The sequence below is a fragment of the Nyctereutes procyonoides genome, unplaced genomic scaffold (genome assembly GCF_905146905.1).
Source record: "Nyctereutes procyonoides isolate TBG_1078 unplaced genomic scaffold, NYPRO_anot_genome, whole genome shotgun sequence".
NCBI lineage: Eukaryota > Metazoa > Chordata > Mammalia > Carnivora > Canidae > Nyctereutes > Nyctereutes procyonoides.
The window spans coordinates 50,347,580-50,418,364 of NW_026575135.1; the positions used below are offsets into that span (position 1 = coordinate 50,347,580).

The following is a 70,785-nucleotide window of genomic DNA, read 5'->3' on the forward strand; positions in this document are numbered from 1 at the left end:
GCACTCTGCCATCTGGTTTGGCCCATCTTGTCAGTGTCCTTGTTTTTAAAAAACTTCCATGCAAGGTTGGCAGAAGGAGCAGGACTTTGAAAGGGGAACCTCATGTGACCACCCCAGCTCAGGGAGTAGGGAGCTGGAGGGTAGACTTGTTCTCCTGGCCTGAAGGGCCCTCAGTGGCCCAGGGCCCAAGTTCTCTCCCACTCCTACTTTCAGCTGTAACTGATCCCTCCTCTTTTCCGGGACCAGATCTCCAGCTCAGGGCAACATACCTATTCTGGACTCTGCTTTTAGAAAAAGGGGACCAGTTAGAATCCCTGCAAAGACCCCTGTCTGGAAATCAGAAGTTCCTGGGAAGCAGGAATGTGTCCTTGTAAAGATTACCTGGTGTCCTGCAGAGAAGGGGATCCTGGCACCTATCTCTGGGGTAGGCATGGGGCTGGTAGGAAGGGTCTCTCCACTCAATAAATGGTACTTCCATTTCTCCCCTACTCCCAAGCAGAGTGCTTGGTACACAACAGGCATTCAATACATATTTACTGAAAGAAGAACGCATGAATGTTAAGAAGGATAATCCCAACCCTCCTTTCAGAGCCCTGCTAACTTTCCCTATCTCCTCAGGCTAGGGACATCCCATTGTTTTCCAGATAAGGATGTTAGGCTCCAGAAACTGATGCACTGGACAAAAACCTCAATGCAACACACTATACTGCATCCCCTGGCAGCTGTTGGTGAACCAATAAACATCTGGAGAGAGGGCTGAGCCAGATCTCACTAAAATCATCAAGTCAATAGCTTTCCCTTCAGGAATGTTCAATTTTCCTATTTGCATAATGATACCTACCTGGCAGACCCAGATCCTGTTGGGAACTAGGGAATTCTTGCTGGGTTCCCATTTGGCTGCCTGGAGCCTAGTCTGCTTCCTGCTGTGCCTGACCCGGCCTCCTGGGGAAACAAAGCTTTGCCTTTGGAGCCCAAAGCAGAATCAACAGAGAAAGCTGACACCTCTTCTCTGCCAGCCCAGAGCTGCTAACCCAGATGTGGCCAGTTTCTCAAACAGAGGTGCTCCAACTGTACCCTGCACCAGAATCACCTGGAAGGCTTATTCAAAATGCTAGTTCCAGCCCCATAATTTCTAATCCAGTAAAGTTGAGGTAGGGCTTTCCAATTTCCCCTTCTAAGTTCCCACATGATGCTCCTGGTCCCCACACTAGACTTGGAGAAACACTGGTCTAGGGCAGTTCTTACTAGTCAGCTGGGATATTTGCCACTTAAAATGTAGCCTCTGGACCAGTACCACTCATGTCAGCTAGAAGCTTGTTTGAAATGCAGAATCTGGGTTTCTTTCTCAGGCTTATTGAATTGTGTGTTAAACATCCTGGGCTGTGAGTTAAATATGCTAAGTCCTGGTCTTTACCCCTCCCCAAGTGAAACAACCTCAGAGGGCAGGCTCCATAATCTGCATGTGTAACAAGGCTGGGGAGGAAGATCGGGGAGTTCTTTTGCATGACAGCTGTGGAGAACCTCTGCTCTGCACTTTAAAATCACCAGGAGGGGTTTTGAACTGTTGAGGTAGATTCCCTTAAAACTAATTAATGTCCAAATAGCTATTGAGGTCTAGGCCTAGGGATTTTAGAAAGTTGCTCAATAATCTAACCTGCAGCAGGATTAAAGACCATAGCTTTTGGGGCTCCTGAGTGGCTCAGTCCATGCAGCCTTGGACTGCTCCTGGTTTCAGCTCAGGTCAGCATCTCAGGGTCCTGGGATCAAGCCCTGTGTCTGGCTCAGTGCAGAGACTGCTAAAGCTTCTCTCCCTCTCCCATTGCTTCTACCCTCACTTGTACACTCTCTAAATAAATAAAATCTTACAAGAACAAAAAATAAATAAATAAATAAATAAAATAAAAATCTTAAAAAAAAAAAAAGAACCACTGTTCTGTGGGTTGTTGCTGTATGCATACCTTTCCCTTGGGTACCCAAGGTAGTGGCCACAAGAGTGTAGTCAGAGTCAGGTCAGAACGCTGATTTCATCATCAATGATGCTTCCTTGAGTAAATTATACAACCTCTTTGACCCTCCATTTCTTTCTCTGTAAACTAAAACACTAAGATGATAAAATGAAACGTGAGTCTAACATACGTGGCGTAAAGCTTTGTACAGTTAGGCCTTCAGTAAGAGAGGTCTCTGATTTTTATGACTGGCTCCAGAGGGTAGGATGGGTGGAGCTCCAGGGTCTTTGTGATTCAACTTGTCTCTCACCAGCCGGCCCTACAGCCACCCTTAGCTGCTACTGGACAGAAACTCGTAGGCTTTTAAGTGTGTGAAAATACAGAAGTGGGCATCTGTTCCCAGAAGACCCTGTGCATGCTCCCTGGTTCAGCTGATGCACATCATCATTTGTCAAATACAGAGGCCCAGTGGATGCCGATGCCCTGGGCTGAGCTACCTCCCCAGGGGTGTGCCTAGCAACCCTCCCACTCAGAGCACATTTTTTATAAGTCTGGCAGAATTTTAAGGAGGGAAGATCCTCTGCTTTTGGGAGCAGGTGGGCCTCATACAGAGGCCTGGCTTGAATCCCAGCCCCGGGGACCCCTCTTGACACAGACTTTCCTTGGAACCAGGGCAGTTGAGAGGCCACTACAGATGCTAAGTGGAAAAAATGAAACTAAATTCACAGGGTCATTCTCCAAAGTGATTTCCATAGTATTGAAAATATAGTTAGAAAATAAATGTGTTTTTCTTTTTAGTTGTTCACTAAAGGTCTAAATTAATTTCTTTGGCCGTGGAAGAGGTTGTCACAAACTAGGTGACTTACAACACCACCAAGTGCTTCCCAGGCACATGAAAATTCTGGGTGGGCTTGACTGGGTTCTCGGCTCAGAGTCTCCTAGGCTGATGCTGGGGCGTTGGTGGGCTCTTACCTGGAAGCTCCAGAGAAGAATCCATTTCCCAGGTCCTTTAGGTGGGTGGTAGGGTTTAGTTCTTTGGGGTTGTAGGTGCAAGGTCTTCGTTTCCTTGCTGGTCTCACGGGGGATATGTGCTCTCCTAAAGGCTACCTGCTTTGTATCCCACCTGATGGGCTCAAACTTCAAAGAACAACCCTGCATCCAACCCTCCTCAAACACTGCGCCTGACTTTCCCTTCTACCACCAGCTGCAGAAAATTTCGCTTTTAAAGAGCTGTGTGATTAGCCTGGACCCACCTGGATCATCTCTCTTGCCAACCAGGCATACTAGAGAGCCAAGGTCATGGAGGCGCCTCCAAAATTCTGTCTACCACAACACCTGTTTTGCTTTTATTTTGAAACTTGTTAATAACTTATTTTAGTACAGCAAAGGAAGGTTGTGATATGTTACCTATGCTCACATTTGCCTCAAAAACAAATGTGAAAGAATGTGCTCCAGTAATCTAACAAAGGTTGTCCCTGGTTGGTAGAGTTATAAGTGATCTTTTCTGCTTCTGTTTTCTAAAACTTTTACAAGGAGAAAGTGTTAATTTTGCAAAAAGAAAAAAAGTTATCTTCAAAAGCAGAGGAATCTGCCTTGAGATGATAAAAGACATTAAATTAACACCATTATAAGGGATGTGGTACAGACACCAGCACAGATAACATAGATCAAAGGGACAGAAAATGAGAAAATACAGCCCTGAGACACAAGCTGATAAGAGTAAGAATCAAATGCATCTTGGAGAAGGCAAAACGATATAACGAGGGAGGAAGTGACTGTTGAATTCCTGGTGGTGGGATAAAAATTGAGAGGTGACCTTATACCTGAAAACCCTGAATTCTTGTCTGACAGTAACTCAAATTCAAATCGAATTTAAACATTAACCAGAAAATGAAGGGTGTGTCAGGAAATAAAACTAAATTCACATGTGAGACTTTTCTACAGCTAAAAATAGGGCAGGAAAGATGACCAAAGGGCTTTTATTTTTAGACACTTACTGGTGTAAATTCCGTGATTTCCAAAAAAAAGGTATAGGCCACTGAGAAACCCCTTCAAAGATTTACTTTCTGGACAGGCTGTTCTTCCTGGTGGAACTGCCACAGGTGTGTGAACTATAAACCACAGACAAAAGTGTTTCCCTGTTACTCCAGGGCCCAGGGGTTCCCATCAGCGTGGATTCTCTCACGTGGGAAGCGTTTTGAGGTCCGAGCGGAGGTCCTCCCACACTCCTGAGCCTGGGGAATCCAGGCCGGTGGGAAGGTGTTCAGAGCGGGCCACGGAGGAGCGGTCATCGAAACTGCTGTAGGTACCCACGTCCCAGGAGAGGGGCCCAGCATGTAGCCGGAGCTCTGGGCTCCAGGAAGATCGGGAACCCCTGCTCGAGGCTGGAAGTTAGTAGGATCTGAATGTGGAGTTTCCTGTCAGGGTAGGGCTGGGATTTGAGGCTTCGTCTAGGCTGTTCAGAGACTGGTCTTGCTTTGCTCTCAGACACGTTCTGAGGAGCTGTTCCTGTATGGTGGAAGAACCAAGGAAACGGGGGTGTGTGTGGTGTGTGTGCATGTGTGTGCACACGTGCACGCATACCCTAGCTCCAAGGTGCTCCCTGCCCTGACCCTGTCATGACCAGGCCACCCCTGGGCTGTCTCCCTCGCCCTCCACTTCTGGGAGCCAGAGCAAGAGCTGTCATCAGGGAAATGTCCCCACATGCAGATGGCTTCCTTGAGCTGGAATTATTTATGGGCTGTTGCCAGGAAGCCATAGGGACTCACTGGCCCCACTGACAGGGGAGAGAGTGGTTTTTCCATCTGTTCACTCAAAAACTCATTTCCGCCCAAATGAGGATATTTAATCAAAAGTCCTTCCCCTCTGTCTCTGCTGCTCCCAAACCTCAGACCTCCTTCCTTCAGTACAACTGAGGGTAGAGGATCCGAGAAACGGGGAAGACTACCTAAGTTTGAAATTTCCTCCCCAGGGGAGTTAGAGGGTCAGATCACCTGCTCCAGATGAGGTCACCTGCTTTGTGGTGTGATTAACCAACCATTTGTCTGTTCCCTGGACCATACGTTCTCCTTCTCTGGGGCCCTGCTGGCCCACGGGTGCCCCCCTCAGTCAGGGAGGCCTCTTAGCCAAAGTGGACTGAAGCAGAGCCAAGCAGGCCACCTTCTGCTTTCCCGGGACAGCCCTGAGGAGAGCACCGCATGCAGGCTTCCTCCAATCTGCGTGCATAACTGCCTTCCAGAAAGATGCCCCAAGTGTCTGGGAAGCCTCCTCTTCCTTTTCACAGAGCAACAGGGTCAGAGCTCACTTATTGAACAAATGGGCCATTGTCTGTCTGGAAGCCAGGCTCTGGGGTAACTCCTTTTGGACACTTCCTGCGTGCCAGGCCCTGGGACAGAGTGGTGGGACAGGGAGCAGCACACACTTTAGGAGGGGAAGCCAGAAAGGAAGTGGAAAATTACTCCGATTTAGTTATTGAGGCTATGATAATGGATCCACAGGGGATGGTGTAACGGGGTTCTGAGCCAGGTGTGAAGGAGGTGACTGAACGAGGAGACGATTTCCAGTTTTTCTTTTACCTACAGGGTTCTCATTCCCTGAAAATGGCATCTATTCACACACTCAAACCACAAAATGCAGCCATCTCATCTTTGTTCTCTCTCACTCCAGATGCAGTCCTCTGGCCTCCATTGACCATGTTCTTGCCGAGGATACTGATGACATTTGTGTGGCCAGATCCGGGGGCCATACCAATAACTTAACATGGCTGATGCTCCATCCCTCTCGTAAGGCTCTCCTGCTTTGGCATCCAGGGCTCCACATACAAATTCTCGGTCTTTCTGCAGCTCTCTCTTCCTCTGCCAGGCCTCTGGATGCTGGAGAAACCCAAGGCACTCTTCTTTGTGTGCTCTTGCTAGGTGCTCTCACCTAGGCCCTGTGTGTGAATAATCCTTGTATGCGATGATTCCCAGACACCTCAACACAGTCTCTTCTTTGAGCTCTAGGCTTGGATTGAGAAAAGCCTCTTTGACATCTCACTTTGGATATTTAACTGGCTTCCCTAACTGCAAATATCCAAAGTAGAGCCATTAATTTTCTCCTCCTGAACTTCTCCCTCACTGTGCTGCATTTAGAAAAACGGGCACCATCTTTGAGCCAGCTGTTTGAGGTGGAAGCATCAGCATCTTGAATTCCCCGTTTCTTTCCCACTAGTCCTCCAACCCAGTTCCAAGTTCCATCTGTCCCACTTGCAGGATAGACCTTATCCATCCATGTCCTTCCGTCTTTAGTGAGACCACGCTAGTCCTCCATCATCTCTTGGCTGCACAAGTGTAACAGCCTCCTGACTGGTTTCCCAGCTTCCACTCCTTTCTTCTACCCTGTAGCCAAAACAATCTTCTAAACACAAACTGGGAAATTAAGAAAATAATGCCATTTACAATGGCATAAAAAAATTGAACACTCAGGAATTAATTTAACCAAGGTTCTATGAAAGACTTACACATGGAAAAGGACAAAACACTACTGAAAGAAATTAAAGAAGACAAAAACAAACCTAAGACGTCCTGTGTTTGTGGGTTCGAAGACTTCATATTGCAAAGATGTCAATATTATGCAAAGTGATCTACAGATTCAGTGAAATTGCTACCAAAATCCCAGTGATGTCTTACTGCAGAAATTAAAAATCCATCCTAAAATTCATATGGAATCTCAAGAGACTCTGCATAGCCAAAAAAAAATCCTGAAAAAGAACAGTCAGAAAACTCATGTTCTTGATTTCAAAACTCATTACAATGCTACAGTCATCAAAACACTGTGATTCTTTTTTTTTTAAGATTTTATTTATTTATTCATGAGAGACACACACACACACAGAGAGAGAGAGAGAGAGAGAGAGAGAGGCAGAGGGAGAAGCAGGCTCCATGCAGGGAGCCCAACGAAAACACTGTGATTTTGACATAAAAACAGACATATAGACCAAGGGAAACAGAGTGCAGGCATAAAACCTTGCATGTATGGCCAAATAATTTGCAACAATAGTGGCAGGATCCATTCAACGGGAAAGGGACAGTCTTTCCAACAAATGTTACTGAGAAAACTGGGTGTCTGCTTGAAATGATTGAAGTTAGAACCTTAAACCATACACAATAACTAACTCAAAATGAATCAAAGATCTAAACATAAAAGTGAAGACTATAAAACTCTTAGAAGAAAACAGATTTACGACATTGGATTTGGCAGTGATCTCTTGCATATGACATCAGAAGCACAGGGAACAAAAGAAAAACAGATAAATTGGACTTAATAAAAACTAAACATTTTAATTCATCAAAGGGCACTATCAACAAAGTAGAAAAGGCAACCAACAGAAAGGGAGAAAATGTTTGCAAATCATATATTTAATGAGAGATGAAAATCCAGAATATACAAAGAACTCCTATAACATTCAAGAAGTCAACAACCTAATTCAAAAATGGGCAAAGACTTGAATAGATATTTTTCCAAAGACATACAAATGGCTGATAAGCACATGAAAAGATCCTCAACGGTGCTCATCACTAGGAAATGAAATGAAATCAGAACCACATATGTTAAAAATCACAAAAACCACAAGGCGAAGACGTGGAGACACCGGACACTTGAGCATTGTTGATGGGAATGTAAAATAGCATAGCCGACTGAAGAAGTGGTATAGCAGTTCCTCAAAAACTTAAACATTTTATTTATTTATTTGAGAGAGAAAGAAAATGGGAGCAGATGGAGGGGCAGGGGGAGAGGGATAAGCAGACTCCCTGCTGAGCGCTGAGCCCAACTCGGGGCCTCTAAGCCAGGACCCTAAGATCACGACCTGAGTCCAAATCAAGATTCAGACACTCAATTGACTGAGCCCCCAGGTGCCTCATTTCCTCAAAAAATTAAAGATCACCATATGATCCAGCAAATCCCATTTTGGGGTATATACCCAAAATAATTGAAAATGGACTCAAATATTTGTACACCCACCTTCCTAACAGCATTATCCACAGTAGTGTGAATGTGGGAGCAACCCATCCTCCATTGGTGGATAAATCAATAAACAAAATGTGGCACTTGTGCAATGGAATATTCCTCAACCTTGAGAAAGAAGGGCATTCTGACACATGCTATCACATGGATGAACCCAGAAGGCATACTAGAGGAAACAAGTCAGTCACAAAAGGAAAAATACTGTATGATTCCATTGATATGAAGAACCTAGAGTGGCCAAATCCATAGGCATAGGAAGTTGAAGAGTGGTGACCAAGGGCCAGGAGAGCCGGGGAGGGGCAAGGATGAGGATGCAGAGCTCTGGTTAGTGGGTACTACAGTTTCAGTTTTGCCCAACGACAGGAAAAGCATCCTGGATATGGTGGCACAACAGTGTGAAGGTACTTAATGCTGCTGAACTATACACTTAAAAATGGTTGAAAGAGCAGTGCCTGGGTGACTCAGTTAGCGGGACGTCCGGCTCTGGGTTCTCCACTCAAGGCTTAGGTCACGATCTCACAGACCATGGGATCAAGCCCACCTCGGGCTCCCCACTCAGCATGGAGTCTGCTTGAGAGTCTCTCCCTCTACCTTTCCTCCTCACTTACGTGCACTTCCTCTCTCTCTCTCTCTCTCTCTCTCCCTCTCCAATAAATAAATCTTTAAAAAATGATGAAAAAGGTAAATTCCACGCTATGTGCATTTTACCACAGTGGAAATCCGCTCAGGGCACACCCCTCCTCAGCCTTCTCCCCCAAATAAACCCTCCAGCGGCTTCTCGTTGTCCCAAGGAGAGCTCCTGAACGTCTCACAGGGCCTCCAGGCAGTCGGTCCAGCTTGGCTCGCAGGCAACTCTCCGGGGAGGGGGTGTTTGCTCTGCCCGCCCATAGGCACCCGACCCCCGCCCCTGCATTCTTCAGGCCCTCCGCCACCTCTCCCACTGATGGCGATGGCGAGCTTGGGGATGGCGGGCCCGGTGTGGGTGGCCCGGATGACCTGCCTCCAGCAAGCCAAGGCCACAGCCAGCGCGATCCTGTACAGGGCTCACGGCCCTGCCTGCTCCCCCAGGTCCCAGAGTTCTCTCCCCACCAGAAGACACCTGTGCCCGAGGCTCTGCCTGGGGCCTTTTAGGCCTGGAGAGGGGCATGGGGCATGTGAGTGAGTATGTGAGAGTGTGTGCATATGTGTGCATGTGTGACCCTGTGAGAGTGTGTGCATGTGTGTGTGTGTGACCCTGTGAGAGTATGTGTGTGCATGTGTGACCCTGCGAGTGTGTGTGTGCGTGTGTGCATCTGTGACCCCTGTGAGTGTGTGTGTGTGTGTGTGCATGTGTGACCCTGTGAGAGTGTGTGCATGTGTGCGTGCATCTGCTAACCTGTGAGAGTGTGTGAGCATGTGTGACCCTGCGAGTGTGCGTGTGTGCGTGTGTGCATCTGTGACCCCTGTGAGTGTGTGTGTGTGTGCGTGTGTGACCCTGTGAGAGTGTGTGCGTGTGTGCGTGCATCTGCTAACCTGTGAGAGTGTGTGAGCATGTGTGACCCTGCGAGTGTGCGTGTGTGCGTGCATCTGTGAACCTGTGAGTGTGTGTGTGTGTGCATGTGTGACCCTGTGAGAGTGTGTATGTGAGCATGTGAGCACTTGTGTATGCAGAACCACCTCAGGCCAGGATCTGGCCACAGGATCCCACAGAGGGGATGTGTTTCTTCGCCAGGCAGGCATGGCCAGAAGTGGCCTCATTTGACTTCTCTGGAGAGGGCTCTGGGCCCATCCCTCATTCCATGGCCTTCTATCCTGGCTTCGGAAAAATTTCTGAGCACAGTATTCCGGGCAGCTCCTCTCAGACCGTGACACTGAATTATGGCTCTGAGCACAGAGGCATTCTCCCCTGCATATGAAAGTCCTTCCTTCTCTCTGCTTTCCTGACGTCCATGAGGCCAGGGCATCTGTGGCTGTCACTGATCCCCTCCTGGCCACCGGCAGCATGTAAACAAGTGACTGTCCAGGCTGTGCAAATAGAGGTCAGGCTTGCTGGGGCTTCTCAGAAGCAGTGGGGCTTTCATGCCCTTTCTGGGCACCCTGGCACCCCTGTCTGACTTGCCCAGGCACCCCAGTGTGGGTGGGACAAAAGGGACAGAGTGCTTAGGGGTGTGGGGTCTGGAGTCACATGGGACGGGTTCATGGGCCAGCCTCTGCCTACTGTGTGGCCTGGCAAACTATGTCTTGAAGCTTCCATATCCACAGCAGTAAAATGAAAACCACTCACTCATACCTCTTAAAAAGGACTGTAAGGAAAAGACGATGGTGCGTTTCGGAGCAAAGCCCAATGGAACAGCCCCTCCTCTGGCCCTAGAGCTGGGCTGGCCTCGTGGCTGGCCTACGAGGCCAAGTCTAGAAAGCCTCTGCCCCTGTGTGTGAGAGGCACAGCCCAGTAGGAAGGTGCCAGGGTCCCTAGGCTCAGAGCTTTTGCAGTCCTCTCCACCCCGAAGGCCTGGGAGCTGCCCCGTGACAGCAGAGAGAAGGGAACTAGCAGAACTCCTTGCTCTTCCTCCCTGGGGCTCAGCGGGCAGGGGCAGCCCGGGCCTGGGCAGCCTCCTGGCTTGGGCTGTTCTCTGGCCTTCTGTCAGAGGCGAACACAGGCAGGCATGCACCTCCCAAACATCCAGGGGCTGACCCCTCGGCCTGGGCATCCATTCCCAGATAGGGGCATCTAATGCTTAGCCCAAGGCGTCCAAGAAAAACACAAGCGGGAGTGAGGTGGATTCAGGCCTGGAAAAAGGGAGCTCAGTTCTTTTTGGCTGGAAGGAAGGCAGGGCCAGGCTGCGTGTGGTGCTCAGTCACGAAGACACTCCAGCTGAAAGAACAGAGCCCCTCGTTGTGGAGGCGGGGATGCAGGCAGGGCAGGAGGCAGCGCAGGGATCCCAAGCACCGATGGATGGAGGGTGCTTTTGGCATTTTTAAGGAACTCGCTTTGGTTTTTATTTTAAATTGAGGGATCTTTAAAAGTTACACTAACCATCTCTTAGGGTTCTGATATTTCCTTGGAAAGTCCGGGGTGTGCATTTTGGGCGCTTACATGAAGTATAGCTGCAGCATCCCCGGCAGCCCAGCGGAGGCCAGGGGAGCAGGGCAGGGCCATGGGAAGAGGCTGTATGCTGCAGAGGGCTAAATGTCACCTCGGCCGGCACCTTCCCCAAGCCCCGCACCCCTGGCTTAGTTCCTGCACCTGCTCTCATCCTCTCCCCCTCCAAGGAGCTCCCTGCATCCCTTACTCAGCCCCCACTTCCTCAGGTTCTTCCTCAGTGGTCAGGGAGGCACAGGTGGTAGTGCCACTCGCTGATTCCCAATTCCCGTCCCCATGAGCCAGGAGGCTTCAAGAGAACAGGGCCTTGTACAGGTATTTGTGGAGCGACCACTGAGTGCTATGGAGCAGTGAGTGAGGAGCCTAAGGGATGACAGGCAGCGTCTGTCTTCCCCAAACTGGGAGGGAGGCCCCGTCTGCTGCTCCCGGGCCTACTCCCTGCACACACGGCACCTTCCACGGGTCTCTAGGTCCCGCAAATAGGAGTGAGCTCCACCTGCTGGCCCGGCAGCCCAGGCTGAGCATGGGAGGCTCTCAGCTGCACGGATGCTGCACAATCCCAGACAGCGGGGTAGGCACAAGGATGCCTAGGGCTGTGCTGAGTGTCTTAGAAGGATCTCGTTTCTTCTGCACGACAACCCAGGACTTAGATGCTCTGGTCCTCCCCCCAGGACAGATGAGGAAACGGGCCCTGAGAGTTTAAGGCCACACAGGCAGGGAGTAATGAGGCTGTGCGGGCACTAGCCTGTCAGTGCCAAGGATGTTTCAAAGTGGAAAGGACAAAAGGAGCAGAGGAAAGGATTTGTGTGTGGGTCGGCATAGGGGCTACGAGCCTGGGAAACCTAAACTGGCTCCCAAGCCACATGGTGGTCCCCGGGGGGCCGGAGGCTTGAGTGCGGGCCCCAGCCCGGCTATCTGCTCTGTTGCTGGTACCTCTCCCTTTCCGGAGTCTCGATGTCATCTGTGTAATGGGCCCGTGCAGGCGACCTCTTTAAAGGGTGGTGCCTCTTCAAAAGCCCAACACGAAGGTGGGGCTCCCGAGGCTGGGAGACAGACACTTCCGATGACCAGTGAGTCAAGTGAACAGAGGACTGGAGCCCCCAGGGCCCACGGAGACAGAAAGGAAAACAAGTTCACCAAAGACAGAGCATGTCCCACAGGCCGTCCCCTCAGGGCTCCTTGCCGAGTTGCTCCCGGGTGGAACCTCCCCCTGTGAATACCCAGGCCGCCACGCGGCTCCCGTCCACGCAGGCTTATGTTTCTTTGGTTTTATTATTACAAACACATGATGGCTTTGCCGCACCTGGTAACTCCTGGGCTCCGCATGCTGTCCCTCCCCTCTCTTTTCTACCTGGACAGGGCCACCGAGAGGCGTCCAAGCCATGTGCAGGCACAAGACACGTCTGACAGAGCAGTTCCACTCATAGCTTATAATGATGCCATTTCTCCAGTTGTAAAAGGGCTTTACAAAAACCGTGCTAGGACTCCCCCCCATCCCCCATGAGGCTGGATGGTATGATTTGTGTTTTATGAGCTCCACAAAACTGCAGCCCCCTTTTCCAGAGCACTTGGTGTGGGTGGGGGACAGGTCCTTTTTAGAAGCGACTACGAGGCAGCGACACCCAGGTCTCTGCATGCAGTGGGTTAACAGCCATGTTTGGGGGGAGGACAAATAAAAGTACATCTCTTTCCCTCCTCCCTCCCTCCCTGCCCCCCCCCCCCCCAGGGCTCAGATTTCGTTCCGGTGCAGCCCAGGTACACTGAAGTGTGATAATTTGGTTTTAAAAACATTCAGTCTCTTTGGTAAACTCAGAGAAAGTGGCGGTGAGCTGCCGCAGTGCGTTCTCCCCGCGTCCTCTGCGCTAATGCTTCATCCTCTCTAATAACCGCTGATAGACAGGGGCTGGAAGAGAGAAATTTCGAGGTAAAAAGGATGCAGACCACCCCATGTCCGCCTAGGATGCCGTCAGAATCACCAGCACGGGGCCGGCCGTCCCCTTCCACAGCTCCCGCCTGCGCCCTGCAGGTGCTGTTTGGTTTATGAGACTCGTCTTGCTCCATGACCTAACAAAGATCGTGATGTCTAACTCCGTGATGTAACATGAACTGGGATGTTCTCCATCTACCAGCTTAGATCCAGACCACCATGCGCTCCTGCCAAATCCCTGTGCCGGCAATACTCCCAGGTTCCCAAAGCCAAAAACTCACGGCAGCCCTAAAGGATGGTACTTTGAGTATCTCCATCTTAGGGAGAAGGGAACTGGGTTTTTTCTGTGTCTGACCCCAAGGGCCATGCTTGTTCTATTGCAGCATCATGTTCTGATCTATATACAGCAGATGGCAGGTTTGAGCCTACTTGGGGGAAAGGCTCAAGTATGCATAAAGGACTTTCACCCCAGGCCAGACTCACCTAGTTTCACAGAGGTCTGCGCAGCCTGAAAGAAAATGCAAAATGTTAGGTTTCTAGTGAAAGCAGCACCTGCCCCTGCTCCTGGCAGGGCTTTGCACACTGCCATCCCTACTCAGAAAAAGTGCTTCGGGTGAGGAAGAGGAAGGGGAATGAGTAGCCGCTGGGTCTTAGAGGGTCCTCACTCGGTTTTGGCAGTCCCGAGTGAAGTGTGTGTAAGCCCTGACCAGGTGGAGTCTGGGGTGGAACCTCCTGGGAGACCCCAAAGCCAGGCTTCCACTGAGACCACAGCCTAGATCTTGGGGAGCCAGGAGAGCATAGGGAGTTACCCTCAGAAGTAGGAGCCCATGGCCAAGAACCCCTCTCAAGGGGCACTGAGGAAAGGACATTTTCCAGCTCCAGGCCTCTGGGGTAAGAACTCCCTCTAGCAGCCTCTTCTCTTGAAATGCAAACTTTCTATAAAGTAGCCCTGTTCCCAAGAGGCTCCACCTCACTCGAAGCAGCAAAGGAGCCTGAGTGGAGCTTCTAGGCCCTGGGCACGCTGGGGGTAGGGGGGCAAGAAGAGAAGCACAGGAAGAGGGAGTTAGACTGAGGCAATGAAGAGAGATCCTACCGCACCTGCCCTGCATCCAGGACCCACACCACTGCCCTGGAGAGCCCCACAACCCCGCGATGGGCCATGTCATGAGAAACGGGGAGTGACTTAGAGACCCAGGCTTAGGCCAAGCAAGGCCACCATAAGGCGAATTCAGGATGGGTTTCCCTCCTTGGACAGATGGATCCCAGAGCTTTATCTGTTCTTACCGGCAGTGGCTTTCCCATGGAATGAGGCTCAGAGGCCTCAGTTTAAAGGCGTGGGCTTTTGCCCACAAGGGAAGTGGGGGTTGCCTGGCTTCTCTTCGCAGAACTCCACTCAGGTGGGCACTAGGATGCCCATGTGGGGGTGGGGAGAAGTTCCACGGGAGCCAGAGGGCAGCAGCCAAGGAAGACGGGGACCCGGAAAGCCTCCCACATGGGCCTGAGCAGAGGACCCAGGGCTGCTCAGGCCATAGACAAACCTAGCAGCATCTTACCCTGGAATATGCCGACGCCTGTCTGAAGATTTCCAGCGCAGAGTCTGCAAGTTCATCCCCTCGTTCCTGAGGTCTGACGGCTGGAGATGAAAGAAAATGCCACAGTGGCGAGGGTGAAACTGTTAGCATGGCGTTCCCAGAAACCATGACTGAAGGGCATTGTTGTGCTCGCTGGCTCACATTCTCCAATGAATTTTTCCTTCGTAACTTTTCCTAACTTAAGGTGGAATTTGGCCCATGGGGAAGGAACTCAAGGAAAGGTGAACCCACAGTGCAGACAGAGGATGGACTTAAGTTCAACTTTGCTGGAAGTAAAAAGAACTAACTCCCGTGAGGCGTGATGTTGTAAAACGTGTGCTTGAAACGTTCACAGCATCTGCGTGTGACAAGTCAGTGGGCTGCGTCTGAGAGGGGCCTAAGCCAGCCAGGGAATTCAGCAAGAGGAAACGTGTCCTCGAATCTCTTGTGTAGCACATTTGAAATCAACAGCTCCTAATTCACTTTGCTGTCGGCCACAGCGATGCCGTCCAGGGGAGGCTCCACTGGCACACCATTCTTATCTTTGCGTGGGATAGTTTTCCCATCGAATACCAACTGCTATGCATGAAGAAGGGCCAACTGTCAGCTGAGGGGGGACGGGATACTTAGGGCCTTACCTGGAGGCTGCAGGACACTAGAGATGGCATAGACCACGCCATTTGTGGCCATGATGTCCACTTCAGCAACGGGCTCCTTATTGACATTCACTACATTGTTTTTCTGGGAGAGAGAGAGAGAGAGAGATGACAATTATTGAACATGGACCACCAGGATCTTACTCACTCAGCAAGCGTTTACCAAGCTCTTCCGGATGCGAAATCCTGTGCTGGGTGTGAGGGACACGCTGGGGGACTGGGTGGCTGCTGCCAGCCACACACCATTAGTCCGATGGACACACTCTAACCCCAGCACGTGGGGCTCCATGCAGTGTAATAATTCACAAAATGGCCTCCCAGGCCAGCCACATAGTCCTCACAGCAGTGCGTGCTCAAGAGGCAGGTAGCATTGTCTCATTGAACAGAAGAGGAAACTGAGACCTAGGACAAGCCAGGTTGCCTCCTCTAAGCTATGTAGGTGCGATGGCAGGGAACAGATGCCAGGCCTCCGACCCTGAGTGGAGACTCTTTGTGCTTGTCTTCAACGGCCTGCTTTTCTCATACGGAGTGCACCCAGGTGTCTATCTGGGCCCTTCCCTTGGTCTTATGGATCAGACCCAAGTGAAAAGGGAGAACGGAAGCCAGTGATGGAACCCCAACACCCAAAACTAGGAGCTGGGAGGTTCTTAGGGGACCCACAGAAGTCAACAAGTCATCACATTCCTGCCTCCCCACATGCTTCCACATGCTTCCTTATGCTCCGGAGGGATAGTGATAAGCAAAGGGATGGCTGATGGTCAGGAGAGAGGAGCCGGGAGTAGAGGCTGAGCCAGCCACACACTGGAAGAGTGGTGGCTCCACAGGGCAGCCCAGTGATTTGGTGGATGCAGCCGGGGAGGCCGCAGGCAGCTTCACAGAGCTTGGCCGGCTATCGGTCCTCTGTCTTCCATGAAGGAATCCCCCGAGGAAGCTTCAAAGTGCAGTGGATGTCATCCACGTGCAGAGCAAGGGAAGGCTCGCAGACCAAGCATCTGAAGCAAAAGCCTGTTGGGAGGATCTGATCCTGGTGGAGCTCAGTGAGCTCCAGATTTGAAGGGAAGGGATGGGAAGGGGACATTCGGTGTCAATCCCTCGAGATGCATGAGGAATTGCCTATCATCTCCTTCAGGGAAGGAAGATCCAATGGCTTCTTCCTGATGCCAGTCAGATGCTTGAGTCCCCAGCAAATCTGGAAGTCCTCATTCGTGGCTAACCACAATCTTGCCTGATTTCCCAAGAACCTTTTCTCTTTTCTGTCTTTGGACAGAATGCATGCAGAGATTCAAGGTGTGTGTCTAACGCTGGCCCAGGGGCGAGAGGCACTTGAGAGCCGCAGGTGCACGGCTGGCCTTTGAGCTCTTGGACACACTCACCGAACTGACTTCCAGCTTGTCCCCCTGGAGAGACTTCAGCCGGACCAGCGCCCCGATGCCTCCGCTGACCAGGATCTCATCGCCAATGTGGTATTTCAGGATGTTGGCGAGCTCTTTGGCATTGCCTGCAGGTTTGTGGGAAAGAAAGGAGAGCAGAGTTAATTCCAAGGGGCTGGAAACTGGCATGGTCCAGAAGGGCAGAGAGGGGATGCAATTGGTGATGCCTGAGGCAGAGAACTCTGCGACCAGGTGGTGAGCACACAACAGTGGGTGCGCTCAGCCCTCTGCCCCCCACCTGCACAGGCTCAGGGCCATGAGGCACGTATCTGTGGCCATGAATCTGCCTCTGCACTTGGGGGTCGGGGTGCTGCTGGGCTAACGGAGAGCACTCCGTGATGCTGAGAAGGAGTTAATCCATACTCCTCCGTGAGTATGACTCATTTTTCCATGAGCTAAATATTTGCTTGGAAAGCCAGGAACCTTTCCAGCACCAGCATCTGGGACATTTCATCATCAGCGTGGCTCCCAATGGTTATAACATAGTAGTGAAATATTTACACATTCTGCCCTCAAATGCATATTCTGAGGCAGCCGTTTCCTGCTGGGAGAACTTAAAAGAGTCAACAGCTGCCGTCTGGTGAGGGGCTACGGAGCCAGCCGATGAGGTCAGGGCTGCGGGAAGGCATTCCCTTGGCGGCATCCCTCCCTGCCCGTCCCGCCGGCATTCCTTCCAGACCACATCAGCTCCTCTACCAACTGGGGACAGCATCCGATTGCTCATAAAGGTGCACAGGCATTTTCCAAATTAAGTGTGGGAGGCAATTCTTAAAGCTGCCAGCTGTCCTCTCCTCTCCATCACGGCTGCCCCGATCTTCAATTCCCAGCCAAATGGCCAGATTTCCCTCAGGGTTCTAGATGACTCCTTCCAGCATCTCAAACAGGAGTCCTTAGGAAGTTTTAAAGCATTCTGGAGAGTTCACTTGGGTACTAACAAATCCACATTAGTGCCATGGGATGGAGCCACCAGGTACCAAGTGATTTCCAAACATCCACAACTTGGCGGACAGGAATTCCCACTGGACAGAAATGCTGCCTGGAGGAGTGGAGCCAAGCCAGCCCCCACGGTGTGAGAGGCCTCCTTCTTCCAAGACATCTAACACCTGGATGGACCTCTTACACCTGGCTCGCCCTCTAGATCTCAGGAGTGTCAGGGACTGTTCTTGTGCGCAGGCCTGGCAGAGGGCGCATTTGGGAAGCTCTGCCCAAGCGCCCTCCTTACTCCTGCACAACTGAAAATGAGAGGGAAGCCGGGCAGGCTCCAGGCCATCTGGGGAATTCCACTCCTGCTGGTCCAGGAGAGGATGGAAAGTTTATGTTCAGAATGAACTTCTCCCCTTTTCTCAGGAACATACGTCAGCATCAAAGACACAGGCATTTGTGTGGCCATAAAGAATATTAAACAGGACACAAATCCAGACCACAGCTGCCTGCAGCCTGAACTTTCTATTCTCCTGCTCCGGAGCTGGATGGAAGGTATAGATGATGCGGGCCCCAGGGTGTGGCCAAGGGCCTCCCTCCTCCTCTTCCTCCCCCTCTTCCTCCTCGTCCTCCTCAGGTTCACTGTCTTGCGAGTGTGGAAGTGTCTGACGGGCATACACCAGAACTCAAGGCCGTGTCCCTGCACCCACTCTCCATTATTGCAGCCATCGTGAGGGAGGACGTGTGCCCTGCACTGTGGGCGATGCCCCATTCACTCCACACAACACTGGGCATGCTACTCTCATTTTTCTAATGGGAAAACTGAGGCTCAGAAAGGTGAAACAGCTTGCTAGAGGTCACTCAGCTGGTGAACACCAGAGCCAGGATTTGAAGCTGCTTTTAGGTATACTAGGAGTTCAAGCCCTTAACCACTAGGGTTACTTCTCAAACACCCTCAACTAAACTTCTCAGGGCCAGGAATAGCTTCTCAGTAAAGCATTTATCCCAAGGAACATTTCTTGCAGATAAGTGGCTTCATTATCACTGTCCTCACAGGTCCTCAAGGGAAGACACATCTTGGTGACAGGGCTGATTGTTACCCAGTCAATGCCTCTCTGCTCTTCTCTGCCTTGTGTGGTGCCCAGGGAGGCTGACCTCTGTCAGGGCCATCATGTAGGCTCCCCTGCCCCTCTCTCACGCTGACAGGAGGCCCACGTGATGGGCATGTGGGAGTAGAGCGAGGATAAAGGGGTCCTGGCCACCTCGCCTCGGTTCTGCCAGCAGCTGTGTGTGGCTCTGGCTGCTGTCCTGTGCCCCTACTCCCAGGCTCCCGGTCTCCCTGTCCCCTCCTCCCCCCAGGCCTCCCCACCCCCAGGCCTGGGGAGGTAAACACTCTTCCCTGGGTGTCATCCTCCTTTGCTGGTCCCTTACTCCTGCCCACACTTCTGCAAACAGTCTCATTTAGTTCCTTTCAATCAAACTCTTTGTAACATGGCCCCTGTTTCCTGCTGGTCTCCTGACCAATACAGTCACTTTAGAAAACGTGGAAAATATGCTTCGGTTGGTCTTTACCCAAGAGTTTGTTCAGCTCTCCTGGTGGCATGGCTTGGAAGGCTTCATTCGTAGGAGCAAAGACTGTGTAGACGCCTTCCCTGTTGAGCATCTCCGTCAGCCCAGCGGACTGGATGGCGGCTACCAGCATGCTGTGGAGACACACAGAGGAAATGTCACCGGGCTGCGGCAGGGAGGTGGTGTTGTCTTCCCGAATACCTCCCCACTGTGGGGCAGGTGGAGCCCAGAATCAGAATTCACACCCCCCTGCTGAGGCACAAGCAGGATGCACCTTCTCTCCATAAATGCTAAGCTTGCCTGGTCACACAGCCACAAGGCAGACACCGGAGGGGAAAGGAGGAAGGAAAAAGCCAGTGGCATGGCTGACCCACAGACTGGACAAGCCCCCGGGGCCCAGGGGATGTGATTCAGGAGTGCAGAGGGCGGGCAGTCTTCCAGGCTTCGAGGTCACAGCAAGTCGGGAATGGAGAGAGAGGGGCAAGAGAACGAAGTGACGCAGGGAGCCTGAGAAGGAGTGGCCAGGAGTCTCCACGTGCCACGAGTAGATACTGCACAGAGTGGAACACATCCCACGCTCAAAACCTGGTGCTCTCGGTTTACTTGGGACTTTGAAATGAGAGCATGATGTCTGCCTTGCACTTCACTACAAAAATGCAGCCCTCTCCCTGTTCTCAAGGATGTGGGGATTGTACTTCCAGAAATAACCCTTCTTCTCAACATAAGCTTCCAGCGTGACCCTTACCCTTCCCAGATCTCCAGCTTGGAGGTCACCAGGGCACTGCCAGTGCCAACCGAACCCTTGAGGAAGTGGGGAGCTTGACAGATTGCTGAGACCCAGCGTCCCGACCCAGTCCGACCACTTGGCAGAAGTCTTCGCTGGGATGAGGCCAGTTACCTGAAGCGATTATCCCCCTTCAGGACGTCCATGACGGTCCCCATTGGGGGAGTGAGCATCCGGTCCATGGTGAAGAGTGTCCCGTATCTCCCCCTCTTGTCATGGGCGGCAATGCAGCTGTTCTCGATGCACAGGCTCTGTGCCAAAGAGGGGCAGACATGGGGCAGGTTATCTTCTTGCATGGGCCTTCTTGATGTGCTCAGGCCACGTGCTAATGCCTTTATCCACAAAGAACAGTGAATATACACTGGAGGGGGTCGTAAGACTAGGATAAAATGCTGTGTTTTCTCCGAGGAAGAAATAATTAAAATAGTATTCCAGGAAAAAGGGCCGGGGAGCCCCACTAGAGTTACAGAGAGACCCCATGATGAGAATCTCCTGTCACATGTGGGGGTCATTGACAATGATCAAATCAATAGATCGACTTTATTGACTTATTTATTTAACAGGTGACAATTATCTTTAGCCAACATTACTGGCTGGTCCCAAGGAATGGCTGTGTTGTATTCTGCTTTCTGTTTGATATTCCAGAGCAACTGTGGGGTCGGAAGACAGAAAAGAGACAGGAGAAGAGAGAAGAGGACCTTTTGGACCAGGGAAGGCTGTGCTTCAGTTCAGGGGGCTTCTCTTCACATAAGCTACGAATTCAAAATCTCCATCCCTCCTCCACGCTGAACTCGATGTGGATAGCTGCCTACCTAGCCGGCTCAGGTAGCTGTGTGCTTTATTCCCAAAGGTCTCCAGAAAAGGAGATTCTAATTCTTCTTCAGAATCCCATTTTGATCCTTTTAAATAAGGGACTTCCCTGAAATCCTTTATTAAATATATATATATTTTTTTCTTCTGGTTATATATATATATATATATATATATATATATATATTTCTGGATATATACACACACACATATATATATACATGTATATGCATACACACACACACACACACACACACACACACACACCCCTCAACGCAGCTTCCATTTCTTAAAGCTGAGAAAAAGAAAGAGCATTATTTAGGAGGCAGAACTTACATTGCGATAAACAAAAACTCTCAGTTTTTTGCCACCCAGAGTGTCCAGGGTCTGTCCGTGATACAAATACTTGGAGGCCAGTTGGTCTTTAATCATGTGATTCAGAAGCAAATTCTTTGTGCGTGCATCAATGGTAGGGGTTCCATCTGCAAGAGAAGGTGTGGTTAGGTCCGGAGGCACACTCCACAAAGGAAAAGAAGGGGAGATAAACCCAGTGAAGAAGCTCAACAGTCCCTGCATTTGGAAAAGGGAGATTGAGAAATCCAGCGAGGCTGCCAATATTCCTTAACATCTGGCATCTTCTGCAAAATCAACCAAACAGAAGGTCTAGACAATCGAGGGTGTCTGGGGTTTTGCCCGTACAGGGAGGGGAAGGCAAGGCACAGACACCCCTCGGCCCCCTCCTCTGCTTTCCCTGAGGCCAAGGCTCAGCTGTATTCTCACTCTGACCTTCTGGCGGTCACATGAGCAGTGGATTCTGCAAATAAAAAGGCAAGAGAGTGCTCTGCTCTTCTGCCAGATGCAAACTCTTGGATTCTGACTACCAGATCCCCAAATGCATTCTCTGCTCGGCCAAGTGAGACAGCAGAGCCTCCTGAGGTTTTGGTTGAACCCCGTGGAAGTGCGAAGGTTCCGCGGGGTGCCGTCCATTAGGGAGGGTGCTATGGAGGTGACGAGCCCCTGGGGCTGCCTTGGCCCACATTACCTTTGAATACAGAATTCAGGGGGGCCAGGAGGGTCAACCGCTCCTTTCCAGAGAGATGGACGCCGAGGCCAGCCTGTCTGAAAAGGTCAACGGCTGTGGAAACATCAGACTCTGCAGCCAACTCAAACAGCGTCTTGGCTGCAAGGAAAGAGAATGCAGGTTCAAAAGTTGTAAGTGCTGTTTTCGTTTATCCTCTGTCCACCCCAGAGCATGACGCACGCCAGCAGGAATGTCATCTCGTTAGGCCAAAGCCCTCTCCACACGACTGGGGCATGGCGGGCTGGTGTCATCAGGGCGCCGGTCCCCTGGGTCCCACTGGGCAGGGGAGCCCTCGAGGTGGGGCTCAGGAGGCAGGGCTGGCCTCTGTCCCTGTCCTTGGTCAGGGCCCGGCAGATGCCTGCAGCGAGGCAGCGCCCTCTGTCGCAGCTTCTGAGGAGCAGATAATGCCAGTGACCACACCCACAGAAAGTTCTCTTCTGGTTTGGTTTTCTCCTGTGAAATGGCTTCACTCTGGGCAACGACCTCCCTGGAGTTCCAGGATGGGGCGAGCCTGCTGAGATGAAGCCCAAGCCAAAGTCCACTCGTCACTTCCCTAGGGTCAGAGACCCAGGGTGCTGAGGCACCAGAGAGAAGGCCATGCTCTGAGGTCAGCAAACGGCCCTCTGCGCCCAACCAGAGTGGAGAGAGCAGAGCTGCTGACTCCCCGGGTCCCCTCAGCAGCTCTCCGCTGCCTCCAAGGTGACGCCCGGACTCCCAGGCCTGCAGCTCAAGATTCCTCACAGTCTGACTGCAACCCACCTGGTCCCCAGGCCTTGTCCCCTGAGAGGCTGTGAGCTGGGTGCAGGCAAGGACATGGCCCCCCAAACCTCCAAAATTCCCAGGTGCCCCTGCCACAGGTGGCAGAGGGGATGACGGGCCTGAGAGGGTCATGGCCACAGAGGCCCGACTCACCAGAGTCCGGGATGAGCAGCTCATCGATGAAGTGGATCACACCATTGGTGGCCAGGACGTCTTTGTTGGAGATGATGGCCTTCCCATTGATGGTGAGCATGTCCCCGCTGCAGCCCACCTCCAGCGTAGTGCCCTCCAGGGTCTCCACAGACATCCCTGCGACGATGGCTTCCGCACACATGGCCGACTTCAGGATGTGGTTGTTTAGCAGGTCTGGGGGCCCAACAGGACACAGGTCAAGGCAGTGCTGGTGCCAGGTTGATCCCAGAGGCCGCTCGCAGCCTCCACGGCAGTGAGGATGCTGCTCTCTGTGACGCTGACCTGCAGATGCTGGGGTACCAGCAGCCCCAGTCTTCCTCTCCTGCTGTTGCCGCTGAAACTAGCCACGCTCAGCAAGCAGACTGCCTGAGTCTGAGCCTCAGCTCGGCCACTTACCAGCCATGGAGCCCCTGCCCAGGTGGAGCTAAGCCTGGCCCTCACCTTCTGGGGACAGTGTCAGGAGGACAGGAAGCTCTGAGTGTAAAGCGCCCAGTCTGGTGTCCGACCATGGAGTAAACACCCAACCAATGTTGGTGACTAGCTTATTAGTACCTGAACCTAAGGTTGAATTCTCTTAATAGTACTTGAACCTCAGAATAAGTTTACCCTGGGACTTTGTATGTGATTTTTAGAAAAATGTAAAATGTGGTAGGCAAAGATGGAAACTGTGGCAAATGAGAGTTCGCAATTATTTGCACATTTTATCTGTTTTTGTTAGGTTCACCCAAGGGTCTACTGGTTGCCAGGATCTTTCTTCGGGCCTGGGGATGGCAACCAATAAGACACGGTCTTTGCCACCCCACTTGCCCTACCCATAAATCACAAACACAATCATTTATTTACTCGTCCAAGTGGTCTTTGGGGACAGGACAGAGGTTGGGGGTCCTGAGGAAGCTGTAAGGAGCAGCAGGGCGACATGAGCCCAGGCAGGCAAGGGCAGGTTCCCGGACTGCCTCTTACCACCGTCACCGGGGCCCTTTGTTGTACATTCTCACCACAGAGGCGAGTTTCAATCTGTGCTGAGTGTGAGAACCAAAACCGCACTGTCACAGACAAGAGGAAGCTCGGGAGGCCTGCAGAGGCAGGGAGGCTCCTGCAGGGGCCTCGAAGGCCAATCAGCTGGCAGGAAGGGAAAGTACAGCAAGGCCACCATGGGAACGAGGTCTCAGGGATTTAGCTTCTCAGGGAAGGACAGTGAACGCTGGGTGGGGTCAGGGTGACCTGTGTGGGCCCCTGGGAGGGAGACCCGGGCCAGGGCTGGAAGCCACTCTTCAAACAAAGCACACCAGCCCAGGGCTGCTTCTTGCCTACCAGCCCAGTAGAAACAGCTGAGCCTGTCCGGCTGACTCCTGTCCCTCTGTCTTTGAGCCTGCCAGGGACAGCCCCGTACTGAGGGCCCTTTCTTAGAGCCAACGGGTTACTGGGGGTGGGGGTGGGGGGCTGTGCCAAGGGGATAGATTAGAGCTGTTTTTTCTAACAGTAAGAGTTCTGATATCTACAAAGATGAAAATGTGCTCTGCACAAAACAGGTTGCAGGGAGACCACAGCTCTAAACAAAAAGTTCAATACGCTGAGATGCACCCAAGGCTCCCTGCCGGGGGCACTTATGCCATAGCCCTCACCACTTCAGTTCCCACAACCTGTTTTTAATCCCAGCTAGGCTTCAACTTCTTTGAGGACAAGTCTGTACCATGCACCATTTGTAGCCTTGGTCCCTGCCACAGGCCAGGCTCGGAGGTGCCATGACATTTGGACACAACAAATCCCCATCTATGCTTTCAGAAATGTGCCCCTGCCAGCCCCACATGGCTGCAAGGAGAACATTTTACATTTATAGGGCATCCAAAATGCAGCAGGTATTTTAGATTGTACATTCTGAAGGTGAGTTTAATAGACTGAAAAGCAACGAAGTCATCCCTGGGTTATATTTGGGAGGAATAGTGTGGTTGGGGTACACAGGGGAGCTGGGGCCTAGTCCTCTCTGCAGGGGTCAGCAGGGCAGCAGCCCAGTGGCCAAGCTGGGCCTTCCCTTCCCTCCCCCCTTCCACATGCTTGGTCCTTCCCTTTCCTCCAGCCATAACCCATGCACCTCTAACTCAGCGGCTCACTGACAAGGCATGGAAGGACCCAGCTGTGGAGAGTCAAGACTGGACTATAATTGATTTCTAATCATAATTTTGGATCATCCATGAGGTCCCTGGCTGGACAGGAAGAGTTCCAGGGTCAGCACAATGGCTCCATTCCAAGGATGCCAGGACCTGCCATCACCTTCTCTCACCAAGCTGCTGCCCACATGGCAGCCTTGCTCAGGCTTTGATCATTCAAGCCTTTAGCGCTTTCTGAATCTAACCAGGGTCTGCTTTGGGCCTCCAGCTCCACCTTGCTTCTCAGCACACCTCACTAGAACAAGGCTGTTGGGATCCTGACTTGCCCCTCTGACCAGGGCTCTGCTCTGGCCTCCGCAGAACCAGCTCCAGCTGGGAGCAGTGGGACAGGATGGCAGGCAGCATGTTCACCATATGCAAGAGCAGGCCTCGGGCTCAGGCTGGCCGCCCCAGTGAGGCAGCAGTAGGAGTGGCAGGGTGCTTACCTCTCAGAGCTTCCGGGTCACCCAGGATCCTGTTCAAGGTTTCAGCAGGGATCTTCTCGAAGGCCTCATTGGTAGGGGCCAGCAGTGTGAACTGGCCATCACCTTCAAGCAGGGTGTTGAGCCCAGAAGCAGCCACGGCAGCCTGCGGGGCAGGGAGGGGATGGTGTGCTCCCTGAAGGCTCTGGGATGCTCTGCAGACAAGAGGCACACACGGCCTTGCCAGCCCTCCCTCAAAGCGCTCCAGGCTTTTGTCCAACCCAAGATGAAATGGCGAGCCAAACCAAAGCTCACCTCTTACCGTGGCTTCCGGGAACCTTGCCCAGCCTGCACTCCTACCACTCAGGCCACTTTTCAGTTACTTGCTGTGCCTTTGACCTTCCCACCCCCAGGCTGGGGCCCCGCCATTCCCTCTACCCTTCCTCTTTTCTTTGCTTCTCTGACTCCTACGCCTTCATTAGGACTTGCCTACCATCTTCTTTCTCTAGGTAGCAACTTGACACCGCCACCCTCACCACCCCTCCCTCCCTGCACCGCACCCAGGCAGAAAGGAGTCTGTTGTGCATGTTTTCACAACTTGCTGTCCTTCACGTTATACTGAACTAGCTCCTGGCCATACTGCTTGTGTGAGTTCCAGGAGTGTAAGGATCCTATCACCCATGTCTACAGAGCAGCCCGAGAACCTTCTAAAAGTAGAAAGGGCTTCCTACTGCTGTTGGATGGAGCTAGGCCCCTCCGGCTAGTCTGAAGCCCTGCACCGTCTGCCCCTGCCTGCCTGCAGCATCCCCTTCCCCCTCTCATGGTGTCGCTGCCTGCCCCCTGGCCTTGACCACCTCCTCCTTGTGGTTCTTGCTCTCCCCTCTGCCTGCAGTGCTCTTACCGCTCTGCATTTCATTTAACTGGCCATTCTTATCCTTCAGTGCTCAGGTCAGAAGTCACTAGTTCCAGAGAGACTTTCCCTGGCCACCCAGGGCCACCTGGCCTCTGCCCACCACTCACTGACTTCACCCTGCCCCTCACAGGCCATGGCCACCTCGTGTGCGTCTTGTCTGTCTCCCCAGGAAGAACAAAAGTGCCACTGAGGACAGAAAGTTGTCTGTCTCATTCACCCATAGGCCCCCGGCACACAGAACAATACCCGGGACGTAGCAGGTGTTAATGAGGAGGTGCTATCGGAAGGCAAGATGGGCATTAGGGAGGTACTGGGGGAACGTCTGTCTGTCAAACCTAAACAGTAAAAGGAGGTAACTCAGTGGGGAGCAACCACAATGAATCAAAAGATGTGCCACCAACTTTGCGGGGACATGATTTACCTACAGACTCCTGACCTCGGAGTGACCCAGAAGGAAAGCAGTGGGGGACAAGCTCAGGGAGCAGGGTCCCCCTCAGAGCCACTTGCTGAGGCCACCTCAGTGCCAGCCCAGCCCGAGGGTGTTTATGTCTCTGTGTTGGAGATCTCCAGGGGAGGAACCATCCCAGGCCCTCTGGCTGCCTTTGTGGTCAGGGAGTTCTCCCTGAATCAGGGCAAAACCCCTGACGGCGCAGCCTGTGTTCACTTCCTCCAAGCAGCCACTGCCAAGAGCACTGCCCGCCTGCCAGTCCAGCTCTGAGACAAATGCCTGCTGGGCAGGGCAGAGGGAGCGGGATTCCGCAGCTCCAGAGGAGTCAGAAGCGAGGCCAGAAGTTAGACCTAGACTCCCGTGGCCATGCTGGTGGCCTATCTGCTGGTCTGGGCTCCGAGGAAATGTGGGTATGGCTGCAGCAGGGGTCCCCTGGTGGGGACATGCGGTCCAGAAGATAATGAAGCCTGACATCATTCTAGTCCTGCGTATGGGAACTGCCACCTGGGAAGAAGTGTCCCTTCCTGGACACTTCCTGACACTCTGGAACCTGTGGAATGGGCCCAGGTAGCCCTTGGGCTCTAAGCCCAAGCCGAGGACCACTGAACTTTCCAGGGGAGCCACGGAAGGAGAGCTTTAAAAGGAGAGGGCGGGCAGAGGGAATTTCCCAGCAGAGGATTCTAATGTTCACTGTGGTCTAGCTGAGTGTCTTGACGAGTGGACCCTCCATGCTCACAGGCACTTGGAGAAACTCGCTGTACATCCCCTAAATGCCCATGAACACAGAGCCATCCTCTGCTTCTCCCGCAGGAGGAGGCCCTTTTGAGAGGTGGTGTGTCCCCAGGCCAGGCCCCCTCCCAGGGCAGTTTCTTACCCGAAGGGTTTCGAAGGTGTCTTCGATCTCAATGATCTGCTGGATGTTGTTGGTGATGGTGGAGATGACCTTATCAATGAGGTGTACCACACCGTTGGTTGCGTGGTGGTCGGCTTTCAGCAGCCGGGCACAGTTCACGGTCACAATCTGCCCAGAGAAGAAAGGAGGATGAAATGAGCAGTTCACATGTCAGAGGCACAGGCTCGAAGCCTCAGTGGGGGAGTGAGTGGGGGAATGACACAGTGCAGAAGCTGAACTAGAGGGTCTGAGGAGAATCAGGTGCAGGAGGGAGGGAATACTTCCAGCGTACCCCACGTGCAGAACAAAACCCCAGAAACCAGCCCCATGTGCAGACCAGGAGCAGGCGCAATGTGGACACAGGGCAGTGCTGTGTAACCAGGGGACTACATACCCCATTGGGATAGTGGTGGATCTGGATGTCCGAATTCTGGTACATGGAGGTGAGGGCCATGCCGTGTTTCAGCTCATCTGTCAGGACTCGTCTGTTCACCATGTGATAGCGAAGGGCATTGAGCAGCTCGATGTTGACGTTGCTCACCAGGGAGTCCAGCACTTCCTAAGAAGGAAGGCCAGGGCGGCAGTTAGGGTGCTGGGGACCACATATTCCAGAGGTGGTGGCTTCTTGTTACCCTGGGAAAGGTGCTTCTGAACCCCCTGTGACCCCAGGCCTCCATCTCACCAAGGACCCCTCCTCAGTGAACCCCAATGCCTGTCTGCTCAGTTGGACAGATGGGGGATCAGAAACAACCCGGTGAAGGAATATATTAACTCAATTTCCTGGACTTTGTCTGAGGGTGCAAGGAAAAAGTTGCCTGCAATGGCAGGAAATCACTACAGAGTGTCATGCTTCCTGCCCACCAGCCACCCCTCTGAGAAGTAAGGCAGTCATCTCACAGCTGGCAAGGAAGCCCAGGCCTCGTTGCTGGGGGCAAAGATGGTGAAGCTGCCGGGCCCTTCCATCTCGGGCCTCAGCTTCTCCGTGCGGTCTGTGTACAGCTGAGTGGTGGTCGATCCGACGACTCCCAGGGTCTCGTAAAGGTTCGAGAGAGGCAGGGCTGCAGGGGCAGAGGACAGAGGAGGGATGGATCTGTGGAGCCCACGCCCACCTGACCATACCTTCCCTGGTCCGCGGAATGCGTGGTGTCTCTGCTCTGTAGAACGTGTGTGTGGGAAAGCCCAGGGACGACCATCACTGGTGAGCCTAAAGCTTGTCACATACTTCCTCTTCTCCTTCTTTTTTTTTAAAGTGCTATTTATTTATTTATTTGACACACAGAGAGAGACAGAGCACAAACTGAGAGAGCAGCAGAGGGAGAGCAGGGATCCCGATGCAGGGGTCCATCCCAGGACCCTGGGATCATGACCTGAGCTGAAGGCAGACACTTAACTGAGTCACCCAGGTGCCCCCTTATCTCAACCTTCTTACAACAGCTCTCTAGGTCAAATGCCTCCCTGCTCTGATTCTACTAATTGGTCATTTTTCATCAATTTAGCTGCAGCCAAATGAAGCTTCTGTTCATAGACATTTAAAGATTTATTTATTTATTAGAGAGAAGAGAGTGTGTGGGCAGGTAGACGGGCAGAGGGAGAGAGAATCTCAAGCAGACGCCCCACTAAGTGAGGAGCCCGACATGGGGCTCAGTCTCATGGCAAGATCATGACCTGAGCCAAAATCAAGAGGCAGTCGCTTAACCCACTGTGCCCCACCCCCTGCGCCCCTGTTCAGAGACATTTACATAATACTAGCAGGAATGTGCACCCAAAATAGATACCCTAGTTACAAAGGAGGCTTTCAGATTTATCTAGTTGTTGAAACTGGTTTCCTAATGGCCTCTACTGGGATGAAAGAACATTACAAATCTTCCAGGTTCTTTGTATATTTATAAGCAATAAAATGTGATTTCCTAAAAGCCCTAGAATGGCCTGAGGCTTAGGAGACCTTCCCCTCCCATGGGGAGCTCAAGGCCCACGTGGCAGGGCGGGGGAGGGGGGGGCGGGGGGCTCTCCCCCATGTCATTCTCCACACACCCCACCACTTAATTCCCACTTGTCCTTCCACCTAAGCCCCTGCCCTGCCAACCACACCCCTTTGTGACCTTGGCAACAACCGAACTGCCCCTTCCTTTTAAGTTAAGTTCGTCCCACATTCTCAAGGAATAAATAACAAATATTTCAAAGTTAAAACACCCCCTCTGCATAGTCCCAGAGGATGTGCCTGAAGGGAAGCCTCTGAAAGAACTCACAGGTGCTACCTAGACCTTGGCCCTGTGGCCATTCGTGGTTCCCTGGGCTGATGGTGGGTGAGCCTGCCAGGCTTGGGCCACCCCCTCCACCCCCTACCCCCGCCCCCCGTGGGCTCCAAAGGACAGAGATCCAGTGGAGGGAGGAGGGGAAGCCTGGCACAGGTAGCCGGCTCTCCAACAGAGCTGAGCAGAAATGTGGGTGCCGTGGGAATCATGCCCAGGCCCACGCAGCAAGGCCAGCAGCCCAGCCTGGGAGGCGAGCCTGGGCAAGTTGGACTCGGAGTCTGCTCCACCAGCCTCGTCAGGAGGTCAGCTTGCACAGGAAGGAGCAGTGCAGGAAGCTCCCTGTCCTCAGATTCCACCCTCGGGCCCTCGCCTGGAGCCTGGAGCCAGAGAGCAAGCGGAGGATGTCCACGCAGCCCCGGTGCTCGGACCCCCACATGGATGGACCCCAAGGCCTCTCCCACTGGGCTCCTCCTTCCCCGCCTCCCTCCCCCTGCAGTCTGCACCAGTGGGCTGGACCAGCTTACTCACCTGCGGGACAGCCCTTCTCTCCTGGCACCTTCTCATACCCGGGGCAGCACTCATAGCTGATGACTCTGCAGGGAGAGGGGCACACACGTGAGGGCCAGGCAGGGCATCAGTCCTCCTCGCTGTCATCAGGAAGAGGGGCCTCCACAGACAGAGGAAGGGAAATGACAGTAGGACATAGGACATCCTGCTCTCGGAGGGGACCATTCTGGAGCAAGGAACTTGTCACTCCTCAGCTTTCTAGAACATTCCAATGGTTGTCATCCCTATGGCAATCCCACTGGGACTGTGCCAGCACGTTCCATAGGGGGATTAGAAAACACACCCACCAGGAATGTATCGCCAGCACCACATGTGGCAAACACCACGGTTAGCATTTTTGAGTAGCATTTTTGAGAAGTGGCAGGGAGCAGGAGGGAGTGCCCTGGATCCGTTCCGGTTGAGTCTGCCACTAACCAACCGGGACCTCTGCTCCCCGGGCCTCCAGGGTCTCCTGCGTCCTCCCTGGGTCTCCGTTGCCCCGTCTGTAAAATGTATCCTTCAGTGGTCACCAGATTCCATCTCTCACGCTCATCCAGCTCTCTGACTCACTAACCAAGAGGGACAGCACATAGATGACCATTAAGGTTTCTGGTCTTGACAATCAAACTTTACAACTTCTAAAATTAAAATAAAAACAAAGCTCCCCTCTTTCCCCATTTCTTTAAATTGAAAACAAAATCTTAATCAGTAACAACATTTATATGGTTTCAAAATGAAAACGTGCAAAGGATTATATCGCACAGTCTTCCCCATCCAACCCCATCCCTCAACCATCCCATTGTCCTTCCAGGAGGCAACTGATACCACCAGTCTGTGAGATTCCTTGGCATCTGGATGAAAAGCAGACTGGCACTTATACAGTTTTAAACTCTGAAATCATTTGGCAGAAAAACTTAAAACTTTCTCTGCTCTCAACTCAGGCCAGCCTATGATGGAATAATTACTGTTCTCTGGAGGTCTGAAATACACAGCCTCGGCTAACCTAATACTCTGGGGAAGCCCAAAAGACAGAATTTCAAATCCTGTTGCAAGGAAGTCTGTGACTCAAAGCTTATACCTAAGAGAGACTTGCTTCTCATCTATTCCCCAAGTCCTGTGCAAGGCCAGCCTGCGTCCTTTGACAGCCTCGGGACCAGATGCAGTGTCCTGTCCCTTTTCTCCTTGTCCAGGGAGTCACCCTTCGGGATAGGAGACAACTCAGACTTGAACTGCAGCAAATTTTACCACAGACCTGCCCACTGTGGGGCTCTCCCAGGATGACCTCACTGGAAGACAGGCAGGCAGACTGGGGAAGGAACAGGGCTCTGGAGTCGGGCAGGGTGCTCTCAATGTGCCCAGGCATTCTGCTCCTTAAATCAACTGGAGTCATTTCAGGGAAGCCCTGGTGAGTTATGAGAAGACAAAGCCTAGTTCGTCTCTTGTCCAGGGGGTGTTTCAGAGACAGATTGGCTAGGATTCTCCAGCTACAAGAATCACTTTGTCAGAAGTGGGTCCCCCCAGAAATGGTTAAGGAGTTTGACAAGTCATACACATCCCTCTTTGCCCTGCTCCCTCTATCCTCCTATCCACTTCGTCCTCCTACTATCCAGCCTTCCCCCCATCCTACTCCCTTCTAACCTTTCATCCCCATTCCCATAAGGTCTCTACTTTTAAGGGCTAAATGGATTCAGAACTTGCCTTTTGACTGACCCACAATTTTCGTTTTGGAAACTAAAGTCTTCTTTTGCAACAAAAGTAAGATCTGACCAATATACAATTTTTCAAAGGCAACATGGTATCATAGGAAGAGTTCTAGAATTAGGGGACCTGGCTTGTGACTCATCAGTAACAAACAGGGTTCGAAAGGGACCTAGAAGGTCCACTTTTCTCTCAGGGCCTCAGTTGCCTCATCTGTGAAATGAGGTGAGGCTAAACGAGATGATCTCCAAGATTCATTCTAATCTCACACTCATGGTTCTAATATTTTTTTTAATTAATTAATTTATTTATTTACGATAGTCATACAGAGAGAGAGAGAGAGGCAGAGACACAGGCAGAGGGAGAAGCAGGCCCCATGCACCGGGAGCCCGACGTGGGATTCGATCCCGGGTCTCCAGGATCGCGCCCTGGGCCAAAGGCAGGCGCCAAACCGCTGCGCCACCCAGGGATCCCAACACACTCATGGTTCTAGTCACTAGGATTATTCCTTGGTGGGCAGAGAAGCGGTCTTTCAAAGGAGAGTGTCTGACGGCTTCTCCCAGCTAAACCTAGGGAGAGCTCCAAGCCTTAGGCCCATAGCCATAGATCCAGGGCACGCCCAGGGCCTATCTGATAAACACCAGGGCTCTGTGGCTGAGGTTGGAGAGGCAGGATTAAGGTCAAGTCCACCAAAGCTTAGCTTCTTTCCAAAAGTGCTTGGGTGACACTCCCTGGTACTAGAGAAGCACACTTGGAGGATGGGTCTTCTCAAAGTTCTCCTTGTCCCAGAGGTCCCCGTGCATATGGGTGCTACACACTCCCTGCCTTGGATCCCCTCTCCCCTCAGCTGAGCTGGCCAACAATTCTTCTTCCAGGCTGCTGGCTTTTAGGTTCAATCTCAAAAGAACAAGAGAGAGCTCCATAGCTCAGGAGGCCTCAACAGGATTCCACTGAGGACAGAGAAAGCTAACTCCCCAAGTGTGAATTCCCTAGTCCCTGTATGTTCATTGGGGGATGGGGTGGGAGGGTCGTACGGGGAGAAATGGGGCTGAGGGGCTGGGAGGAGGACAGATATAAGTAGAAAAGTCTCAGTGTGGAGAAGAATACTTCGGAGAGAACCAGAAAGCTGCAAGGGCTCTCAGGACCAGATCACAGCTGGGGAGGGACAGACCTGGGAACTTCCTGGGATTTGGTCAAGTCTAATCCCTTCTCCACTGTTCTTGGTGATGCACAGATTGGGGGAAAGCAGGGTGATCTGACACTGAGAGGACACAGGTGCTCTCTGTGATGCAGACCCCCCATCATCAGCACCCACTGTGCCTTTCCAGGTGGGCTCTGCACCTAAGGCCCATGGTGGCTGGACATGGGTGGCCCACTGCCATCGCCAGAGGTCGATCCACCAGCCAAAGGCTTTGTCCTGGTTACATGAACAAGGCTCTGCCAGGAAGCTTTCTTCTCATCCTCCTGCCCTGCTGGCCTTTCCCTCTTCTGCCTTCCTGCTGCAACAGTCTGACATCCTTGGCCGTCTCTAAGCGAGCAGGTGTGAGTCATGCCTCTCATCTCCAGCCTGGCAGCTTTCTGGGCTGAGATGCTTCCTCTGCTAGCAGTTTCCCTACTCCCGACTGTCCCTACAATACCAGCTATTCTCACAGCTGCTCTGTGTGGCCCCAGAGAAGCAGAGAGCAGCTGGAAATTACAGATTGAGAAGATAGCCCATTGAGACAGTCTTGACCAAACCTTTCCAGGCTAGCAGCGCCTGTTCTCAGCCCAGCATGCCATTCTCCTTGGGCTTTCACCCTGAAAAGAGTAGATGCTGTGGGGGGTTGAGCTGGGTGCCATTACAGGGTCGAGCATCTGGTACCTTCTCTCTAGGATGAACGTAGGAAAGATGGAAACCACAGGAGCCTCCATTTGTATCTCCCCAGTGCCTTGGCCTCCCTGTGTAGAGAGGACCAATCTACTGGTTTCTGATGCTAATCTCATCAGGGAAAACCTCTCTGATGAGAGGCTCCTGGCTTCTCCTTGACCTAACACAGTCCAATAAGTAAAAACCTCAGTCAGAAAAAGAGTATCTCGGGGATCCCTGGGTGGCGCAGTGGTTTAGTGCCTGCCTTTGGCCCAGGGCGCGATCCTGGAGACCCGGGATCGAATCCCACGTCGGGCTCCCGGTGCATGGAGCCTGCTTCTCCCTCTGCCTGTGTCTCTGCCTCTCTCTCTCTCTCTCTCTCTCTGTGACTATCATAAATAAATAAAAATTAAAAAAAATTAAAAAAAAAAAAAAGAGTATCTCTAGGACAGTGAGACACTAATATTCTTGATCCAGTCTCCCTGGTCAGAATAACCATTTGAGGAAGAAGGTGAAGGTGAAGAAGAAGGTGAAGAAAAAAATCTAAATGCCCAATTTAGAAAGGCATTTAGATTATGTATTTATTCACAATTATTTATTCATCCATGAGAGACACAGAGAGAGAGGTAGAGATACAGGCAGAGGCAGAAGCAGGTGCCCTGTGGGGAGCCCGATGTGGGACTCAATTCCAGGACCCCGGGGTCATGACTTGAGCCGAAGGCAGATGCTCAACCCCTGAGTCACCCAGGTGCCCCTTACAAGGACATTTAAAGAAGGCAAAGAGCGTCAATCTAAGGCCTTAAGGCTAGAGGTGGCTGGGAGTCTCTGTGCCAGTCCCCTCCAGAGTGTTACTCATGATCAGATGCAGACAGAAGCACTGGTATTTCTTTCCCCAAAACAATTTTCCAAGAAGTTGATATAATGGGTTAAAACCATCGCTGCCTCCAAGCGTGCGCCGCCGTCCTGGCTGGCTGTCATGGCTGTAAATGTCTAAGGACTAACCAGACGCTGGAAGTAGGTGGAGCGAGGGATGCAGTCCGAGCGCCAGGTTCCCGCGACAGAAGGTAAACCACTCAGCGTGTCATGATTTCCAAGCAGAACCACCGAGCAAATGCAGCCTGCTGTCGTCTAGCCATGAAGCCATCCCCATGGACTGCCGGCCCCCAGGGGCCCCTTTTCTGTTCTCCCGACCTCGGAAGCTCAGCCGAGCTTTCCTCAGTCTCCACTAGAAAATCAAAATCTTGAGCTTTTTGATGAAAAAGGTCTCGTGTTAACCCCATGTCCTCCACCAAAGGGCCCACCGCTGAGCAGGGCCAGGCTTGGCCATGAGGAGGACAGAGTCTTTAAGAACTGTCCTTACGCTGTTGATGACAATCCGTTTGTATGTAGTGTGCGAGGGCATTCTGGGGGCTCCTGGACACTGGCTACGTCTCCTCAGCTCCCATGCCCTTTATCTGAGCAGGGGGTCCCCTTGCAGCCGGGGAACAGAATGATCACCAGATGGGGGTGAGCAGCAGGGAGGAGGCTGGGGACTCTGGGCCAGAAGGGCCTCTGCTGCCCCTCTGGAGGCCTTGTCTCTGGGACCCTCAGGCAGGGAATTTAGGGCTGTAGACAGCTACATGGGGCGATTCACTCAGGCCTTATAGGGCTGGTCACTTATGCATCTCCCCATGCGACTAACAGCTGCTGGGTTTTTTGTTTGTTTTTTAAGATTTTACTTATTTATTCATGAGAGACACAGAGAGAGGCAGAGACACAGGCAGAGGGAGAAGCAGGCTCCATGCAGGGAGCCCGATGTGGGACTCGATCTCAGGACTCCAGGATCACACCCTGAGCCAAAGGTGGACACTCAACCGCTGAGCCACCCAGGTTGATATATACTAAGTGCTCAGTTGTTGAGCCTTTTTTGGAAAAACTCCAGGTATAATGAGAATTAAAGTTTGGTTAGTAACTTTACTGAAAGCAACGTCCTGCATGAGCTCACCAATCAAATCACAGTGTGACAATATGATTCCCCCATAAACCACCTACAGAAAGCAACAGATGGGGCCTGCATGGGTTTCCCATTGCTACAGTAACAAATAATCCCACATCCAGTGGTTAGAACACAAATTTATCATCTTACAATTCTGGATGTCAGACCCAGAGCGCGGCCTTAAGAGACTAAAATCAAAGACTGTATTCCTTTTAGAGGCTCTGGGGGAGAAGGTATTCCTTGTCTTTTCCAGCTTCTGGAGGCTGTGGTCACATCACTCCAACCTCCTCTCCTTCTCTGGCTCTGGCCTTCCTGCCTCCCTCTCATAAGGACCCTTATTACCACACGGAGCTCACCAGTTAACCCAGGATAATCTTCGCCTCCCAAGATCCTTAACCTAATTGTATCAGCAGAGGCTCTTTTTCCTTCAGTTACAGGTTCAGGGATTAGGATGTGGACACCTGTAGGGGGTCGTTATTCTGCCCACCACAGGGCATTACCCCAGACGGCACAAGGAGTCACGGAAATACTCACCAGAACATGATCCCCTGTCAGCTAAGCCGCCTCCCTGGAATTTACAGAGTGGGACAGAACCTTCAGGAAATCCTGTACAACAAAGGTGTTGGGTGAACCCCTGGTGCAAGGTACATGTCAAATCTCGGTTGTTTGGAAGGACTTTATCCATGGGGTCCCACGTGGCTGCACAAGGAATGTAAAACAGGGAAGGAAGTGCTGCAATGGGCCTGGGGACAGCCTGGCATCCCCGGCTGGTTTCTCTCTGTCCTCAGGGACCAAGGTTGTGGGACACAGGAAAGGAGGAAAAGGAGGGCTCTTCTTTGGCTTCATAGCGGACGTCCCTGGGGGCCCTGCCAGCACGAGACCTGCTGGAAAGAGCCTTGCCAGCTGATGGGAAGGCCCAGCCCTACCCCAGCTGCCTTCGGTAAAGGCTGGATCGCTGCCTTCGGTAAAGCCTAAACGCAGTGCGGAAGCAGAATTAATATCTCAGCCCTTGAACAGAGCAAGGCTTGCTCCTAGGAAAATGGGTGTGCCCTGCCACCTCATCTCGGCTTTCCAGAAGGGCTGCTGAGCTCAGGAATGTACTGTTGCTCACGAAACAACTTCAAGGCTTGGGGAATGCACAGCTACCGGCCGTACCTGCCGGCTCCCCTGCTGGTGGCGCCTATGCCACACATGCAGGATGTCTGAGCTCCAGCTAGGACTATTGCATCCCCATGATCTCAACCCCGATCTGACTTGGCTGCTAAGTAGGCCTCCACCTCGTGGGGCTCACACAAAGGAGGCCTGTTGGGAGGCAGCAGGGCTTCCTGACCATAATTTCCTGCACCGTCGCTCAAGCTGTGCACATAAAGTTTTTATGGTGACTGATCAGACTGGGGCCTGGAGTCACAGAGTGGGATGCTGTCTCACCCTCACCCCCAGCCCTCTTTGTTTGATTAACTATTGTAGCACTCTGGTGCTCTTCAGGATCTGGAATAAAAGCTAATGTGAATTTGCAAGTAATAAAATCCACTCACATAGCTAAATAGGGGCCCACTGGTAACCACGTCCTGTAATAAAATCCAGATGGGAGGCTTGACAAGTGGCACCAAAGACTCAGGTTCTTTTCTCCTTGGAACTGCAGAAAAGCCACTGTCTGAAGACAATGTAGTGTCCTCCGGCCGGAGTACAGAGTGTGGCTGGTCCCCTCCCTCCTTCCATGGAGCAGGAGTCCAGGGCCTCACAGAAGCAGACAAATGGCTCCAGGCTCTGGGTCTCTGTGTGACTGGACACTGCAGAGTCTTCACCCTGTAGCCCTGGGCTTGGTGCCATTTGTCTCCTTTCAAATTTCAATGCTTCTTCCTCTAGGTGACCTGTGCTGCCTCTTGCCCTGTGATACTTTGCTTCCCTGCACCCTAACACACACCTCTGCTCCAGCCTCTTCCCTAGAGTCTTGCTGAGAAAATTCTCACTGCCCAAGCTGGCCCCACGTGGAGACAGTCCTGTTTGCTCCAACCACAGCTATGTTCCCCATTTCCCAGTCTGGTCTAGACCCAAATAAATGTACCTGGGGATCCATTTTCACAAGGCTGATGTCATCTCCAGCCAACACAGCCCTTCCCCACCTCCCTTCCTGACCACCTATGGCACCGAACTCCTGGGGAACCGATGGCAGCTCTCTCATGGGTTTCTGTCCCCGTCCATAAGTGAGGTGCAAGGCCAATCCATCTCAGTTCCCTGACAATGAGGATGAGTTCCCCTTTCCCTCCCTGCGTCCTCTGGACCTCTTCCAAGTCAGCTCCACCTTCCTGACGTTGCACATGATGTTCCAGGAAGGGATCCTCTTGTCCTGGATTGTGCAGTTTTATATCAGCCTGTATTTTCCTATCCTCATTTCCTCTTTTTGATGTGGCCCAAAGCAATGGCCACATGGAGGAGCTGAATGTGCACACCATCCCCTTCTGGCTTTATAAGCCCTTGTCAGCATCTGCAACTAGGCTCTGAGAGCTGTGTGACCCCACGCTACACCCCTTTCCCACTCACAGCCCACTGCGGCTGCTGTACCACAACATCACCACTGTCTCAGAGCTATGCCTGCCCAGAGGGAAGAATGGGTCATTGAGAACACTTGCCAACACACAGCTGCATGGCTGTGCCCTGTCCTGGCACACAGATGGAGAAGGGTGTAGGTACCAAGAACCAGCGAGCCAAGATGACTCACCATTGACAGCAGTGTCAGCTGGGGCACAGCCGGGCAACGTTACCAAGCTACTGTCAACCGGTCAGGCCAATGCCCCCACATAAGGCCACCCAAATGCCGCCCCACTGCCAGCTTGACATCACAAGCAGGTCTTACTTTTTTTTTTTTATTTTTTTTAAACATTTTTATTTATTTATGATAGTCACACAGAGAGAGAGAGAGAGAGAGAGAGGCAGAGGCACAGGCAGAGGGAGAAGTAGGCTCCATGCACCGGGAGCCCGACGTGGGATTCGATCCCGGGTCTCCAGGATGGCGCCCTGGGCCAAAGGCAGGCACTAAACCGCTGCACCACCCAGGGATCCCCGCAGGTCTTACTTTTTAGGGAAATTGAGACTAACAAAAATGTGGAACTCCTGAGACCCAAAGGCTCTGGGATGGAGAAGAGCTGTTTGCTTGGTAACGGTCTTCTTCAGTCATCTTCTGAGAAGCAGTTATATGCAGCCTTATTCTATGTTTAATTAAGGAATTAACTGTTTAACGGAGTAGATAATACACATACATGGGGGAAAAAAATCAAACAGTACTATAGACTTTTTTTGATTTGTTTAACTGGGGACACCAAGGAAGAATGTATGGTATGGAATTCGCATAATCTCTTTTTGTCTACAACAGCAAGATCTACTGCTGGGTGTTGATTCACTGAATGCAGAAGTTGTGTCCTATTAGCTCACTCACCCCTCACCTTTGAGGCTGGGTATGGTCAAGCAGGAGCCAGCAGTCATGGGTCTGCCCTACGCAAGCTCCCAGGGAGCTGCTGGTCTCTCCCCAGCTCTGCCATGACCCCAATTTCTCTCCCTCTCTCTTTTTAAATATTTTATTTGTTTATTCATGAGAGACACACAGAGAGAGGCAGAGACACAGGCAGAGAGAGAAGCAGGCTCTACGCAAGGAGCCTGATGCAGGACTTGGTCCCAGGACAGAGCCAAAGGCAGACACTCAACCACTGAGTCACCCAGGCGTCCCCCCAATTTCTCTTGATTCATACCAGGATCCATAATTGCCTAAGACAATCAGAATTGCAAGTGGGGATATTTATTTTCTAGGTCCATTTTAAGGAACGAGCACTTTTTCTTCCTCCAACAGGCTATGGAGTGGGAAGACAGGTCTACTCAAAAGCAATGTCCCTAGCAATACATTTAAAAATCCCTAGCATGGGAAGGAGTTCAACACAGTGGCTTAGAGGCTCTTAATCTTCCTATTCTGTAGACAAGAGGAAGGTCAGGCCCTCACAAGTGGCTCAGGAGGCTTCTCATTAGCACTTCTTCCCATCTGCAGCACAGAGCCAGCCTTGAGAGCTGCTGTTGACTCATAGTGCTAAAACAGATTGGGTTGCTGGGGAATTCTGTTAGAACACACATGCCACCCTGTTTCCACAGGCAGCAAGGCAGCTGGGGCAAATGCCACTTCCCCGGGTGCTGCCAGAGGCACCCACAGGCCCTTTCGTAAGCACAATGGTCCCTACGCCACTGGCACTCTCACTTCTGCCTGCAGGACTTAGATCCACAATAACAGCACTTACTAGTGCAAGGCACCCTATTCAGCTTTGCATCTCCATCACTGTACATCCTCGTGATGACCCGTAAGGGAGTCCTTAGTTACTCCCATCCGACAGATGAGGCAATTGAGGGCTACGGCTGTGCAGCAAACTGCCCAGGTAAGTGGCAGAGCCAGCCTTGGAATGGGGGAGTCTTGAGCCTATGCTTTGCTGCCTCATAACACGCATATTCCTAGGTACCCAGTCTTTTGGGGGATGTTTACCTCATGGCAGCAGAGCAGGAGTGGTGTGTAAGTTCACCCATGGGCCTTCTTGCCTAGAGATCCAGGCCGGGAGCATCTCCACCGGCTTTGTACCACTCGGTGAGCATGGAGAAGCATCCACACCCCACCCCCACCCCCAAGGCACACTCCGTATTTCATGCTTCTTATAATCCCCCATCAGCCATGAAAAATACATCCAGGTCCTTTCAGGAGCCTTAAACATACGAACCCAAATCGGCCAGCTTGCTAAAAAGGCCACTCCCCAGCAACAGTTCCCCGACACGTTTGCACACGCATCTTCATGACTCCTGATGCAGGCTAACCTTTCAGAAGGCTGGCCCAGGCCCAGGGGCCCCGCTGCTGCCAGACATTCAGGGCGGCCACTTTGGTGGCTGGTAGTCTTGAGTGGTTATGGATACTCACGTGGATTTGCCACAGATTTTCCTCTGGTACCACTGCTTGCAGTTGGTGAAGTACTTCTTGTTGGTACCAATGAGCTTCTGCACGGCACACACGTTGGGGCTGAAATGAAAGCGGCGGTGTTGGCAAAATGAGCAGCATGTCTGCCCCACTACCATGTTCTTCCCACCACGTGGGCCCTCCCAGGTTATTAGAATGTTCTAGATATGGAGAAGGGACAGTCATCTCAGTGTTGGTTTTGGTGGGTGGCTCAGGGGTAGACACTGTCTCAATCAATTTCCAGTGCCCCTGCAAGTCTCCTACCAAATTTAATTCTGGCCAAGTGTATCTCACACACTGACATAATTTCACCAAGTATCCTTCTTTGACACAGATACTTGGTACGCACAGATAAAAGCATCTTAAAATTTTAAGATCACATATTACAGGTTGTGAAACTAGTTTAAGTCATATGGTTGTGAAGCAAGGCAGCTTTGAGAGAAGCTCCCAGCCTTTCTCAGTACCTCCAAGCTCCACGGAACCAAAATGTCCAAAGACTCTGACCCAGCACCCTGGAGCACATAGCCAGCCCCACTGTCCTGAGGGGAGGCCAAGGCCTGGACCCGGCACCCCCAGCAGCTCCACATAGACATGCTCTACGTTCCTAGGCCAGGAGCTTGGCTCTGAACACAACCATGGTGACCATAGTCAGGACCTCATTAGGAAACACTCTCCCACTGGACTCTCATTCTTTTACTACTTAGGCTCCAGCCTGATTCTGCTGTCCCCAGGAAGGCCTCCTCCAGTGCCCAGGTGACACACTTCTGTGCGCCTCTCACTTGCAATATGGCCCTTGTTTGATGCTTGGTACCAAACAGAATCCAACACTGTTCAGAGTACACATCTCTATTTTTTCCAATTATCCTCCAAAGGACGAGGTTCCCTGCCTTGTTCTTTTTTACATTCCAGATGGGTCCTAGCACGGGGTCAGGGTGAAGAAAGAGTTTGGAATGACCTTGCTGAAAATGCTGCTCCCAGGACCACCCACTCAGAGGAGTTCCTCAGGAAGTCTGGAGAAGCTGACTGCAGTGCCCACGGTTCTGCTGAGAAGCGTCCATCCCGGAGCCATGCAGTTTTGTTTTTTTAATCAATGTCCCAAGTCATGATCCAGACCATGCTCAGGCCATGTGGTGGGAGGATCTTCATCAGGAGCCCGTGGGGAAGAGGAGCTAGTTGTGGCTGTGTTGTGACATTTGGGAGGGGGTCCTCCTGACCTGAGGCGGGAAGTTTATCTGCCCAAGCACAAGCCAGAGGACAGCAAGGCAAAGAGCCTGAGGCTTCCACAGAACCTCCTTGTCCTAAGAAATTCAGGTGTCACTTTTACATACCACTCCCTCTGTTACTTTAAAAATGTACTCTGTAATCATCACTTGCTGTCGGGAGGACACAGGTTCTTTGGCAAGAGCTGCACCGACCATCCCCATCGTGCTGGCTGCAGGAACGTAGGCAGTTCTCAAATACTCAGAGTTGGGTTATTGGGGAGGAGGGTGTGCGGACCCTTTGCTTCCCTGCCCTCTCTCCTCTACCACGTGGATGGCACCTCTTGTCTAGTTTGTGGCTCAGGAGGCAAAGGTGAGTGGCTCAGGGAGGCGCACTATATGTCAGTGAGTCAATGGAAAAAGCGGAAGGCAAGGGAGGTTAAAGGTGCAAACCCCAGGCCAGCAGGGAGGTAAGCCCATGTCCCCTTAGTCCGAGCTGGGTCTGACCAGGTGCCCACAGCCTCCAGAGGATTCTAACCAAAGCCACTTTGCTCCTCTGTCTGCTGCCTGGGATTCACAGGTTACAGCTGTCCCCAAATAACCCTCAGAGAGTCCCCACTGGCCACACTGCAGCCCTAGGTACTGTTTATTGCTGTACAATCTCCTTCCTTCTATGTGGTCGAGCAGGAAACAATTACTGTCGATGAATTCCCTGCAACTTTTGTAGGCGGTTGGCGAATCTTCAGTAAGTCTCTTGTGGATGTGGCTCCAACATTCCTCCGTGGAGTGAGTTTCCACTGCCGCAGCCCTTTGAGACAGGGGTGCAGGCGGGGGGGGGGGCTCGCTCTCCCCACAGGGTGGGAGGGGTGGGCTGCATCCACAGGAAATCCAGGCTGAAGTTTAATCGAAATGACCTAGCCATTTCTGGGCCTCCTGCCTCCGGCACAACAGCTCTGCTGTCCAACTTGGATTTGAAAATCAAGTGCTTCAGGAAATCCAGTCCAGTTCTAAATGCCGACAATCTGAAGTGCAAATGCACTTTTATTTCTCTGTCAGTATTTTTTAACCCCTCTCTAGAGCAACATGGATGCAGCGGGGAGTCAGGAGACCACATCACAGTCTCTACCCTTCCAAGAGCTCCCTGTGCTGGAACTCAGTCACTCCACCCCACCAAGCTGTAGTTTCTCCGTCTGTGAAATGGGAGCTTGAACAACAGATCTCCTGTGTCGTGGTGAAGATTTAAGCAAACTGGGGCTGGGGCCAGAGAGTGCGGTGCAGGAGCGAGGCAGGCTTGCTAGTTCTCCTTCAGGTCTTGGAGCCTACTGCGTGGCCTTAAAAAAGCAGAGATTTTTTTTTTCCCTTCCTTTTTCATCACTCCTCTCTCTGATGGAAAGACTGGGTCTTGAACAATGTCATGCATTTTCCCCAGGGTGCCACACCCATGTGCAAGGCCAGGCACTCTTGTGGCACTTTCAGGGACAGTTAGATCACAGTAAAGGCAACGGTACCTGCAACCATTTTGTCACAGGTCATCTGCCTGCACACCCACACTTTACCAGGCACGCGGATGGTGCATGGGTGGCCTCTCAGACCATCCTGCCCATCGCAGATCTCTACAGGCCTTTCCAACTGCACCCCAAGAAGTGAAACAACAGGATCAGCCTGCAGAGGCCGGGGGAGGAGGGGTGCAGAGGAAGTTAATCTAATATCTGAAGTGCATAATGAAGAACACTTGCTTTGCAAAAAAAAAAAAAAGAAAGAAAAAAGAAAAAAAAAGGTAGTATTTTCCAGGTGGTTGGTGTCTCTCCTGAGCTCCGAAGGGAAGGAGGTTTTCTGTAGAGACGATTCTTGGCGGAACCCTGTCAACACCTTCTGGGAAACTTCACTCTAGTGTGCACAGAGACACCATTCTGCGTGACAGTGCTGCAGGGCGTGCTATCCGGATCGTCTCCTGACTTAGTGGCTAAGATATGGAGGGAACAGAAACCTCCCAAGCAGATTGCGGCACCCAAACTGAATATGCTTCTTTGGCAAGAAAGGCAGGAGGACAGAGACAGTGAGAATGCCAACGGCACACATTTTGACTTTTAGGCCTCATCTGCCCTCAACTTTCTGAGCTGGCCCCTCAGCCTTCTGCACACACAGCCTAAATCCAAGATGATTCTCCCCTTCCCTAAAGACCCCTGGGCATGCCCTGGTGCTCTAGTCTTTCCAGGAGGACACCAAGACTGTGGCTCACCCTGACTTGATTCCTCTCTGCAGAAATCCCCTCCCTGCAGCCCTGGGCACCAGACAGGCCAAGTGAACCCATATATAAGGCCACAGGCAGAGGGAACAAGGATGACAGCTCCCTATGAGGGCCAGCCTGCACCTACCCTGGAGTCCTCCTCAGGGCACAGAACCAAGGTTTTGCAAGGCCTCTGAAGTCAACTCTAGTCACCCCCAAAGTGGGTTTTAACCTGAGTATACCTCTGCCAGTCATGTGGCAGTCTGGGCCCTACTGGGTTCGAATGCCAGATCCAATAGCATCTGAACTCCTGCTAAGGCCCAGTGGCATGTGGGCCACCACGTGACTTTATCCACATAAGAGTTTTACCTAGTTGTGAAAAAGAGTTGGTGCAACCAGGTAGGCTGGAAGCTACGGCCAAGCCTGGTTAAGTGTGGAGCAGGATGGCTCAGTTAGGGATGCAGAGATATCACCCATCCCAGCCCGCCCGGGTCTGGGCCCACGTCTGCCTGGGTTTGCCTCCTGAAGCCAACACGCTGTCAGCGTCGGCAACGATAATATCCCACGTTTATAACCGCAGCTTTCCTCTTAAGGCAGGTTCCAATCGGGGCTCCAGGGCATCCTGCAGGGCTGTACGAAAGCGATGTGTCCTCTCCGGACTCAGTTTCCCAGTCTGCACGATGTGTGCGGGGGCCCAGGGACTTCTGCTCTTCACCTGGCAGGGGAGGGGCGGCCACACGGCCAACTGTGCCTGGGAGCACCGCCCGGGGCCAGGTAGCGGGCGTCGGGCCCCGCCAGGTGACGGCCGGCCCGGGAGGCTGCCAGGCTGCGTGGCGCCGGGGCCACGTCTGGAGGCGCTGAGGCCGTGCCCTGTGGGGTGGGCTTCCTCTCCCCCCGCCACCTCCGCACCGTCACCGGGGCAGAGCGCAAGCCCCCTTCCCTCCTCCTGGGACTTGACGCCGAAAGCCTCGGTCGCCCAGCGCTCTTGGCCGGACGCAGGGTGGCCGCTGGGCGGTCGCGCGGGTCCTCCGCGAAGCCCCCGCAGAGCTTGGCCGCCGCGCTCCGCCCCCCGCCACCCCCGCGCGGCGGCCGCCTTACCCGTGCTGGCGGCCCCGGAGCCGGCTGTGCTGCAGCACCAGCTGGTACGGCGACCTGGCGGGGCCCCCCAGGGTGGCGGCGGGGCCCAGGGCCAGCGCCAGGGCGACGGGCAGCAGCCGCACGAGGAGCGCCATGGAGCGGCGGGCCGGGACCTGGGCAAGTGAGAGCGCCGCCGCCGCGGGCCCGCTTAAGTAGGCGGCGGCCGCGAGGGGCGGGGAAGCCGGGCGGCCCGCGCCCCCGCCCCCCCGCCCCGCCCCGCCCCGCGCCCCCCGCGCCCCCCGCCCCGCCCCGCGCCCCGCCCCCCCGCCCGCCCGCGCCCCCGCCCCCGCCCCCGCCCGCCCGCCCGCGCCCCGCGCCCCCCCCCGCCCCGCCCCCCCGCCCCCCCCCGCCCCGCCCCGCCCGGCCCCCCGCTGCGCCGCGCCCGCGCCGCTCCCTGCCGCGCTCTCCCGGTTCTCCGCCCCCCGCCCTCCCGCGGGGTGGGGGTGGGCTGGCGGCGGGGGGCTCCGCACGCCTCGCTCCCCCAGGCCTGCCGCTCCCGCAGCCCAGACACCCTCCTCATCCTCGCTGCAAGACTCCGGGGGCGCGGGCCCTGCGGACGCCCGTCGCCCTCCCTCCGCGCTGGCCTCTGCGTGTCGGAACCTCACCCGGGCGGCTAACTCGGGAGTAAACCTTAGGGTGGATCCATCGATTGATCATCGACAGAAGCCAGAAATAAGTGCGACGGGTTTTGTTGGACGCTAAGCTCCCCTGGGAACCCGGCAGGAGGGTGGGGTCCCTCACCCGGTGCACACTCATTCTCTGCCTAAACGTCTCTGCAGCACCCTGTGCCTGGTGCTGCAAAGAGACGGAAGGGGCAAGATTCCTGCCCTGGAGGAGCTCGGAGCACCTCAGCAAATGGTCACGTGGGAGGGCCCTTGGTAGTCACCCAAGCTCCTATTAATCACCATCTGCTAGCCATGGGGAGACAGTGAGGGCCTAGTGAATGGCATCTAGATGAAGAATGGGGAGGTGGAGTCAAGGATGGAGGAGGCTGGAAGAGGTGTCGCAGAGTCCTGTTGGTGATGGAAAAGCAGACAAGTGAGGGCATCAGTGTCAGGAACAGGCTAAGAGATGCTCAGATACAGCCCAGCAAGGCAGGAGCCCAGAAGGTCAGGTGACTAGGAGGAGGGCCATATGTGGGGTGGAAGTGGGCATTGAGGAAAGTGAGCAAATTTGAGGAGTGTGTAGGAAGTAGCAGCAGAACTTGGATGCTGTACCCAAGGAGGGGAGAAGGAGGAGGCACAATGACTTAGGGGCTCTTGGCATGGGCATCTTGGTGGGTGGTGACACCATTTTTACAATAAGGGACACGGACGGGGTTGCAGGTTTGCCAGAGAGGGTAAGTAGAGTTTGGTGTGCTTGTGATTCATCCAGGTGGAGTGTCCCACAGGCAGCCAGATACAGGATGTGGCTCTCCAGGAGGGATGGGGTGGAGATTCACATGTGGGAGTCACCTGGGCATACATGAAGCTGACACTGTGGGAGTGCACGAACTCTTGGGGAGGACAGACAGAGCAGGAGGTGAGGGATGGGCCCTGACAGACACATAGCAGCCGCAAAGCAAGTGACACAGCTGATGGGGGAGCAGAAGGAGATGGGGAGCGGAGCTGGCAGTGGGGAGGGTGCCCTCAAGGAGAGGCTGCTAGCAGCAATGCTGCACACATGACAGATCCACGGGGCCTGCTGTGTTGCAGAGAGCCCCTGGGGATTTGGCTGTGGGCAGCAGGATGGCCGAAGGCAGCCTGTGGTGGTTTGACGGAGAGCCTGGGGGCGGGGGTGGTGGTGGTGGTGATGGTGGTGGTGTGTGTGTGGAGACCCAAGTACAGAGTATAAACGATTCTTTCAAGAATCTTGTCTGGGAAGCGAAGGGGAGAGTCGGGGTGGGGGCCAGGGGAAGACAAAATCATGAGAGGCTTGGACGTGTTAGAGGCTGACGGAAAGGAAGAAGAAAGAGAAAGTGGGATAATCAGAGTGGGGGGTGAAGGGAGAGGCGTGGAGCAGAGCAGCTGAGGGGATGGGGCCCGAGTACTAAGGGAGTAAAAGCTACTGGGGCCTGACTTGAGGGGAGGGAGGGAGTAGAGAGGAGAGGACAGGTGTCAGGGAGATTTCAGGGTAGCATTGACTAGACTTGGACACCCCATGGGCAATAGGGGGTAAGGGAGTGAGGGGGCCAGTGAGAAGCAATGGAGGCTTGTAGCTGGGATGACTGGATGCAGGATGGTGCACGTCGGGGTGCCAGTGGGGAGTATGGCATGACTCTGGGTGTGTTCACATCACGCCTGCTGAGCCCCCTGCCTTTCCAGGTGGAGAGGTCCAGGGCAGGCGTGAGGACTGGAGACGCAGACTTGAGTCACCACAGTAGCAGGTAGTGGGGCAAGAGAAGGAGAAGAAGTGGGGGGGAGGGGAGAGGAGGAAGCAGGTTCCAAGCCTGGGGAGGATCCGTCTGACAGGCTGAGGGGCAGGCAGAGAAGGAGCCCTGAAGGGAGGCCCGTGGAGTGGGGGATTCCAGAGAGCCACCGTCATCGCCAGCTGGGGCAGAGATTTCCAGCTGGATCCCATCACTGAGCGGGTTCTATCTAGCCTCTGGTTGGCTCGCCGGTGAGCACTGTCAAGCATGTACCTCAGTCTGGAATAGATGAACTTCCCCAAAAACAACTTTCTGAGAGAGGAGAATGTCTCTCCTGGTCCTTTTAAGTTCTGGGTTCGGGTCCCTGGGATTTAGCTCCACTTGATCTGTGAGTTCTTTGCCTCAGCACGGAGTTGATTGTCATCTCCTTTTTTCCTGGAGCCTCTGGGGAGAAAAGCCAGAGAACAGGATAGGAAGAACTGTTTTGATGATTTCCACATCAAAAAATCCTACCAGCTGACTTTCTGCTCAGCCAGGGGTCACGCAAAGAGAGAGGTGTCTTTGGCAAGGACCCCACTTAGTGAGTCAGTCTGGATGGCTTCTTGGATCACCGGCTGGGAAGGCTGGGTTCAAGGGGCGGGGGGGCTGAGGTCTGAGCAACACAGCAGCCTCCATGGATTGTCGTCTGAGCTGGACTCCGTTAGAAATTTGGGGTGGTTTTGACAAAAAGGGCAGGGTAAGAAACAATAGGAAATTTCTGGGAAGGAAAGGAAGGAAGTAGCCCTTGGCAATTTTGTCTGGTGGCTCACCTTTCAAGCAAAGGTGGGGTCCCCACACCAGAGTCCCCCGGGTAGAGAGCCAGCCTTGCCCGAGTAATGGCATTGGTAGAGCAGAGATGTGGAGGCCAGGCTCTGGGGGCAGTGGCCCGAGTGCAAATCCCAGTCCTCCTACTTATAAACTGCGTGGCCTTGGGCAAGTTGTTAAACTCCTGTGAGCTTCAGTGGCTACTTCTCTCATAGAGATGATAATAAAACCTACCTCACAGGACTTTAGGTTAGATTACATAATGGAGCTCGAGTAGAGTGGCCAATAAATAGGAGTTGCTTACTTCTCCCCGGTTAATTGTTCTATATAATAGAAGTCACTGAATAGCAGCTATAGAAGCAATCATGTGAAAATGATCATTTAATTAATTTCAAGCCGAACATTTCTCTGTTTCAACATGACTGCTTGGCACAGGACACGAGGAAGTCCTCAAGGAGATCCAGGCTCAGGCTTGAAATCTCCCCTGGGGCCCGAGCACTGGCTACATCTCAGTTTCAGGGAAGAAGCCTCTGGTATGTGAGCGCCCGGGAGCCCTGCCTTCCCGGCCCAGCTCTCCCTGCAGCAAGATTTATGGTCTTTGGAGCGAGTCAGGTAATCTCTCTGTAAAACTTCCCTCATCTGTAAAACTAACATTCGATGACTTGAGTTTTTCCATGAGCTCAGTAAGAGATTACAGTCATATTTCATGTACTGTTTAGATGTAAGAAAAAAAAATTCACCTTCATGCCCACCACTGTCCCCTAAAACCGTAAGACACAGAGCCCCTCAAATGTAAACCTATTTTCCCACCAGAGACGGCTGCTTTGAGGGGTGTTTTGGCCCCCAGGACAAGATGCATCTGTAGGAAAACGCAGGGGTCCTCTGTCCTTGCTGACCCGAGGCCAGCCAGGGCTAGCAGCGCTCCCTAAAAGACTGCTCACTTGGAAAGGATTTTCTTTTTCTTTCCATGTCAGACAGACTGAAGAGAAAGAGCGGCTTGTTTGGAACAATAATTACTAGATTTTTTCAGGCACTTTATAAAAATGACTACTTTCACATTCTGTGGCTCGTGTAAGATCACCAGAAACCGTTTAGTTTTTGAAAATAACCCTGTTGTGCTTGACAACAGGCCTTAAACATCAGGATGAATTCGTGGTTCCAGCAAGTTCCCCACAAGGGAAACCAATCAAAACTGGTTTGGGGGTCTAGGGTGGGGGGTGGAGGCGGGGTGCAGAGAGCTGGCACTGCAGCCTGGCCAACTTCCTGCCTCACTCTGGCCTTCCTCCCTGGAGTTCCCAGTGATGTCCGCGCATCAGGGGGGATGGGGGAGACGGTCAACGTGATTTCTAGAGGGCACTCGGCCTTTCTAACCTGCCACCATGTAACGAATTAGCTCTTAAAATTCAGCACCCTAGGGCAGCCGGGGGGTGGGGGGTGGGGGTGGGGGCGCAGCGGTTTAGCGCCGCCTTCAGCCCAGAGCCTGATCCTGAAGACCCGGGTTGAGTCCCATGTCGTGCTCCCTACAGGAAGTCTGCTTCTCCCTCTGCCTGTGACTCACCTCTCTCTCTCCTGTGTTTCTCATGAATAAATAAATAAAATCTTAAAAAAAAATTCAGTACCCTAAGACTTGCTGGGGGGAAAGAAGGATGGGTTTTGGCATGAGATATCTAATTTAAAAGAGTACATGGCTCACATGTGGAGGAAAGTTTCCATTCTTTGTACAACACACAGAGTTTAGAACAATACTTCACACACAGCAATTATCTGTCCCCTAAAAACAAATGCACAAAACAGCCTTGTTTACGAAAATTAAGGGGTTACTGCAGTGCCATTTAGGGAATTCGGATTGGGGTTGTCAAGGATTTTCCATGATCTTGCTACCGAAAGTGTGTGGAGCTTGTTAGTGGACAGCAGGATCTTCGACAGCCCCTGCCACCCATCAGACTACGTTTTAACAGGATCACCAGATCCCTGTGTGCACATCAAGATCTGAGAAGCACAAGCCTACAGGGTTTTATGTAAAATAGATGAAGCTCAGATGAATTTAAACTACAATTCACTTTTTGGGAAGCTTTTCAAGAAATACAGACCATGACAAAAAGAAAGACACCTGAAGATTTTTACGATGACATGACCATCTTGAAAATGTGGTCAGCTGCTGCTGACTTTGTGAAGGAGAGTCAACATGCCTTGGTGACTGGCAGGTGGAATTTTTCCTCCCACTAGGTCCAGTGGTTGGATATTCAGTGTCTTCCACACACCGAACAGGGAAAGGAAATTGTGTTCAAACGGGGTCACTTCCAATTCTTCTCGCCTTTCAAAGCCTGCAAAGGGGGCCTGGGTGGTCCACAGGTTTGCAACAACCAGCACTTAAAGCTAACCTGCCTTTTCAGGTTCTGCATTTATTTGATGGGGACAGAACAGCTATCACAGCCCTAAAATGGCATGAGGCCCCCAGTGTTTACTTTCCTAAATGACTTGCTCTTTTCACAACTTCTCCAAACACTGGCTTTCTTAACCAGGGCTTGCCAAACGCTACTTGTTGGTTAGAACCCAACTTCACGTTCCAGGGCAATGGATTTTTCACAAGAGAGTTGCATTGATTTGGCTCAGATAAAATGTCCTTCCTAGAAGAATCCACGGGCACTCTTGAGGTTGCTTCAATCACCTGACCTCAAATACTTTCGAGGAGTGATGCCCACAGTCGGGAGGTTGAGACCAGGCTTACCCACACCTTTCCTCTGCTTCGCTCTGAGTTTTCCTGCTTGGAGGGCAGAGGCCTCAAAGAAATAGACACCACCCAGTGGCAGCGCATTCCAAATTCCTCGGGAGCCCCAACCCCATGGCTCCCTAGTCCGGGCTCCCCTTCCCTACGGTATTCCTGCTAGCCACACTGCCCCGGCTGGAGACCCTGCAGCCAGTTCTGCTTCTCCCCCCTTCCTGCCCCCCACGTGCAACTTGGTCACCGAGACCCTCCAAGTGAGCGTTTCTTCCTCACCTCCCCCCCCCAGACGTTCCTGCTCCCCCCTGAGCACTCAGATACCACGCTGCCTCACCTCCCACCCCTGGCGGCCCCCAGCCCCTGTCGCCCCAGCCATCTGTCTTTCCCAACACTGCCTATCTTATCTTCCCCAAACACCACCTGGACCCAAATGCTGCTCTGTGAGGACACTTCCAATGGCTTCTATTGTTTATAAGACAAAATCCAGACTTCTCTGCCTGTTTTCTTTCATTTTAATGGGCATTTTTTTCTTTCGTTTTTAATGGACATTTTTTTCTTCAGATGAAAAAAAGAATGCATGCAGATTATACAGAGCTTGGAGAACCCCGGAAAGGCTAGATCATAGAATAAAACTGGCGCATCCATAATCCCTACAGCGAAAGATATTTTGGACGCATTGCCTTTCTTCCTGTGCTTGGCCTCTGAAGGCCTCTATCGAAGTTGTCCTTTGATGGATCTCGTCAGCTTTCCCCACACGTCCTGGCATCCTGGCGAGAGCCCTGGCTCCTGTGGGGCATGGCACACAGCCCGCACAGCCCTGCTTGTGCTTGTGCTTCCCCCGGGGCCGGGCAGGGCACTGGGTTGCTCTTGGCCTTTCCTTTTGTGTGTGTGCGTATACTCCTCTCCCTATAAGAACAGCATTGCTACTGAGAAGCTGTGTGTCCTCAGGCAAGTTCCTTAACCGCTCTGAGCTGTAGTGTTAGCATCGGGTCTTCCTGCCCTGGCCCTCCCACTTTCGGGAGGCTCTCCTTTTCCACGTTGACTGGCCATGAGTGCTCGGATCTGCCGTGACAGTCAGCCCAAGGGTTTACGTTTGCGCTTCTCGTAGAACTCAGCCCAGTGAACATTCACAGATGCATTAAGTGACCGCTGCCTGTGTTTCGGAAAGGCCAGCCCGAATCCCTTCTGCTGCAGGGCCCTCCCGCCTGTAGCGGCTTGGGCTGGGGAGGCGGAGACCGGCCCCGCTTTCCGTGGCTGCTCCACCACACACCCAGGACTCGCCTGCCTTCCGTGGCCCTCTGGGTCGGGCAGAGACCCAAGGGGCTTAAAGAGCCTTGGTCCTGGCTCCCTTCCCCGTTTTCCCTAGTGGGGGCCTTCAGTCCCCACAGGATGGAGCCACCCACATGTGATGTGGGGCCGGGTGCTCCCCACATCACATCCTGATTCTCTGGCCGTCCCCTCTACCGTGCTAAGTGCAAAGAAAGCCTCTACTTCCTCAGCCCGAGGGCTGTGCGAGCGTCAGAGACAGAAAGGGGAAGAGGCTGCGGCCGTGGAGAGACTTGGCTCTGCAGCAGCCATTCTGAGAGCAAGTTAAAAGTGCCTAAGAAGTGCTCTGATCCCGACACCACCCTGCCTCGCGAAAATGACTCTGAACAGATGAAGCCATGGCGCAGAAGGTGACTTGCGCAGGCCAGAGAGCTTGAGAGGGAAGAGAGATGACATTTTGCCTCCTGGTTTGCACACGTGAGAACATGCCTATTGTCTAGATCAGCACCTTTACCCTGGCGTGAAAGGGCAAAACTCCCCCCACTTGGGTGTTCCGTGGTACACACCCAGACTTCCCTGGACCCTCCATCCCCCCCACCCCCCCATACAGTGGTCAGGCTCTGGGCTCATCCAAAAGGATGTAGCCCAGAGCGCGCCTGTCCGCCCCAGCCTTCTCCTGCGTTTCCTCCTCAATCTTCCACCCTGGGGGCTCCTGACCTTCCCCCGGGATGGGAGGGCCTAAATGCTGTGGTAAGGAGAGCCACAGAATGGGGCTTGGGGCTTGGGGCTTGGACCGCTACTTCTTTTTTTTTTTTTTTTAAGATTTTATTTATTTATTCATGAGAGACACACACACACACACAGAGAGAGAGAGAGAGAGAGAGAGAGAGAGAGGCAGAGACACAGGCAGAGGGAGAAGCAGGCTCCATGCAGGAGCCCAACATGGCACTCGATCCCAAGTCTCCAGGATCAGGCCCTGGGCCCAAGGTGGCACTAAACCGCTGAGCCACCAGGGCTGCCCCAGAATTGCTACTTCTGTAAAAGACAGCAAAAGTAGGGATTAGCCTGGGGTTCCTCTGGAAGAAGCTGTGTCTTCGAAAGGCCATGAGCTTCAGAGTGCCAGGGAGGCAGTCTGGAGCAAAGCAGACATGTGCACACGTGTGCACGCAAAGAACACTAGCCCGCTGAGGAACAGTTACCGCTTACCAAGGGCAGGTACTGTTGTAATTACTTTCCATGCATTAAGTTACTTCATCCTTAAAATAATCCTATGGGTTGGGTATTTTGCCTGTTTTACTGATGAGGAAGGCAAGGCTGGGAGAGGTGAAGGGACTCGCCAGAGAAGTGATGAAGCTAGTAAGCTGAAGAGTCAGCATTTGAACGGAGGCGGCCCAGTTCCTAGCAGGAGGCCCTGCCTACACCACTGTTGGATGCCCCTCAGCAGGCAGTGTAATCGCACCCTTTTTGAAAGCCCTCAACCTTTCTCTCCCTTGCACAGATGTTCATTGAGCAAACCCCTGCATGTTCCCAGCAGACTTTCTGGTGAATGAGGCTGTTTGGGTGACACCTGGACATCCTCCCTGCCCTAGAGCCACAGGGGCCTGAGCTGCTCCCACCACCATTTAATTTCACCATGACATCAGGGTTCCTTTGAGCGGATTGACTCGAATTATTCACCAATCCGCGATAACCTTACCGTTAGGCCACTCCCAGCCTACAAGAAGAACCATCTGTATTTACTGCTGGGTGAATCTAAATGAGCCAGTGCTTCCCAGATCCATGGGCAGGGATCATCAGTCTGCTCCTGCGGCAGTGATTTTGGCTCCTCCAAATCACCCAGTTGTAGGGTTCTCCTCTGACGAAGTCTCCAGAATTTGAGTCAAACAAAAATGCTGCTCAGCTGGCATGGGCAAGAGGGGAATTGGTTTCTTGAATTTGTGGGAGGCACATCCCCGTCTTTTTGCCAGGGTCTAGGTAGATAGATACCTGAGGGAGTCTGTAGCACTGACATTGGGATCCCCATGGCCTGGAAGCTCCCAGAGGGAACATTCCCCAGTTGCACCCCATTTTACCCTTGGGTACCCTCTAGGCTCCCAGTGCTTAGAGTCTCAGCTCTTGTGGATTCTTAAACATACTGGAGTAAGCGCTGGCAAGGCCTCATCATTCCTCTTTAATTATCCAGACCCCGTTTTGTAGCTTTCTGTACTTTGGCAATGACCTCTGCCTGACTCTTTGGTTGGCAAGACGGGTCATTTTCTTTCCTAATATATTTCACACTGGGGATGGACTGCGTAGACTGAGCAGTCATTGTTTCTCTTAAAGCACTGTAGAAGTGTGTAAAATAAGATGTGAAAGGTAATTTTTTGGGGGGTTCTTGACACAACACCACATGTGACAACACTTTGGCAAGGCTCACTTAAAATAAAGCCCAAACTTTCCTTTCATACCTTTCTAAATTAGTGCTCAAACATCAATTACCTGTGCCTGAGAATTCTTCAAGGTAATGGCACAGTCAGTTGAATAAACATTTAATACAACAAAATCCCAGGGCAAGAAAAGAATTCAAATGACCCTGGAGTCTGTAGAAAAGATTTGTCTGGATTAATCAGCACATTTCTGAAGTCACAGCTGAACTACAGTTTGAGTAAGTCCTATTGTTCTGTATCATCTGAAGAAATGCTACTGTCAATGTATGGACAACTGTCTTGCTTCAGGAAATGGTTTGAGACTGAGTCTGCAAACTCTCAGAGAACTCATGCTACAGGTTCAGTGACAGGCTGTGTGCAGCAATTCTAGAAATGACTCCGTCATTCTCCATCCATGAGGCACTCAGACTGGTGGGGGAGCCAGGCGCATATAAAATGAAATCAGTGCTTCACCCATGGCTCCATGGAAAGGAGCTCCAAAGGAAAGTACCCAACCACACGGGGTGGGGAGGGGGGACGGCTAGTTAAGGGTGAGAGGATGGGGTGGTGGGAGCGGGGGGAGGTTGGTATCCTTCCCAGAAGAGGTGATTCATCATTTGGTTGGGAGGGAAGCCAAGTCAGCAAGGTAGACTGCAACTCATCAAACCAAAAACCAGAGACAGGGTTAGTACCAGAGACATACTAGACATCGCTAGTCTGGGTTTCTGGTTCTCGTTAGTGCTTTACAGTTCCCAAGACACACAAGAGCCTGGAAGAGTTGCTTTTCCATGCATCCATTCTTAATGGCCAAGGAAAATGCCCTCTTGATTGCTCTATTTAAAACCATCTCCTCCCCACTGCCCCCAACCTGCCTCCATTGTATAGAAATCCATTAAGTACTCTTAAGGCTTGATAATTGCTCCTTAAAAAAAAAAAAAAAAACCCACCATCTTCTGTATGGGCACTTTCCAAACTTCACAACCAACCAGCCCCCTGGACTGGGCCCCTATCTTCAGGGCACCATCAACCACTGATGGCAATGTATGTTGGTGTGATGCAAACACAGTTCAGTTGCCTTCTTATGGTTTAAAGGAGGCACGTGGAGGAGGCAACAAGTGTGTCCCTGTGTGTGTGTCTGTGTGATGTGCAAAGAGGAAACTCTATCTGTGTGTCCAAATCTGATGAGCACAAATCCAGCGAGCCCTGGAGACAGATGTGGCAGGGTCCTGCCAAGTTGGGGAGGAACACAAAGATTGAGGCAGAGCTTAAAAAGGCTTGGCTTGCTGATTAAAGTCCAATGTGCTACACAACTTCAGAACATGTTTATTTAGACGTCAAGTTCATCCAAGACCCCATAAATAACACCCTGGACTGTTTTCAGAGCATATTGTGACTGTCGTGGCCTCTTTCTAACTTTGGTTCCTATAACTTACACTGGGGACCTGGGTTGATCACTCCAAACCAGTAAATTAATAAATAAAGCAGCAGAAAGGAAGACTGCAGGGTCATGAGGCCCAGGCTTTCATGCCTCTTCTTTCTTCATAACTGTTTCCAGATGTGGGGATCGGCGCCGTGCCAGCTCAGTGACAAGAACGAATGAAAGTCCTTCCTCCCCAGCTGACGGCAGGCGGCTACCGGTCCCAGCAGGATGGCCTGTTTGCGTTTCAGAGGCCTCCCTTGCCTGAAGCATGACCTTGAGTGTGTAGCTGGGCACAGGCCACGGGGTTGCCTGCAGCCAAACACAAGCACCACAGTGCAAAGGGTCTCCTGAAAAAGCTGCCTGTGGAAACCTGCACACATAGAAGAGCAGTCCTGAGCCATGGAGGGAGATCCGAGGTCAACATCGCAAGCAAGAAAGACATGGTACACGTGCAGTCGGTAGTGAGGGACCCCATCTGTAGCACTGATGAAATGCTTCCTCCCAAGCCGCTGGGAGGACAGTCACGAGATGGAGCGCTCTCGGATGCAGGGGGCTTACCACCTGGGATGAGGCACACGCCCACCGATGAAACAAAACCAGAGGAGTAACCCAGGCCAGAAGAGATTTGTCCAGAGAGACATCCTGGCGAACACACATTAGTTAGAGGTCTCGTTAAGGATAGTCAGGGCTACTTTCAGGAGCAAAACGAAGTGCTCTTAGAAGGTGGCAGGTTCCAGCAGGGTTCAAGCGGCCAAGCTCCGTCTGGGGGGAATTTCACCCTCAACCTCAGACCTTTGCCAGTGTAGCAGTCAGGCTGCCAGTGGCCCAAGGCCTGGAGGCCAGGCCAGCATCACCAAGGGTTCTCACATTCTGCTCCAGTCCTCTTCTGACTTTTGGGAAAGTCTCCTTCTACTGACTTTTATTTGCTAGCCAACCTGCTCATCAGAATCACAAGGAAAATAAACTCTGAATTTTTCAGACTGGAAACATATAAATTAGTTTGACATAAACATGGCCTTCTCCAGCAGACAGATAGGGAGTATGTGCGCCTGTGTGGTGGTATCACGGACCACTCCGGAGCCAACTGTAAGAATGAGTTTCATTGTTTCTAGAACACAAGTAGCACTTACTTGTGGATTTCCAAGAAAATCTCGCAACTGAGAACGCTCCAAAAAGTCACAGAACATCTTTGCTTTCATGCCTCAAAAGTCATCTGATCTCAGTTGGTTTTTGCTTTGCAGGGACCAGAGCTTGCTTCTTGTTTCATTTGCAGGAGTTAATTTTACAGACTGGAACAGAAAGCCCCAGAAAGTGTGAGGGTAAGGGGGCGGCCAGGGTCACACTGGGGAAGCAACAGAGGCTGAGTCTGTCTGCTGGTGGCGGGATCTGACCTTCAGTCACAGAGCAAGAGTGTGAACGGACAATCCTACTCTCTCAACCTTGCTGCTGACTCTATGCCCTTCTCTGCTCTTGGAATAGAAAGGCAGGCTGAGACAAGCCACATATTTCATCCATCCCATGGGCCCAAAGCCCTAGTCCCAGGGCCAATGGGTAGGTTCGCCCCTTGCAGGTGAAAGGCTCCTACATAATTTCAATTTTGGAACAACGTATGAAAAGATATTTCAGAGTGTGGCTTCCCGGGGATTCATGTCTCAGGGGCCAGCAGATGGGGTTCTGTTAGCCCCTTTCTGGGCCCTGGCTAGACTGGGGTCCATGTAATGCTGCCCAGACCCAGGGAGGCATGAGACGAGCTCCAGGAAGCAAGAAATGAGCAAACATGGGGGTACATACAAAAGACGTAGAAAATTCTTTGTGTTTTCTGGAAGCATTCCATGATCTGGGAGTGCCAACCAAAGGCAAGAAATCAAGCTCAGGACTAGGAAATCTTCATCTCTGTGGTCAAGTTTACTAAATCTTTCCTGTTCTCAAAGCTCAGCACATTCTTTCTTGCCTCCAGGATGACGGACACACAGTTCCTGCTTTTTGGCTTCTACTTGTCCATATGATCTTAGTTTAGACGACGTTTCCTCCAGGAAGCCTTCCTTTCCTTCCTTGATTCCCCTTCTCTGGGCTTGTACTGGCCCCTATGTCTTCTACTTTTATGACATCTGTCGGTGTTGCAATTACCTGGTGATACCTAGACTGCAAGTGTGGTGAAGGCAAGGAAGTGCCTGCCTCATTCACTACCCTATTCCTAGCATTCCTTCTGATTCACTGACCTCTTCCTGGAGGACTGGTGAGAGCCTGTTATAAGATGGAAGAAATGAGACATGGTTGTGAGGCTTTATTATTCAGAGGAGCACACTGAAGGAGGAGCAGCAGGATGTCTTCATTGAGAAAGTTCGGGCAGGGAAGACAATAGGAAGCAAGGAACCTCACTGCGTCAGGCCACCGCCCCCCACAGCGGGGGTGGTTTATTCCATGGGAATAAAATCTGGGAATCATTAATAAGGCAGAAGGGCGCTTACATTCAGGGAGCTCCTACCACATGCTAAGATGGTTTTCCAGATGCCAACCATGTTAATAATATCTGCCATTCATCACGAACTGGCTGCAGGCCAGGCCACTTCTTGGGCTCTCTCATTTGCTTTTGCAACAACCCCACTGAGCAGAGATGGCTGTTCTGTTTTTGCAGACAAGAGACTGAACCTCAGAGAGGTGGGGTTGGGCCGACACTGCATGGCCACTGAGCCAAATTTTAAAGGTGATACTTAAAGATTTTAATCATATATTTAAATAACTGCTAAAGATGCTAGAGTAATGTATTTTGAATATGGACAGCATATCATAGTTTTGTCAAAATATTGGAACCTTAGATTTAGTTCCTGCAATTTATAGAAAATGTCTACTATCTTTCAACTCTACCCCTTGCCAGCCATGTGACCTTGGGCTAGTTACTTAACCTCTTCTATATCAGGACTCTATAAATTGGGAATAATAGTAGTACTCGATTATAGGGCTGTTAGGGGGCACCTGGGGCCTCAGCGGTTGAGCGTCTGCCTTCGGCTCTGTGGTGTGATCCTGGGGTCTTGGGATTGAGTCTCACATAATGCTCCCTGCATGGAGCCTGCCTCTCCCTCTGCCTGTGTCTCTGTCTCTCTCTCTGTGTCTCTCATGAATAAATAAATAAAATCTTAAAAAAAAAATTATAGGGCTGTTGGGAGAATTCAAATAAGCTAATCCATGTAAGATGTTTAGAATGAGGACCGGTCCATACTGCTAAATTAGTGTTTGCTATCATCATTATTATTATTATATAATTTTTAAAATATGATCTAATTGCAAAGTCAGTCCTCATTGTCAATATTAACCAAAACTTTTGGTTAATATGTTTGGTCAGAAAAGTGTCATTTCATTTTTTATTTTTTATTTTTTCATTTCATTTTTTAAATAAAGATTTTATTTATTTGAGAGGGGGTCGGGAGCATGAGTGGGGAGGAGTGGCAGAGGGAGAAGGAGGCTCTCCTGAGCAGGGAGCCCGACTCAGAGCTCAATCCCAGGACCCTGAGACCATGACCTGAGCTTAAGTCAGATGATAAACAGACTGAGCCTCCCAGGTGCCCCGGATTCCTTTTTTTTTTTTTTTTTTAATTCAAATAAACCTATTGCTACGGGCCCTCCTGAGAACCATCTCCCTTACGAGTTCTGATTCTAGCAGAGACAGAGAAGGCTCTGTGCCCATGAAGCCATGCACAACACCTTCACCACTTCTTGCTTTGATCTTTTTTTTTTTTAAAGATTTTATTTATTTATTCATGAGAGACACAGAAAGAGAGAGGCAGAGACACAGGCAGAGAGAGAAGCAGGCTCCATGCAGGGAACCCGACATGGGACCCGATCCTAGGACTCCAGGATCATGCCCGGGCCAAAGGCAGGCACCAAACCGCTGAGCCACCCAGGGATCCCTTGCTTTGATCTTGAGAGGCTACATTTCTAGTTGCCCTTCGGTAGGTAACCTGGGAACTTTTGCATCCTGCCACAATGCCCCATCCATGTCAAGCCCGACAAGAGGGAAATCTCGCCCTTGCAGAGTGTGAGAGAAGAGACTGGGAGGGGAAGGGAGGAAGAGTAGGAGGTCAGCACGGAGGAGGGTGATCTCAGGCAGATCTGTTATGGGAGAGCATGCTTGTGGAAGCCGAACAAACAGAATCTAGTAAAAGCTGTGCGTGCCCCCACAACCCACGGGCAATCTTCCTCTAGCCCTTGAGGTATGTATGCTTCATTTTATTTATTTATTTTTATTGAGAGAGAGAAGAGCAGGAGCAGGGACGGGCAAGGGAGAAGGAGAGAATCCCAAGTGGGCTCCACGCTCAGTGTAGAGCTGGACTTGGGGCTCCATCTCACCACCCTGAGAACATGACCTGAGCTGGAATCAAGGGTCAGACACCTAACTGACTGAGTCACTCAGGTACCCCTCGATGCTTCATTTTAAAGCCCCCACTTGTCCCTGAAGGGTAGCGATCACAGGTGAATGAGGCTGCCCTCTCTCAGCAAGGGCCAGCATCCCAGAGGTACCAGACAGAAGAGGTCAAATGTTTCCCGGTTCTCCTCTCCAGGTTAAACTGCAGGCAGGTGCTCTGCATGGCTAGTCTTGTAGATCCTCTTGCTACTCCAAGAGAGGTCCGTGGGCTGGGATTACTGGCATCACCTCCACCTTCTAAGATGAGCCCCACGCATACTGAATCAGACTCCACTACAGAGTAGTGGTTCTTAACCTTGGTGGCATCTTAGAATCATTGATCACGGAGCACTTTTCCCAGACCCTAAAGCTCCCCACCACAGCTCAGACCAGTTAAGCCAGAACTCTCGTTCTGTGGCCCCAGTTTTTAAGCTCATGGGGCCATTCCCCTGTACAGCCATCCTGAGAGCCACTGTCACAGACACGTCCACATGGTACTGCCAGGTGCGGCTCCTCTCACCTGAGCCACCACTCCCCCAGCCCTGCCCTCCCAGGCCAGACCCTCTGCAACTTGGTCCTGATAACGCTTCTCAGCCTTTTCTCTAAACACTCCTCTTTCCCCAAACATGCTTCCAAGTTTCCCACGTGCTGCCTTTTCATCCATCTTCCACTATTTCTTGTCCAAGTCCTGCCCATCCTTGGAGGGGCATCGTAAATACGCCTTCTCCTCCTGATTCTCTCGGCCTGGTGGTGATCTCCTCATCATGTTCTGACTTTCACATTTTCTGCTTTGGATTCACATCGGATGTCCTTGTTCCCTGCTCCACCTCAGCCTCTTAGACTGAGAGCTGCCGTGAGGGCAGAGTGGGGTCCACCTGTCCTTGTTCATCCTGGCTCTTGGCTCAGCACACAGAGCTACCTGACACAGCAGCACCCTCAGGCGGAGGGCAGGCCCAGGAGAGCCCCATAGCCTGGAAAATCCAGGCAGGGCCCGAGAGCCCCTCAGTACTGCAGACCATCTCCATCCCCCACTGAAGACTATTCAGCACAGCAATTTGTTTCATTAAATTAAAGCAAGCTCTTTTAAAATGACTCCTCTAAGGAGAGTGGGCAAAACCCACATTAGGCAAGTTGCTTTGGTCTGTGCAACATAAAAGCAGTCTGGAAATAAAAAGTCTTCTATCATTTGTAGTAATGTTAATATAGAACTTCAAATGTGGGCCCCCTCCCTTCTAAATAATAGCCTTACTCTTTGGTGGGATACGATAGGTTCACCACCACAGCCAGCAGAAACCTGACCACCAACTTCAAAGGAAGCATTCTCAAATCTCTCCTTCCAGCTCCCTCTGGCAGCCCGAGCCGGGCCTCAGTTCAAACCCATAATAAATGTTTTTTTAATGCAGAGACTTGCATTAGCATTGAGGCTTGGACTCCTCCTCTGTTTTCCCTTCATGTTACAAAAATCATTTAGTGATTTGCTCTGGCAGTGAACCAGATATTTAATGTCTAGAAACAGGATTCAGGGAGGAGGGCTCCACCCACCATCACTGCCTCCATGTGCCTTTAAGCAGGACTGACCTGTGTCTTCCTCCCCAGGGACCTGGGGCCCCAGCTGCTGCTCCTTTAGTGTTGGGAGGCTTTCTTCACTTTCACCTCCTGCCCTTGTTAGGTACCCACTCACTTTTTTTTTTTAATTGAGGTATACCTGACATATAACCTTGTGTTGGTTTTATTTGTACAACATAGTGATTTGATACATCTCACAAAATGATTACCCTAGTAAGCCTAGTCAACATCCATCACCATACATTGCTAACAATTATTTTTTTCTCCTGATAAGAACTTTTAAGATCTACTCTCTTAGCAACTTTCAAACTTGCAATTCAGTATTATTAACTATAGTCACAGTGTTGCACATTGCATGCTCAGGATTTTATAAGGGGAAGTTTGTGCCTTTCTACCCCCTTCATCCATTTTGTCCCCTACCCCTATCCTCACCCCCGAACCCCCTGCAGGCTGGCAGCCACCAATCTGTTCTTTTTTAGATTCCACATATAAATGATATCAGATAGTATTTGTATTCCTCTGTTTGACTTCTATCACTTTGCATAATGCCTTCATGATCCATCCATGTTCTGGCAAATGGCAGGATTTCTTTCTTTTTTTCTGAATAATACTGCATTGTGTGTGCGTGTGTGTGTGTGTGTGTGTGTGTGTATGTATACACCTCCCCTTTCCTTTATCCACTCATCTATCAATGGCACTTGGACTGCTTCCGTATCTTGGCTATTATAAATAATGCTGTGATGAACAGAGAGGTGTATATATCTTTTCCAGTTCATGATTTGGTACCTACTTTTTCTTTTTCTTCTTTTAAAAATTTTATTTAGGGATCCCTGGGTGGCGCAGCGGTTTGGCGCCTGCCTTTGGCCCAGGGCGCGATCCTAGAGACCCGGGATCGAATCCCATATCGGGCTCCCGGTGCATGGAGCCTGCTTCTCCCTCTGCCTGTGTCTCTGCCTGCCTCTCTCTCTCTCTCTCTCTCTCTATCATAAATAAATAAATTAAAAAAATAAAAATAAAAATTTTATTTAGGGATCCCTGGGTGGCGCAGCGGTTTGGCACCTGCCTTTGGCCCAGGGTGCGATCCTGGAGACCTGGGATCGAGTCCCACGTCGGGCTCCCGGTGCATGGAGCCTGCTTCTCCATCTGCCTCTCTCTCTCTCTCTGTGACTATCATAAATAAATAAAAATTTTAAAAAAATTATACTATTAAAAATTTTATTTATTTATTCATGAGAGATGCACAGAGAGAGAGAGGCAGAGTCCCATGTGGGACTCAATGTGGGGAGTCCCATGTGGGACTCAATGCCAGGACCCCAGGGTCATGCCCTGACCTGAAGGCAGACGCTCAACCACCGAGCCACCCAGGCGTCCCGGTACCTACTTTCTCTATGGCTCTGCCAGCCTAATTTTCAGGCAGGGTTCTGAGAATCATCAGTGTGGGTCACATTCGAAGTTCACTTTTCCTCTGAGATCAGAATTTGTTCTGACAAGGTTGCAGGTGTACGGCAGGATTTACTCAAGAGCCAGAAATGTCTGCCCCCTTGTCTTCTTGGCACCAAAGCCTTGGTCTCCAGAGAAAGCGTCCCTTCCTTAGTACTTACAGCCTGGGAGGGAGAACGTGTGAGGAGCCGGGCAAATAGCTTGGAAGGCGACGTGGAAGCTGCTGGGAGGTGTCCACCGCTGTGAGATCTTTAGGAACACAGGGCCCTGGGTCCCATTTGGCTGAGGACAAGCACTGCAGAGAGGGAAGGGCTGGGGAAGGGAGCCTTTGAAAGGGCTCCCACCCTGGGACTTTGTGAGGAGTGCAGCCTGCCCCATCCCGAGGCCCTAGAAGCTGCCCATCCCTCTCTGGCTTTTGCCTGAGTGTCTGAATCTCCACCAACGTTTCCAGCGCCCTGGGCTGCCTCGGCACCACTGCGGGGCCTCCCTCCCACACGGAAACTGCAGCCCAGAGTGGGAAGCAACTGAGCTTTCTGCGTCAAACACCGAGACACTTTTGTTCACCCGTGCCTGTGCATTTAACTGCGCAACCATCTAGATTGCTCTAGATTCGGATTGGCCCCTGGCTTCCCAAAAACTCTTTGAGAAAAATGCCACTTCAGAGTCAACCAGGCCCTCAGAGGTTTCTATTTCGGCTGCACATTTTCTGATGAAAACTGCAATTTTGCTACTTACTGGGAAAAGCATGAATTGGACACTTGTAGTAAGAAGAGGAAACGGCTTACCAAATATCAGCGTTAATTCTCCAGGTTCCGTTTAATTATGCAATAGGTTACTTCCTCTTCCTCAGTGAACATGAGCAAGCAATTGTCTGAAATATTAAATAGACAAAACCACAGAGAATACTAACTAATAAATTCTAGAATTATATGTGTGTGCTCTTCACGGGCAAAGACAGGCCTACCGCGGGGTTCCTGCCTTCCCCCTCCTCCCCATGTCCTCCCAGGACCTTGGAGACTCCAGAAAATCATTTTCCAGGTTCATTTCTGGTGTACAAAACCACAGGCCGATAACAATTAATAGCTTTTAAATCTTTGGCTGCAACCACACAGAGTAAATGGTTCCCTTATTAACCTAGGGAGAATAATCATCCAGTAAAAGATCTCTCTTGTTCTTCCGCCACGATTTGTTTCAAATCCATGTATTCAGCCCACACTGAATGTTCTTGCAGATGTGAACACTTAGACGTTGGAATACGTTTCCTGCGAGCTGTCATTGTGCACTGCTTTTCAATTAAAAAAAAAAGACTTAAAAGATTATCAAATGCAAGATATTCAAAGCTTAGAACAAATCCTCTCATTGTGTTCACGATTACTTTCAATCTCTTATCATAAGGTTCGATCAAGCAGTACTTCTGGCTGTTTTCCCAAACACGCAGACCTATTTTATGTGAGGTGTGAGTCATGGTTCGGGAAAGACTCCTGGAGTGAAGAATAAAATGGCTCTTAAGTTATTGGTGATGATGGACTGGGAGCTAGACATTTATCCAAGGGAAGAAAAGCAAAATAGGAAAGTATTGCCTGCCAATTTTAAATGAAAAGAGCTAACTGTCTTATATGAGTGTGTCCCTAAGAAATATGGAATTGTGGCAGAGCCTGGAAAGAACAGACAGTAGTGAGGAGTTCCCTCATGAATGGAATAATTTAAACTCTAGAGTAAAATGTGGACTCGTGTTTCAGGAAAGGAAAACATTAGTGTCTTTCCTCCATTCGATGCTATTTTCTGCGTGGTAAATTTTATGATGGCGAGTTCAAGAGACAGTGAAGTCAGTGGTTTCCTAAATGTCTATTTTAACACAAACACAATGTAACATCTGTGGGAGGAGACAAAAATGATTGACTTAGAGCCCTTGCCCTTTGATACCCACCCTCCACCCCCACCCTCCAACCTGAGGACATCTTCGTTCCTGCCAGGCCACTTATTGGAAATTTTGTGTTTTCAAATCAGGGTATCAGAGTGAGGAAGAAAAAACCAGGAAGGAATCAGGAAGAAGCAGGGGGAAAAGGAGAAAATTACAAAGTCTTTGTTGATCTGACTCAGCACTATATGACAGAAATATAACATGAGCTACACACGCTCTTTTTAGTTTTCTAGTAGCCATAGTAAAAAAGCAAGATTAAATTTAAGTACATATTTTATTTAACCCAGTATATTTAAAACATTGTTATTTGGGATCCCTGGGTGGCGCAGCGGTTTAACGCCTGCCTTTGGCCCGGGGCACGATCCTGGGGACTCGGGATCGAGTCCCACGTCGGGCTCCCTGCATGGAGCCTGCTTCTCCCTCTGCCTATGTCTCTGCCTCTCTCTCTCTCTGTGTGACTATCATGAATAAATAAATAAAATATTTAAAAAAAAAAAACATTGTTATTTCAACAAGCAATGAATATAAAAAATTAGTCAGATACTTTAAATTTCCTCTTCTTTCTTTCTTTCTCTTTCTTTCTTTCTTTCTTTCTTTCTTTCTTTCTTTCTTTCTTTCTCTCTCTCTCTCTCTTTCTTTCTTTCTTTCTTTCTTTCTTTCTTTCTTTCTTTTCTTTCTTTCTTCTTTCTTCTTTTTTTTAGTAGGCTCCATGCCCAATGTGGAACCCAACACAGGAATTGAGCTCACAACCTTGAGATCAAGACCTGAGCTGAGATCAAGAACCAGATGCTTAACCAACTGAGCCACCCAGATACCCCTAAATTTCCTTTATAAATTTCATACCAAATTTTCGAAATCTGGTGTGTATTTTATACTCAGTGCACATCGCCATTCTCTAAATGTGTAACAGCCACATGTGGCATGTGGCCACCATGCTGGACAGCACAGAGCCAGGTAATACAGTACAAAGAGACGGAGCAGAAGTAAAGAAGAAATGCTGTATGGGCTGTGGGGGTGAGGCACTTCGGCAAGGGTAAGTATTTTGAAGAAATCTGTGTTGGAGTAGCTGTGAACTGTCAGGTATAAATGTACAGAATCATCATGAAGTAGGCACTTAGATCCACGAGGTTTCTTCCTCCCCCCTCCTCCCCATGAATTTTCAAAAAGTAAAAATTAAAAAACAAAGTTGAGCTACTTTGAGATTAATTTGGATAGTCTGTGTTTCTTGAACCTGGACCACTTGGCCCTGGCTTAATTAAGGTTTCACACCCAATCATATATGGAAGAGAGTTTATAAAGGTAGGGTAGAAAGATGCAGGTGGTTGAGGGCAGAAGCCAGAGCTATATTATTGTTTTGATCTGCACAAAGTATGCCTGTCCCTTGTCTGGCATGGGTCATGACCATCGCAGGAGGGCACAAAGTCAGCACATGAGTCAGTTGCAAAAGAGAGTATCAATGGTGATAGCTCACTGGGGTTGTGGAGCAGCGGTCTCAAAACCCTTGAGGGGGACAGGCATGACTATGTGGCAGAGATCTTGACATGTGGGTGTGGTGTGGAATGGTGAGCCACAGGGGGCAGGGTAAAGGATGCTGCCACCAATGTACCACGCTTGGGTGCTACACACTAAAGGTGCACCTCAGCCAGGAGATGAACAGGAGAGGCTGACACTCCAGCCTTCCCATGTGGCTTGGGCCCAAGAGACAGGGCTGCCCAGAGCTCTGAACTCATTCTGTATCACATGAGGGTAACAGTCATCCTAAATCAGCATGTCTGCACCATTCTGATGGCCATCTTGTGTGATCCTGTGAAAGAAAGGCCATGCTGCTCTGGGAGTGTGAGCTACTCATCAGACCATCATCCTGGAGCTGGAGCATGTCCACAGGGCCTCAGGATAACTCCAAGAATCTGAGTTCTCAAGTTCTTCAGAGCATCTGGTGGACCCCACGTAGGTGAAAGAGGGTCAGAGGCCCAAAAAGGAACAGAACAGAAGGGGACCAGAGCTCATTCAGATGGGTCTAATGACTCCAGCTCCAGTAATTTCAAGGAAGTTACTTCAAAGCATGGGGCCCCTTGAGGCATGGGTCCCAGGACAGAGAATCCACTTTGCAGGACTAAGGGCATTTGGGAGGAAGCCCTGCTAGCAGAAGATAAAAGAAAGTCAATACAAAGAGAGAAACGGAGTGAGGGAAGCCAAGGGACAGAGACAGTCCTGCTGACACTGAGCCCTTCGGGTGAGCTCAGCCACTGATAATCGGTCTTGGCAGGCAACAAATTCCCTTTCTGACTTCAGCTAGTTTGCATGGAGTCCTTGTTGCTTATAATGAAAAGATCCCTGGCCAGTATGGAGTTGGTTAGTGCTTTCAAGCCCAAAGTTATGGTATGGTATGGCTCCTCATGGGAGCCAGTCCTTCTCCTCTACAGGTCTAACCATGCACCAGAGGGGCTAAGCAAGCAAGGTTGTAGCAAAAGTCATCTCCTCCCCTTAAAAGCAGCACGAGTATAAAGGGTCATCCCCACCGAAGGATGAGACCCTGGTTTTATCACAAGGTGTTCTCAAACTGCCTCCATGAACAGATTTGTGCCACCCTCCTCCACCCAGCTCAAAGCATCTAGTGGCTTCACAATGCATTTACACTGATCTGTGTGATGTGACCCCAGCTTACCTGTTTTCTTAATCCCACCCCACCCACTCATCTCTTCCATGCTACTGCACTCTTCAGCCATCTGGACTTCTTCCTATTTCTTTAACATGCCCAGTTTAGTTCTGCTTCAGGGCCCTTGCACTTGCTGGCTCCTCCATCTGGAATGCCCTTTCCACTGTCTCACTTCTTTTTGTCCTCAGATCTCACTTTAAAGGACATAGGTCTTCCCTGACCCCTAGTTCTCTGTCATCCTATCTTCGTTCCTTTAACAACTGCTGCCATATGATTGGTTTTGTCAGTTGTCTATTTTCTGCCTCCTCATTATATTTAAACCCCTTGTGGGCAGGAATCTTATTTGTCTTGTTCACTGCTGTATCCTCAGTATCTGAAAGAATGCCTGGCACAAAGTAGACGCTCATTAAATATTCATCAGTTAGCTGAACGGAAGGCACACAGGCCGTTTGGATGGACAGACACAGCCTGTCTTCTGAGGAATGCTGTCCTCTCAGCTCCTTAGCAAAGTCTATGGACTTGGCTTAGCCAATCACTGCTGAGAATGCACTCAGCACAGGCTCCATCTGAGGTGAGAAGTGGACATGGTTCTCAACCTGCAGGAGAGACTGATGGAGAGACAGACACATGGACAAATACAAGACAGTATGAAAAAATGCTGTGATCCAGCTGGGGAAACAAAGAGAAGGTGCAAGACCGTTGCACTTTGCACCGTTGGGTACAAGACCTTCAGGCAGCGAAGTCAGGGGAAGACACAGAGAAGGATCCCTTGGGATGTGTGCATTTCCCTCTCTTGCTTAATGTCTCATTCCAAACTTTAGTAAGTACCATGAAGATCAAGAATATGGTTCTCTTAGAGTGAATAACAAGGGAGCCTCAGGCCTAGCCAGAGGGTCAGGGAAGTAATGGCCTAAGCCAAGATCTATAAGAAGAGCAGGAATGAGAGGAAGCTGGTACTGGGGCAATGCCAAGGGGCAGAGAAGAGGAGGGCACCCAGGCATAGGGCATAGCACATGCCAGTGCCTTGCATGATGATGACCCATATGTCCCGTAGGGGGACTGTGGTGTCAGAAGAGCCCACAGGTGGGGGTTTGGGGCAGGAGTACAGAAGCCCACTTCATAGACTTCATAGACCACATGAGAGACTTTGGATTCTGTCTCAGAACAAAACAGGAAACCCCAGAAGGTGTTTAAGCAGAGTAAGAGCCACAATCAAATTTGTGTTTGAGAAGAGGACTCTGGCTGCAGTGAGGGACAGAGAATGACAGAGGGACTGAGAAAGGGCATTGGGGAGAACATTGCCATATTCATGGCTGGGCCTTAGCCAGCAGTGGAGATGGAGAGAAGCAGACAGAGTTTGGAGACATTTAGGAGGGAATACAGGCAACAAAATAACAAGAACGCTCATCTGCTGTGCTGTGCTCACTGCAGCACCTGTCACTGCCCAGCAGAAAGGACCCGGTGACTATCAGCAGTGCTGTCAGCCTCCTGGATGAGCCCAGCACAGCATTTAGAAGGGTCAGTTCCCAGACAGACCTTCCTGAATGACTGCAGCAGAGACATTTCCATCTGACATTGCTCAGGTGTGTGAAGCTGAAAGGTGAGCACAGGTCCTCTGCACATGGCTCCCAGGGGTGACATGGGGTTGCTAGTTCTTAGCTCCCACATCAGCCAGCAAAGCCATCTCTGGGTGCTACAACTCCTCTTGCTCCCTGTCCCCTATTGTCAGCTAGCTCCATCTGTTCTACTCCTTCACACAGGAGTGGGTTTCATTAGCCTAAACATGGAGACTGCATGAGCCAGGAAAGGGTTAAGTCAGCCCAATACATGTTCTGAGTCAAGTTGCCCATCTCCACCCTGCTCGTTCTCTTCCATTTTATGTTTCCTCTCTCTTCATCATATTTCTATGCAGCTTTTTCTCTGGATTTCCCATCCACGGAGAGAACAAATGACATGCTAATGTGTTCAATTGGTATCATATGTGGTAGCTTTGAGAGAAGGTGCCAGAGTGTGTAAGGGAAGTTGTAGGGCCATGGAAAGTATCCATGGCAATGTTACCCTGTTTAGCAAACATATTAAGAAAAATTATGCTGAGATAATCAAAGCATAACTTAGAGGTACGCTTTGGCAGGTCCAAATTCAAAACTGGTATTTTCCACTGGTTGACTACAAAGCAAAAATAATTGTATTACAGTTTGTGCCTTGAACTTTATAGCAATACTGAGGCGGGCCTTTTCTGACCATGGATAATTATCAAAATGTCATGTGACTTTGGGCTGTATCCAGGACTCAAACAACATCAAATTTCACTTAGAACATGTCCACACATTTTCCCTGCAGGAAGATAATCTTTGGTCATCCCTGTTTCACCAGATATTTCATTTTTATTTTTTCTTACTGATTCTGAAAGTATGTTGAAATAGACATTTACATGAAA

The 70,785-nt window shown here is 51.3% G+C and overlaps 1 protein-coding gene across 1 annotated transcript; it reads right to left on the reverse strand.

Annotated features, from left to right (window-relative positions):
- Positions 1–12,281: 12,281 nt before the first annotated feature.
- Positions 12,282–45,536, reverse strand: TGFBI (transforming growth factor beta induced). The gene is made up of 17 exons (XM_055302770.1): positions 45,364–45,536; positions 40,804–40,902; positions 30,328–30,392; positions 28,445–28,605; positions 27,942–28,106; positions 27,530–27,676; positions 25,319–25,460; positions 22,690–22,902; positions 21,739–21,876; positions 21,033–21,178; positions 20,001–20,137; positions 19,106–19,236; positions 16,556–16,680; positions 15,165–15,267; positions 14,509–14,588; positions 13,439–13,463; positions 12,282–12,931 (listed from the first exon to the last, which is right to left on the reverse strand). The coding sequence occupies exons 1-17, from the start codon at positions 45,495–45,497 to the stop codon at positions 12,891–12,893; spliced, it is 2,052 nt and encodes a 683-aa protein (XP_055158745.1). The 5' UTR covers positions 45,498–45,536; the 3' UTR covers positions 12,282–12,890.
- Between the last annotated feature and the right edge of the window lie 25,249 nt (positions 45,537–70,785).

Excerpts from the sequence above, each read along its gene's own strand:
- TGFBI (XM_055302770.1), bottom strand. The coding sequence starts at position 45,497 with ATGGCGCTCCTCGTGCGGCTGCTGCCCGTCGCCCTGGCGCTGGCCCTG. Across the intron at positions 28,606-30,327 it reads AGAGAAGGGCTGTCCCGCAG|CCCTGCCTCTCTCGAACCTT; the intron begins GTGAGTAAGCTG and ends CTGCCCCTGCAG. Across the intron at positions 15,268-16,555 it reads ACAAGCTGGAAGTCAGTTCG|AAAAACAATGTAGTGAATGT; the intron begins GTGAGTGTGTCC and ends TCTCTCTCCCAG.